This window comes from Lactuca serriola, chromosome 3 (genome assembly GCF_051521515.1).
Source record: "Lactuca serriola cultivar US96UC23 chromosome 3, Lser_US96UC23_V15, whole genome shotgun sequence".
Taxonomy (NCBI): domain Eukaryota; kingdom Viridiplantae; phylum Streptophyta; class Magnoliopsida; order Asterales; family Asteraceae; genus Lactuca; species Lactuca serriola.
In genome coordinates this window covers 33,140,935-33,213,023 of record NC_136410.1, presented here as the reverse complement: position 1 = coordinate 33,213,023, position 72,089 = coordinate 33,140,935, and the positions used below count along the sequence as shown (strand labels likewise).

Sequence of the window (72,089 nt, the reverse complement as noted above, 5' to 3'; positions counted from 1 at the left end):
GAGAAAGGGGCTACACTTAGAGGTATAAAGTTCAAAACTTTCCTCTTCTTTTGGTTGTTGCATGTGCCATTTCTAGGGTTAAAAACCCCAAAGGTGGAGACTTTATGAGTATAAGGTGCTCTATGGTCCGAGATCTATCCCTTTTCAGTGGTATTAGTGATTTAGAACCATAAAGTTTCCATCTTGGCTGTTAGTTTGAGGTCATGCTTGAGTATTAAGCCTTCTAGAGTTAGAGGATGGAATATTATGGGAGTTAGTGGCTTGTTCAGTCATGCAAAGGCTTAAAGTCATCAAATTTATGGATTAAGAGGCTTAGATGTGGTTAGATCTAGAAGTTGGACGTGGGTCTTAACTGTTTAAGACCTCAAGAGCTAAGCGGCTGAAGTTGGGGAGTACGCCGGGCGTAATTCCGACGCGTACTGGGTGGCGTTCCCCGATTCTGAGAGGCAGCCGGGTACGCTCAGCGTACACATCTGGTACGCGCAGCGTAACCCGGAAAGTTGACTTTTGGTTGACTTTTAGGGTATGGTCTATTGAGGGGCCTTTTGAGTTATGAGAGGGGTAAAATGGTCTTTTACCCTTCTAAGAGTGTCATAAGAGGACATAGTCTAGCCTTTGAGAGTTATATTAAATAGAGTATTTATTTCATATGATTAGGCGGAGGCTAGGCCAGCGTTTACCGAGACAGAGATTTACCGAGATACCAGAGGTGAGTCTTCTCACTATACTTTACCTAGTGTGGTAATAGAGTCATATGACAGTGTAATTTAGAGCTGTGTGCTAGTGTATTTGCATGTTATTTATGTGTTGTGATTTATTGTGATACGTGATATGCATGATTTAGAGTTTATAGAGTAGGACCAGTGGGTCCATAGAGTTAGGGCCTTTGGGTCCATAGAGTTAGGGCCAGAGGGTCCATAGAGAGTTGGGGCTGGGGGGTCCCACTAAGACACATTGACCAGAGGGTCAACAGAGTTATAGCCTCGAGTGGCTAATATATGTTAGAGTGGTATTTTGGGGAACTCACTAAGCTTTATGTGTTTCAGATACCAGTAATGACCGTGGGAAGGCGCCGGCATGATTTGTACACACACACACACATGGGATTTTATGTATTTCGATCTTGGGGTATGTTTTGTGAAACAAGGATATGATACAATGACATTTTATTAATAAATGTGTTTGGAAAATGTGTTTTGAAAATGCGAAAAATTGTTTTAATTTTTACGGTGTTACAAGTTGGTATCAGAGCCTTGGTTTGAGGGATTCGGGTGCACCTTCGGGCGTATCTGAACTCAAACTGAGGATTAGAGGAAATTTCGATAATAAAATAGTTTTCAAAAGAATAAAAAGAGCTTTCGAGACAAAACAGAGCAGAGTCGTGTGTACGAACAGCCAGCGCCCGAACGGTGATTTCCCAAAATACCATTACAATAAGTGTTATGAGATATGATATGATATGATATGTGATGAGTTATATTATGCATGCTAGAGTAGACTAGGTATTCTTATTAGGACTAGAGTCGCCTGATATGTGATGCCTTAGTCTAGGAGTCTTGCTGCTAGGGATGCTTCAGAGTGTTTAGATAGCAGCGAGGAGGTTATGAGAGATCTGCTAGCGAGTATCATATGATTAGAGAGAGTAGAGTGCTTGGGATTGGGACTCTGGGAGGAGGACTTGGGGTGAATGCTGATGTGGTGTGGACAGTAGTATTGGGCCCGTACTACTGAAAACACCGAGTCAGTGCACAGTCCAAGTAAGAATCCTTACAGTACCAAGAAACAAGTAGGTTGGAGTATTCGAGTGTGAGTATACTCGAGCAAGTCCCTGATATGTTTTTATGTTGTATTTTAGAGAGAGGGGGACCATGGTAGGGACACGCCACACACCAGATAGCAGCGGTACGAGTGACGAGGAGATCTGTAGGATCATCCACGAGGAGGTGGCTGCGGCCATCAGGGCAGAGATACCAGAGATGTTCGGGTCTATCAAGACCACACTGATAGAGAGATTTGATGAGAGATACGCTGCTCTTTCTGAGGCTATTGTTGCGGCGGCCACTGCAGCTTTAGCTGCGACTAGGCCGCAGGGTGGTGATGCGTTGCTGTTCCGAGAGTTCAGCAACACAAAACCACCGGAGTTTGACGGGACCCGGACCCGATTGCGGCGATGAGGTGGATTTCAGACATAGAGGGGTGTTTCTTTACTTGCTCATATCCAGAGCATTTGAGAGCCCGGTTTGCGTTGAACCAGCTTCGCTTGGGAGCGAAGGATTGGTGGAAGTTTGTGACGGCACACTATACGCCTGTTGAGCTTGCTGCAGTGACCTGGGAGAGGTTCACTGCTATGTTCCGAGATGAGTATGTTCCCCAGGTGGAGAGGGAGCGTTTGGCCCAGGAGATCCTGACCCTCAAGCAGGGTATTGAGTCTGTTACAGTGATTACGAGGATTTTCCATGAGCGGGCGATGTTCTGCCCAGAGCACGTGTCCTCCGAGTAGGCACGTATGAACCGATATATGAGCATTTTGAGGAGGGATATACAAGAGTTCGTGGAGAACTCGACGTACCGGACATTTTCCGAGCTTCAGGCAAATGCCCGGAAGAGGGAGATAGAGCTGGAGACCCAGGCTAGGGAAGAGGTTGAGTCTCAGGGGAGAGATCGGTGACTAATGCAGTCTCAGCCGGTAGCCAAGCGGGCCAAGCCCGCTGATTCGAGACCAGTGAGTCAGAGGGGCCGCACTTGTGGCAAGTTCGGCAAGAGCCACGATGGGGTGTGCAGAGCAGGGTCTTGCTACAAATGTGGCTAGGAGGGGCATATGGCCAAGGATTGCCCCAAGGGGTTTACAGTATGTTTTCACTGCAACCAGACCGGACACCGGAAGGCAGAGTGTACACAGCTGTGGGGATCAGCATAGGGAGCATCTTAGGGATCTGCCCCTGCTGTTATCAGAGCTACTGAGAGCCAGCCAGTAAAGGCCGAGGCACCGAAGGCACAAGGGAGAGCCTTTCAGTTGACCACGGAGGAGGTCCGCGCAGCGCCCGATGTCATGGCTGGTATGTATTCTTTCGTGTATTTATTTTGATGTTGATATATTGTGCTTATATTATGTTATGCGTAGGTACTTTTCTTGTGAGTTCTGTACCTGCCTTGGTGTTATTTGACTCGGGTGTGAGTCGGTCTTTTGTATCTTTGGCTTTTAGTCGGCACATCAGTGTTAGTCGTGAGGCGTTGAGTCGACCTCTGAGAGTTTCCATAGCTGAAGAGAGGGCGGTGTATGCCACAGAGGTGATCCGAGGGTGTGTACTCGATATTTTTGGTGTTGAATTCCCGATTGATTTAGTTCCTATTGCGATGGGGGATGTCTGTGTCATCGTGGGCATGGACTGGTTGAGCAGATTCGGAGTGGTTATCGACAGCGAGCGACAGCTGGTGACCATACGAGACCCTAGTGGGGGAGTTCTTACGGTATACGGCGAGGGTACACGTTCTAGGTCAGTATTTTGTTCGGCCGCTAGAGCGAGACAGTGTATACAGCAGGGCTGTAGGGGCTTTGTAGCGTATGAGATGGATACGAGGGTTGATTCAGAGAGACCGAGGTCAGTTGATGAGGTTCCGATAGTGCGTGAGTTCCCACACGTATTTCCGGAGGAGTTGCCGGGTGTGCCTCCCATGAGGCAGGTGGAGTTCAGTATCGATTTGGTTCCGGGGGCCGCGCCTATCACCAAGGTGCCTTATCGCCTTGCGTCTCCAGAGATGCAGGAGTTATCCTCGCAATTCCAGGAGTTGTTGGGGAAGGGGTTTATTCGGCCGAGCAGCTCGCCGTGGGGAGCGCCTATCCTTTTTGTCAAGAAAAAGGATGGTTCACACCGGATGTGCATTGATTACCGGGAGTTGAACAAGTTGATGGTCAATAACCTTTACCTGTTGCCGAGGATCGACGATTTGTTCGATCAGTTGCAGGGAGCATCTTGGTTCTCCAAGATCGACTTGAGGTTTGGGTATCATCAGGTGAGGGTGCGAGATGAGGACATCCAGAAGACAGCGTTCAGGACTCGTTATGGGCATTACGAGTTTGTGGTGATGCCTTTCGGACTCACCAATGCACCGGCGGTGTTCATGGATCTCATGAACAGAGTGTGCAGGCCGATGTTGGATCGCTCGGTGATCGTATTCATCGATGATATTTTGGTGTATTCGAGATCCAGATAGCAGCATGAGAAGCATTTGAGGGAGATCCTCAGAGTTCTGAGATCATAGAGACTTTATGCCAAATTCTCCAAGTGTGATTTCTGGTTGCGAGAGGTCCAGTTCCTAGGGCACCTCGTTAACCAGAAAGGGATATTGGTCGACCCGGCCAAGATTGAGGCAGTGATGAGTTGGGAGGTGCCGAGGTCACCCACCGAGATCAGGAGCTTCTTAGGGCTGGCAGGCTATTATCGGAGATTTATCAGGGATCTCTTCAAGATCGTCGTGCCACTCACCAGGTTGACCCAGAAGGGTGTTGCATTTTCATGGGGCCCAGAGCAGCAGGCCTCCTTCAATACACTTTGCCAGAGACTGTGCGAAGCCCCAGTTTTAGCCCTTCCGTAGGGGGTGGAGGACTTTGTGGTGTATTGTGACGCGTCGATATCAGGGTTGGGAGCGGTATTGATGCAGAGGGGGCATGTGATAGCATACGCATCGAGGCAGCTAAAGCCTCAAGAGACGAGGTATCCCACCCACGATCTAGAGTTAGGGGCAGTGGTGTTCGCTCTCAAGATCTGGCGTTATTATCTGTATGGGGTTCGGTGTACCATATACACGGACCACAAGAGCTTGAAGTACTTGATGGAACAGCCCAACCTGAATATGCGACAGAGGAGATGGTTGGATGTGGTAACGGATTATTACTGCGAGATCCTGTACCACCCGGGTAAGGCTAATGTTGTAGCTGATGCACTGATCCGAAGGGCGGAGAGCGCCCCGATGCGACATGTTTGTTTGAGGTTGACAGTGATGACTCCGGTGTTGGACACCATTCGTGGGGCCCAGGCTGAGGCCGTGAGATCAGAAAACCATAATAGAGAATGAGTTGTCGGGTTGGTATCAGAGTTCGTTACCGATAGCCGGGGGCTTATGACATTCCAGGGTCGTATCTGGGTACCGTTTGTGGGCGGGACGCGTACCATTTTGATGGAAGAGGCTCATCGATCGAAGTTCTCGATCCATCCTGGGCCACTAAGATGTATTTGTACCTAAAAAGAGAGTATTGGTGGCCCTGTATGAAGAGGGATGTCGCGTGGTTTGTTGAGAGGTGCTTAACCTATCGTAAGGTTAAGGCCGAGCACCAGAGACCGCATGGTAAGTTGCAGCCGTTGGAGGTTCCCGAGTGGAAGTGGGAACATATTACCATGGATTTTTGTTGGATAAGGTGTCTAAGTCCATAACTTATTTGGTATATACTTGACCCGACCCGGCATGGTCCATTTGGGTTGCATCTCACCCGAACTATTTATGGATAATTTTATGAGAGTTATACACATATGTTTATTAATATATTATAAGTTATAATATATTAATATGAGGTTATGTTATTTTAATTAGTTTTAGTCTTAAATTAATTATGAATTAATTTAGAGATTAAAAGGAAGACTAATTAGATTATGGGCTATTTGTTTTATATGGTGTGGGCTAACACTCATTTGTTAATGGGCTAGGCTTGGATGGAAGTCCATGGATGATCCATGGAGCTTTTAACCCATGGATCCTTGGAAAAGGAAAGGTCATGGATTATTAGGGTTTCACCCTAACCATGCACACTATATAAGCATGCTTTTGGAGCATGAAATGGGAACTAGTGAACTAGTGTGTGTGAGCTTGTGTGTGGCCGAAATATACAAGTGTGTATACTCTCTCAAAGTTTTCCAAGAGTTTGTGGTGTTTTGTGATTCCATTTGAGGCATTCACACTATTGGTGCTTGGCCCTCAAACTCCTCAAGAACCAAACTCATCAAAAAGGTATGTAATCTCTTCTAACTCTTTTATGTTGAAATGTTCCCCATGCCATGTTAGATAGGTTATAAACCTTAGAAAATTATTATTTTTCATGTATTTAGACAAACATAGATCCAAGGTTTATTAGGGTTGCATGCACACTTAGGAAGTGTTAGATTGCTCAAAACCCAACAGTGGTATCAGAGCCTAGGCTTGCTTGTTTGATACTTGATGCAAAATAGTTGAAAAAGTCAAAAAAACTTGATGTCTGCCTGATGAACTCGCCGAGTCCATGTGTATCTTCAACCTACTCGCCGAGTAGGTTCATGCACTCGACGAGTAGGAGCCACAGAGTGCAGATTTTCGACTTCTGCTGCTGGAAATGGACTAGAAACATTACCCTAAATTGTTTTGGTGTTTTAAAACTTATTTTAGTTGGTGTAATGGTTGTTCTAATCCATTTACAATAGCATATATCAAAATTCCATGATTTTTATGTGTTCATATAATTCTTGAAATTTTGATGATCATGTTCATGTTCTTATGAATTTAGAAGATGATAGGAATTATTTGCTGAATTGTTTAGAATTAATTCTTGATCATTTATGTGTTTTAATGGAGTCCATAATTTGTCTTCAAGTTATGGATATCCAAAGGTCACTTTCTTTAACACACACATTTAAACACATAAGTTACACGAAAATGAAGAGTCTTCATTTTTATGGTCCTTTAATTCATAAGTTATGAAATGAAAAGTTTTGGATAGTTACAAAACTTGCCCTCAAGTTTTGGAATTTGTAAAGTTTCACACACTTTAATAAACTTTAATTCCAACCCTTAGAGTTTTAATAGTTAAAATTCAACCCTTATACTATTTATAACATTAATGGTTAATTATTATATATATATATATATATATATATATATATATATATATATATATATATATATATATATGTATAAGAATAAGTCGTTCTACCGTTAGTAGGCCTCATTCACGAAGCCGGTCTATAAGGTGGGTATAAGGTTGTTGCCCATAAAATGGCGACTTAATGGGTGTCCACTCTCACCCACCGCTTGCTTGACTGGTGGAGGGTCGTTAGCCGAACGGGTAGGACAATGACTTTAAATCCTCATTAAAAGTATAATGATTATTATAAAGTAACTAAACCTTTTAATTCCCAATCTTAGTTATTTTAGGAAAAATGTGAACATGGTGCTAGTCCATGGAATTCACACTTTGTACCTTACCAAGTCGTTGGTGGAGCGTGTGTGGTTAACCGGCACACTAACTTGGACTAGTAAGGATCACGAAGGGTGACTTAATGTTTGTCACAGATCAATGGAGCGTGTGTGGTTAACCGGCACATTGATTAGGTGATAATATTAAGGGTACCAAGTGAATTAGCATGGTTATTCACACCTTGTTTTGTGATCCTCGGCATCCCAGTCACAAAACTTGAAGGGCACAATCGAGATTGAAACATGCCATTGAAAAGTTCAATGAATCTCAAAAGAATCTAGGAATTTCAAATCCAATTAAAACCTAATAATTCATTTTGTTTTTCATGGTGCAAATTGGTGAATTGTCATTCACCTACCTTTCAAATATATTATTACTTAGATTACGGCATCCCTCTTCTAAGTATAATATATTGTGATTGGGTCCTAGCCTTAATATTACATTTGGGTGTCTTATTAAGGATTCTATATATCTAATCTAAACTTGCTTTCTTCTTTCAGATGTCTTCCAACACTAATGCTTCAGGCTCTAACCCAACTGGTTCTGTCTCTCTCATGAATCTTTGTGGGAGGGTCATCTTTGATGGTTCCAACTTCATGGATTGGATTAGGAACATCAGGATGGTTACTCGTTATGAGGACAAGGAATATGTCCTCGATAAGGAGTTAAAAGAGCTTGATGAGTCTACTGCTACTCCTGAGGAGATCGCTGAATTCAGGACACATGAGAGAGATGCTACTAAGGTGGCATGTATCATGATGGCCACGATGACAGCCGAGCTCCAAAAGTCATATGAAGATTTCTACCCTTTTGAGATGCACCAAGACCTGATGGAAAGGTACCATCAGAGTGCTCGTCAGGAGCGGTATGAAATAATCTCCTCCATAATAACTACCCACATGAAGGACGGTGATTCCGTCACGGCTCACATGCAAAAGATGCAAAGGTATGTGGACCGTTTGCTGAAGCTGAATGTGAACATCCCTGAGAAGTTGGCAATTGACATCATTTTGCACTCCTTACCTTCTTGTTATGACCATTTTCGTATGACATATCATATGAACAAGGAGGAAGTTACCCTCAGCAAGCTTCAAGGACTCTTGAAGACCGCTGAAACCGGTCTTAAGGGCAAGGCGGTTGTTACCTCTCCTACTTCTACTCCAACCCCTGTTTTGGCTATCAGGCAAGGCAAAGGGAAAAAAGAGGAAGCACCCTTCGAAGGGTACCAAGGGAAAGTCTCTTGAAGGCTCCTCATCGAAGACCAAGAGTGGTTCTGTCACTCCTTCTGCCATTCCCAAGGATGCTGAATGCTTTTATTGCCATGAAAAGGCACACTGGAAGCGAAACTGCCCTAAGTACTTGCAGGATCTAAAGGATGGGAAAGTGAAACCCACCCATGCAGGTATTTACACTATATTGTCTAATTACTCAACATATTCTAACTCTTGGGTGCTTGATACAGGATGTGGTATTCACATATGTTCTGATTTGCAGGGCCTAAGAAGAAGTGAGGATGTGGAGCACGGGAAGATAAACTTGATCATGGGGAATAGGAAGGCTTCACCTGTTTCCAAGATTGGAGTTTATACTTTGTTGCTTAATAATGGGTTAAAATTAGATTTGAATAAATGTGTGTACTCGTCTGATATGGCGAGGAATATTATTTCTTTTCATGCTTTGTACAAACAAGGTTTTACCTTTTCGTTTGATAATGAATGTGGTGGTATTAATGCTTTCTTTAATAATGTGTTTTATTTTAAAGCGTTACCTTGTGATGGTGTGTATGAAACTGTGTTGATTGTAGACAACTTAGGAAATAATGTGTTGTATATTGATTCTTCTACTAGCCTAGATAAAGCATCATTGTGGCATTGTCGTCTTGGACATGTAAACAAGAAACGCATAGGCCAACTCCAAAAGAGTGGAGTCTTGGAATCATTCGACCTTAAATCGGATGATAGTTGTGAATCTTGTCTACTTGGAAAGATGACAAAATCACCCTTCACTGGAACTTGTGAGAGGGGTGAGGGTTTGTTGGACCTGATACATACTGATGTATGTGGGCCATTCAAAACCGCCACAAGGGATGCTAATCGGTATTATGTGACTTTTATTGATGATTTTAGTAGATATGGGTATGTCTACTTAATCAAACATAAGTCAGAAACCTTTGAAAGGTTTAAGGAAGTCAAACAGGAAGTAGAAAATCAATTGGGCAGGAACATTAAGATGCTTCGATCCGATTGAGGTGGTGAGTATCTTAGTACCGAGTTCCTTGACTATCTTAAGGAGTGTGGGATTGTCTCACAATTGACTCCTCCCAGGACACCACAGCTGAATGGTGTAGCTGAGAGGCATAATCGAACCTTGTTGGACATGGTTCGCTCTATGATGAGTCGAGTTTCGTTACCAATCTCTTTTTGGGGGTATGCCTTAAAGACTGCCGCCCATATCCTTAATTTAGTCCCTACAAAGAAGGTTACCAAAACACCTCATGAGATGTGGACTGGGAAGGTTCCCAATTTGGACCACATCAAGATTTGGGGTTGCGAGGCTTTCGTAAGGCGTGAGACTCATGATAAGCTCGAACCCCGAAGTGAAAGGTGTATTTTCATCGGCTACCCACAGAAATCCTTCGGTTACCTCTTCTACAGACCCAGTGAGAATGTGGTCTTTGTAGCAAGAAGAGGGGTTTTTCTTGAGAGAGAATTTATAAGCCAAGGAGACAGTGGGAGGCAAATTGATCTTGAAGAAATTCAAGAAGCAATTGGTGAAGGAACCTCAGACACTAGCAACCAACCTGAGGAGGAAATTCCTGTTGAGCAAGCTGACATGTCTGTACCTCCGAGGCGTTCCACATGGGTTAGGAACACACCTTCGTTTTATTATGGCTTTCATATTACTACGGAAGGTGATACGTTTATCAGCGATAGTACACTGGTAAATTTGGATGAACCTAGCAGTGTTAAGGAAGCCATGGCAGGCCCGGAGTCTGCTAAATGGAAGGAGGCTATGGACAGCGAGATACATGTTGGATATAGTGTCTAAGTCCATAACTATATTTGGTATGTACTTGACCCGACCCGGCATGGTCCATTTGGGTTGCACTTCACCCGAACAATTTATGGATAATATTTGAGAATAGTACAAGTTATGATTTATTAATATATTATAAGTTCTAATATATTAATATAAGATCATATTATTTAATTAGTAGTGATCTATAATTAATCTAGGATTAATTTAGTGATCAAAGATATTACTAATTAAATATGGGCTTCTATATTTATATAGTGTGGGCGTATGCTTATTTGGAATGGGCTAGGCTTGGATGGAGAAGTCCATGGATACTCCATGGAGCTTTAACCCATGGATCTCATGGAAATGAAGAGACATGGGTATTAGGGTTTACATGGATGTAACCCTAATCCACCACACTATATAAAGGAGGCTTTGGCTCTTGAAATCACACTAGTTGACACATGTTGAGGTGAGGGCCGATTTCAAGAGAAGTGTGACTATTCTCTCAAAGTTCCAAGTTTGTGGTGATTTGTGACTTTCATTTGAGGCATCCACACTATTGGTGCTAGGCTGTAAAACTCCAAGCAATCAACTACAACTACAAGGTAAGTGTTTCTACTAGCTTTATTTGATTCAAGTTCCCCATGCCATGCTAGTTAGGATGTAAGCCTTGGAAAAATAATTATTTGCATGTATCTTAGACAAACATAGATCCAAGGTTTATTAGGGTTGCATGTACACTTAGGAAGTGTTAGAATGCTCAAAACCCATCAGCGGTATCAGAGACTAGGCTTGTTTGTTTGATACTTGTTGCAATATGCTTGAAAAAGTCGAAATCTTGTTGTCTGACTGATGGACTCGCCGAGTCCATGGGGGGACTCGCCGAGTCCACTTGTATCTTCAACCTACTCGGCGAGTAGGGTCGACAGAGTGCAGTTTTTCGACTTTAGTTGCTGGAAATGGATTAGAAACATTACCCTAAACTGTTTTGGTACTTGAAAACTTGTTTTAGAAGGTGTAATGTCTTTTCTAACTCATTTACAACAACTAGTTATCAAAATTACAAAGATTAAGTGTGATTTTGATATATGAAAGTGTTCATGTTCATGATCTTGTTCTTATGATGTTTAGATGATCATAGGAATTATTTGTAACCTATGTGGTAGATTAATTCTTGATCATAATGTTATTTAATGGAGTCCATAACTTGTCCTCAAGTTATGGAAAACCAAAAGTCTCTTGGATTGAAAACCATTAAAAGAACACAAGAGTTAGAAAAGTGAAGAGTCTTCATTTTATTACTCTATTAAACTCATAAGTTACAAGATATGAAAAGTTTTGAAAGTTTACAAAACTTGCCCTCAAGTTTTGGAACAAGTAAAGTCAAGTTAAAACTTTAGTTCCAACCCTTAGAATTTTAAAAGTTAAAATTCAACCCTTATACTTATATTATTATGATTTAATAATTATATATATATATATATATATATATATATATATATATATATATGTATAAGAACAAAGTCGTCTTACCGCTAGTATGCCTCATTCACGAAGCCGGTCTATAAGGTTGGTATAAGGTTGTTGCCTATAAAATGGTGACTTAATGGGTGTCCACTCTCACCCACCGCTTGCTTGACTGGTGGAGGGTCGTTAGCCGAACGGGTAAGACAAGGACTTATAAATTCTCATTCAAAGTATGATGAATATTATAAAGTAACTAAATGTTTTATTAAATTCCCAATCTTAGTTACTTTAGGAAAAATGTGAATAAGGTGCTAATCCATGAAATCACACTTTACACTTTGATTAAGTCGTTGGTGGAGCGTGTGTGGTTAACCGGCACACTAACTTGGACTTAACAAGGTAGGTAAAGGGTGACTTAGGGTTTATTATAGTATCGATGGAGCGTGTGTGGTTTACCGGCACATCGATTGAGTGATAAACCTTAAGGGTACCAAGTGATTTGCATGGTTACTTCACACCTCGTTTTGTGATCCTCGGCATCCCAGTCACAAAACCTGGAGGGCACACTCGAGATTGAAACATGCCTTTGAAAAGTTCATTGAATCTCAAAGAATCTAGGAATTTCTAAGAACCAATCAAAAACCTAATACTTAAATATTTCGGTTTTCGTGGTGGAAATTGGTGAATCGTCATTCACCTACCTTTCAAATATGGTATAGCTTAGATTACGGCATACCTCTTCTAAGTTATATTATATTGTGATTGGATCCTAGCCTTAATATTACATTTGGGTGTTTTATTAAGGACTCTCTTATATCTAAACTAATCTTGATCTCTTCTTTTCAGATGTCTTCAAACAATGCTGCTTCTGGCTCTAATCCTAATGGCTCCTTTACCCTTATGAACTTGTGTGGGAAAGTCACCTTTGATGGATCCAACTTCAATGAGTGGATCAGAAACATCAGGATGATTACCCGCTACGAGGACAAAGAATATGTCCTTGACAAGGAGCTTAAGGAGATTGATGAGACCACTGCAACTCCTCAGGAGATCACTGACTTTCGGGCCCATGAAAGGGATGCTACGAAAGTGGCTTGCATCATGATGGCCACGATGACAGTGGAACTCCAAAAGTCTTATGAGGATTTCTACCCTTATGAAATGCACCAAGATTTGATGGAAAGATACCATCAAAGTGCAAGACAAGAGAGGTATGAAATCATCTGCTCCATGATAACAACCATGATGAAGGACGGGGAATCCGTCACGAGCCACATGCAGAAAATGCAAAGGTATGTGGATCGTTTGCTAAAGCTTAATGTGAACTTCCCTAAGGATCTTGCAATAGATATCATTTTGCACTCCTTACCATCGTGCTATGATCAATTCCGCATGACATATCACATGAATAAGGAAGAGGTCACGCTCAGCAAACTTCAGGGACTTCTCAAGACCGCAGAATCAGGTCTTAAGGGGAAGTCGGTTGCTATCACTCCTACTCCAAACTCAACTCCGGTTTTGGCAATTGGGAAAAGTCGATGGAGGAAGAGAAAGAGATCCTCGAAGGGTACCAAGGCTCGGACCCTTGATGGCTCTTCTTCAAGTGGAACCAAGAAAGATTTCGTCACTCCTTCTTCTGACCCAAAAGAGGCTGAATGCTTCTATTGCCATGAAAAATCTCATTGGAAGCGGAACTGCCCAAAGTACCAGCAGGATGTGAAGGATGGGAAAGTCAAACCCAACCATGCAGGTACTTACACTATCATTTCTAATAACTCACCCCATTCTAAATCTTGGGTCCTTGATACCGGTTGTGGTATTCATATTTGTTGTGACTTGCAGGGACTAAGAAGAAGTGAGGATGTGGACCAAGGAAGAATAAACTTGATCATGGGGAATAGGAAAGTTTCACCTGTCACCAAGATTGGAGTTTATACTTTATCGCTAAGTAGTGGGTTTAATTTAGATTTGAATAAATGTTGTTACTCGCCAGGAATGGCAAGAAATATTATTTCCTTTCATGCTTTGTACAAACAAGGGTTTACCTTTTCATTTAATAATGAAGTTGGTTCTATTGATGTTTTCTATAATAATGTTTTTTATTTTAAAGCATTACCTTGTGATGGTGTGTATGAAGCTGTATCTGTTGTAGATAACTTAGGAAATAATGTTTTGTGTATTGATTCTACTAATCATAATAACTTGGATAAAGCATCATTATGGCATTGTCGTCTTGGACATATAAGCAAGAAACGCATAGGCCAACTCCAAAAGGATGGAGTCTTGGAGTCGTTTGACCTAAAGTTAGATGATAGTTGCGAATCATGCTTACTTGGAAAAATGACAAAGTCATCCTTCACAGGCTCGTGTGAGAGGGGTGAAGGTTTGTTGGACCTTGTACACACGGATGTGTGTGGACCATTCAAACATGCCACAAGGGATGCTAATCGTTATTATTTGACTTTTACTGATGATTACAGTAGATATGGATATGTCTACTTAATCAAGCATAAGTCAGACACTTTCGAGAGGTTTAAGGAATTTAAACAGGAAGTCGAGAATCAATTGGGCAGGAACATTAAGATGCTTTGATCCGATCGAGGAGGTGAGTATCTTAGTTCAGAGTTCCTCGACTATCTTAGGGAATGTGGGATTGTCTCACAATTGACACCTCCCAGGACACCACAGTTGAATGGTGTGGCTGAGAGGCGTAATCGAACCTTGTTGGATATGGTTCGTTCCATGATGAGTCGAGCTACACTACCAATCTCATTTTGGGGGTATGCCTTAGAGACTGCCGCCCATATTCTTAATCTTGTCCCTACAAAGAAAGTTGCCAAAACTCCTCACGAGATGTGGACTGGCAAAGTACCTAAGCTAGACCACATCAAGATTTGGGGTTGTGAGGCTTTCGTGAGACACGAGACTCATGATAAGCTCGAACCTCGAAGCGAGAGGTGTATTTTCATCGGCTATCCACAACAATCCTTTGGTTACCTCTTCTACAGACCTAGTGATAATGTGGTCTTTGTAGCAAGAAGAGGAGTTTTTCGAGAGAGAGAATTTATAAGCCAAAGAGACAGTGGGAGGAAAATTGATCTTGAAGAAATTCAAGAGTCAAGCGGTGAAGGAACTTCGAACCCTAGCCCTCAACTTGAGGAGGAAACTCCTGTTGAGCCAGTTGATGTGCCCGTACCTCTGAGGCGTTCCACGAGAGTTAGAAATGCACCTGATCATTATTATGGCTTCCATATTACTGCGGAAGGTGAGACACTTATTAGTGATGAGACACTAGTAGGTCTGGATGAACCTAACAGCTACACGGAAGCCATGGCAGGCCCTGAGGCTGCTAAATGGAAAGAGGCCATGGATAGCGAGATACAATCCATGTATGACAATCAAGTTTGGAACTTGGTTGAGAATGTACCAGGTCGTAAGACTGTAGGGTGCAAATGGGTCTTCAAGAAGAAGACCGACATGGATGGTAAAGTACACACTTATAAGGCGAGACTGGTTGCAAAGGGCTTCTCTCAAATTCCTGGAGTGGACTATGATGAGACCTTTTCTCCAGTAGCCAAGATTAAGTCTATTCGGGTTCTGTTAGTCATAGCTGCATTTCATGACTATGAAATATGGCAAATGGATGTCAAAACCGCTTTCCTTAATGGAAAGTTGGCTGAAGATGTTTACATGAGTCAGCCAGAGGGTTTTGTCAGCAACGAGTACCCTAATAGAGTGTGTAAACTCGAGAAATCCATTTATGGATTGAAACAGGCACCTCGCATGGGGAATCTTTGCTTTAATGAGAAAGTCAAGGAATTTGGCTTTTCGAGGAGTGAAGATGAATCTTGCGTCTATATCAAGGCTAGTGGGAGCATAGTCAGTTTTTTGGTACTGTATGTGGATGACATACTACTCATAGGAAATGACATTCCAACCCTGCAGGAAGTAAGTCCTAGCTTGGGAAGTGTTTCGCTATGAAGGACCTTGGTGAAGCTGCCTATATCCTAGGGATAAAGATTTTGAGAAACAGGAGTAAAAGGCTAATTGGACTTAGTCAAAGTACCTACTTGGACAAAGTGTTGAAAAGATTCAACATGCATAACTCCAAGAAAGGTGAGTTACCCATTCAGTGTAATGCCAGATTGAGTAAGACACAAAGCCCTAGTAGTGAGGCTGAAATAGCAGAAATGAGTCGACTTCCTTATGCTTCAGCTGTAGGATCGATCATGTATGCCATGACGTGTACTCGACCTGATGTAGCTTTTGTTTTGAGCATGGTTAGCAGGTATCAGGCGAACCCTGGCAAGGAACACTGGACTGCGGTAAAGAATATCCTCAAGTACCTGCGAAGGACTAAGGACTGGGTCCTTACCTTCGGTGGGAGTGATGACTTGAGAGTTGTAGGGTATAGTGATGCTAGCTTCCAGACTGATAGGGATAATTTCCGCTCTCAGTCGGGCTGGGTCTTTACCCTAAACGGAGGAGCAATTTCTTGGAAGAGTTCCAAGCAGGAGACAGTGGCTGATTCCACTTGTGAATCAGAGTATATAGCAGCAAGCGAGGCAGCAAAGGAGGCGATATGGCTAAAGAACTTCATCGGAGACCTTGGAGTTGTACAAGCTATAAAAGAGCCAATGGAGATTTTTTGTGACAGCAATAGTGCGGTTGCCTTAGCCAAGGAACCAAGGGATCACGGGAGATCCAGACACATCGACAAAAAATACCATTTTATCAGACATCGAATCGAAGAAGGACTCCTCATGGCGAAGAGGGTATCATCGGATGAGAACCCAGCAGATCCCCTCACGAAGGGACTGAGTAGGGTTAAGCATCTCCAGCATGCTCGGAGCATAGGACTGAAGGATGATATAAGTATTAGTAGTTAGATAAATTATGAAATTTGTAAAGTGTAATTGACATTTGATGATGAATAAAAGGTGTTTTATTTATGAGTAAAGTGTCGCTATCTCTTGTTGATCTTTTACTATATTTCTTTTGCATGTTTTGACTTCCAGAATAATTATGTTTGGTATATCATATTATTCAAATCTCCACAGTCGGTCATATGTCGGAAGTAGGTATGAATCAAGACTGTCATGATTGGTTGCAGAGGTCTAAGGTGTTGGACATGGCTACAACAATCATGAGTGCTCATAAGTTCTAAGCATTGGACTCAACCCACGCTCACTGGAATCACTTCATGGAATTTTATCTCGAGTGATCGTGAGACGGTAATATCATATAAGTCTTCAAACCTAGAGATATGATTTGTTACTTACGAGTTGATTATGCATTGATTGTACGTAAACGCATTGGTAACTCGATGTTATAAAACGTGCTTTTGTGTGTAATTCAATGAGTGGTAGAACAAACATATGAGTCGAAGTTTATCTGTTCCTTCTTGGATTAGAAGCTGATATCTGGGCCCCTCGATGATTTTGTTTTGACCTATGTACCGGGCTCGGTCAGAACTAAATTGATGTGTTCAATTGAGTTCTATGTCAAACAAATCGGAAATCGGGAAACAAATGTTGGACAATAAGCAAGACAATGTTCCATGTATTTGTCCGGCTGATATCTAGAACAGAGGATTATATGATCACTTATCTAAATGGCGCGTTCTAGTTCAACAGAGTTTAAAGAGCTACGATTGCTGATCGGTTCCTGAATTTATACTTGCAAATATAGTTACTAGACTTATCCAAGTGGGAGACTGTTGGATATAGTGTCTAAGTCCATAACTATATTTGGTATGTACTTGACCCGACCCGGCATGGTCCATTTGGGTTGCACTTCACCCGAACAATTTATGGATAATATTTGAGAATAGTACAAGTTATGATTTATTAATATATTATAAGTTCTAATATATTAATATAAGATCATATTATTTAATTAGTAGTGATCTATAATTAATCTAGGATTAATTTAGTGATCAAAGATATTACTAATTAAATATGGGCTTCTATATTTATATAGTGTGGGCTTATGCTTATTTGGAATGGGCTAGGCTTGGATGGAGAAGTCCATGGATACTCCATGGAACTTTAACCCATGGATCTCATGGAAATGAAGAGACATGGGTATTAGGGTTTACATGGATGTAACCCTAATCCACCACACTATATAAAGGAGGCTTTGGCTCTTGAAATCACACTAGTTGACACATGTTGAGGTGAGGGCCGATTTCAAGAGAAGTGTGACTATTCTCTCAAAGTTCCAAGTTTGTGGTGATTTGTGACTTTCATTTGAGGCATCCACACTATTGGTGCTAGGCTGTAAAACTCCAAGCAATCAACTACAACTACAAGGTAAGTGTTTCTACTAGCTTTATTTGATTCAAGTTCCCCATGCCATGCTAGTTAGGATATAAGCCTTGGAAAAATAATTATTTGCATGTATCTTAGACAAACATAGATCCAAGGTTTATTAGGGTTGCATGTACACTTAGGAAGTGTTAGAATGCTCAAAACCCATCAATACAGTCCATGTATGACAATCAAGTTTGGAACTTGGTTGATAATGTACCAGGCCGTAAAACAGTCGGGTGCAAATGGATCTTCAAGAAGAAGACTGACATGGAAGGAAAAGTGCATACTTATAAGGCTCGATTGGTTGCGAAGGGTTTTACTCAGACTCAGGGTATTGATTATGATGAAACCTTCTCGCCGGTAGCAAAGATTAAGTCTATTAGGGTTATGCTAGCCATTGCCGCATTTCATGATTATGAAATATGGCAAATGGATGTCAAAACCGCTTTCCTTAATGGAAAGTTGGCTGAGGATGTGTACATGAATCAGCCAGAGGGTTTTGTCAGTGCAGAGTACCCAAATAGAGTATGCAAGCTTAAGAAGTCCATTTATGGATTAAAACAAGCATCTCGTAGTTGGAATCTTTGTTTTGATGAGAAGGTCAAAGAGTTTGGTTTCTCGAGAAGCGAAGATGAGTCTTGCGTGTATGTCAGAGCTAGTGGGAGTATAGTTAGCTTCTTGGTACTGTATGTGGATGACATACTACTTATAGGAAATGACATTCCAACCTTGCAGGAGGTTAAGTCCTGGCTTGGGAAGTGTTTTGCTATGAAGGACCTAGGGGAGGCTGCCTATATCCTAGGGATAAGGATATTAAGAGAAAGGAGTAAAAGACTAATTGGACTTAGTCAGAGTACCTACTTGGATAAGGTGTTGAAAAGGTTCAACATGGAGAATTCCAAGAAAGGAGATTTACCAATCCAAAGCAATGCCAAACTGAGTAAGACTCAGAGTCCGAGTACAGAGGCAGAGATAGTTGAGATGATCCAACTACCGTATGCTTCCGCTGTTGGCTCGATCATGTATGCTATGACTTGTACCCGCCCTGATGTGGCCTTTGCTTTGAGCATGGTTAGCAGGTATCAGGGGAACCCTGGCAAGGCTCATTGGACCGCCGTAAAGAACATTCTCAAGTACCTGCGGAGGACTAAGGATTGGATCCTTACCCTTGGTAGGAGTGATGACTTGAGAGTATTAGGGTATAGTGATGCTGGTTTTCAGACTGATAGGGATAACTTCCGCTCTCAGTCGGACTGGATCTTTACCTTAAATGGAGGGGCAATTTCTTGGAAGAGTTCCAAGCAGGAGACGGTGGCTGATTCGACTTGTGATCAGAGTATATAGCAGCGAGTGAAGCAGCGAAGGAGGCGATATGGCTAAAGAACTTCATCGGAGACCTTGGAGTTGTACCAGCTATTAAGGAACCTATGGAGATTTTCTGTGACAACAATAGTGCGGTTGCCTTAGCCAAGGAACCAAGAGATCATGGCAGATCCCGACACATTGATAGAAAATATCACTTCATAAGACACAAGATTGAAGAAGGACTCCTCGTAACAAGGAGGATATCGTCGCATGAGAATCCTGCAGATCCCCTTACGAAGGGACTGACGAGGGTTAAGCATTTTCAGCATGCGAGGCACATCGGGCTGAGGGACGATATTAGTTTTACAGATTAGATAGTTTTCCTGAAACTTGTAAAATGTAATCGACGTTTGATGATGAATAAAATTTGTGATTTATTTATGAGTAAAGTGTTACTGTCATTGTCAATTATTTACTATTGTTTCAGTTTTGCATGTTTTGACTTCCAGAATAATTAATTTATTCAAACCTCCACAATCGATCATACGTCGAAAGTAGGTATGAATCAAGATTGTCATGAATTGGGTTTGTAGATGGCTAAAGGTGTTTATACATGGCAATGGTTGCTGCAACATTCATGAGTACTCATAAGTTATGAGTATTGGCATAAACCCACGCTCACTTGTATAACTTCATGGAATTTATCTCGAGTGATCGTGAGACGATAATATCATATAAATCTTCAAACCTAGAGATATGAGTTGTTACCTATGAGTTGGTTGTACATTGATTGCACGTAAACGCATCAGTAACTTGATGTTATAAAACGTGCCTTTGTGTACAATTCAACAAGTAGTAGAACAAGCATATGAGTCGAAGTTTATCTGTTCCTTCTAGAAATAGAAGCGATATCTGGGCCCCTCGATGATTTTGTGTTGACCCATGTACCGGGCCCGGTCAGAACTAAACCGATGTGTTCAGTGAAGTTCTTTGTCAAACAAATCGTAAATCGAGAAACAACTGCCAAACAATAAGCAAGACATAGTTCCATGTGTTTGTCCGGCTGATATCATGAGAACAGAGGATAATATGATCACTTGTCTTAAAATGGCACTTCATAGTTCAACGGAGTTTTCGAGAGCTACGATTGTTGGTTGGTTCCTGAATTTATATAGGCAAATACAGTTATTAGACTTATCCAAGTGGGAGTCTGTTGGATAAGGTGTCTAAGTCCATAACTTATTTGGTATATACTTGACCCGACCCGGCATGGTCCATTTGGGTTGCATCTCACCCGAACTATTTATGGATAATTTTATGAGAGTTATACACATATGTTTATTAATATATTATAAGTTATAATATATTAATATGAGGTTATGTTATTTAATTAGTTTTAGTCTTAAATTAATTATGAATTAATTTAGAGATTAAAAGGAAGACTAATTAGATTATAGGCTATTTGTTTTATATGGTGTGGGCTAACACTCATTTGTTAATGGGCTAGGCTTGGATGGAAGTCCATGGATGATCCATGGAGCTTTTAACCCATGGATCCTTGGAAAAGGAAAGGTCATGGGTTATTAGGGTTTCACCCTAACCATGCACACTATATAAGCATGCTTTTGGAGCATGAAATGGGAACTAGTGAACTAGTGTGTGTGAGCTTGTGTGTGGCCGAAATATACAAGTGTGTATACTCTCTCAAAGTTTTCCAAGAGTTTGTGGTGTTTTGTGATTCCATTTGAGGAATTCACACTATTGGTGCTTGGCCTTCAAACTCCTCAAGAACCAAACTCATCAAAAAGGTATGTAATCTCTTCTAACTCTTTTATGTTGAAATGTTCCCCATGCCATGTTAGATAGGTTATAAACCTTGGAAAATTATTATTTTGCATGTATTTAGATAAACATAGATCCAAGGTTTATTAGGGTTGCATGCACACTTAGGAAGTGTTAGATTGCTCAAAACCCAACAATTTTATCACCAAATTGCCGAGGACTACTAGGGGAGTCGATGCAAGTTGGGTGATTGTGGACAGGTTGATGAAGAGCGCCCACTTCCTTGCTATCAGTGAGAGCTCTTCCGCTGAAAGGTTGGCAGAGTTGTACGTGAGAGAGGTGGTATCGTGGCATGGAGTGCCTCTGGTTTTGGTTCAGTGGCAACATCGAAAGGGGTCCGAGATGACTTGGGAGTCAGAGTCGGAGATGCGAGGGCAGCACCCAGAGTTGTTCGAGGAATGAGACTTCGGGGGCGAAGTCTGGTTCTAGTGGGGGAGAATTGTAACACCCCAAGATTCAGGTGCATTTCTTTCACCCTTATTCTTTGTTAATTGGTCATGATTAGTCCTTGAGTGGAGGGAAACTAGCAAGTGGGTACGCTGGGCGTACCAGAGGGGTACGTTGCGCGTACTCATGCGCTTAGTTTGGACGCGGAGTCGCCAAGGTACGTTGGGCGTACCCAGAGTTACGCCGGGCGTACCCGGCCCAAGAGCAAAAACCCTAATCCGTCTTGTGCACTATTTAAAGGGTGCTAAGGCTCATTTCTCAGCCTCCATATCAGTGAGTGAAACCCTAAGAGAGAGCCTCCCATCGTCCTTAGTGTGTGTGAGTGTTGTTGCAGCTAATTGTGCTTTGGTGGCTTAGTGAAGAAGAAGGAAATGAGCTCTAGGAAGCTAAAGCTTGAAGTGCCAATTTGGATCTGAGACCTACAGAGAAAGGGGCTACACTTAGAGGTATAAGTTCAAAACTTTCCTCTTCTTTTGGTTGTTGTTGCATGTGCCGTTTCTAGGGTTAAAAACCCCAAAGGTGGAGACTTTATGAGTATAAGGTGCTCCATGGTCCGAGATCTGTCCCTTTTCAGTGGTATTAGTGATTTAGAACCATAAAGTTTCCATCATGGCTGTTAGTTTGAGGTCATGCTTGAGTATTAAGCCTTCTAGAGTTAGAGGATGGAATATTATGGGAGTTAGTGGCTTGTTCAGTCATGCAAAGGCTTAAAGTCATCAACTTTATGGATTAAGAGGCTTAGATGTGGTCAGATCTAGAAGTTGGACGTGGGTCTTAACTGTTTAAGACCTCAAGAGCTAAGGGGCTGAAGTTGGGGAGTACGCCGGGCGTAATTCCGACGCGTACTGGGTGGCGTTCCCCGATTTTGAGAGGCAGCCGGGTACGCTCAGCGTACACATCTGGTACGCGCAGCGTAACCCGGAAAGTTGACTTTTGGTTGACTTTTAGGGTATGGTCTATTAAGGGGCCTTTTGAGTTATGAGAGGGGTAAAATGGTCTTTTACCCTTCTAAGAGTGTCATAAGAGGACATAGTCTAGCCTTTGAGAGTTATATTAAATAGAGTATTTATTTCATATGATTAGGCGGAGGCTAGGCCAGCGTTTACCGAGATAGAGATTTACCGAGATACCAGAGGTGAGTCTTCTCACTATACTTTACCTAGTGTGGTAATAGAGTCATATGACAGTGTAATTTAGAGTTGTGTGCTAGTGTATTTGCATATTATTTATGTGTTGTGATTTATTGTGATACGTGATATGCATGATTTAGAGTTTATAGAGTAGGACCAGTGGGTCCATAGAGTTAGGGCCATAGGGCCCACAGAGAGTTGGGGCTGGAGGGGTCCCACTGAGACACATTGACTAGAGGGTCAACAAAGTTATAGCCTCGAGTGGCTAATATATGTTAGAGTGGTATTTTAGGGAACTCACTAAGCTTTATGCTTACAGTGTTATGTGTTATGTGTTTCAGGTACCGGTGATGACCGTGGGAAGGTGCCGACATGATTCATACACACACATGGGATTTTATGTATTTCGATCTTGGGGGATGTTTTGTGAAACAAGGATATGATACAATGACATTTTATTAATAAATGTGTTTGGAAAATGTGTTTTGAAAATGCGAAAAATTGTTTTAATTTTTACGGTGTTATCCCTTTACCTTTACAAATCCATTAGCAATAACATCCCAAAATATAGGGTTTCAGTTTGGTAATTGTTTTCCATTTTTGCTATTAGAAGCCCAGATGACTTGTTTCTCGATGAACAAAAGGCGATAGATGGAGGTTTGCTTTCGATTGTTGGTAGCGATTCTTTATCTTGAGAAACTTATAGCTTTAATTGTTGATCCAATTGGATCTTTATACGTTTGAATTTGAACATAGCTGTTTTTTCTTCAATGGTGTGATTGATTTGTTCCTTTTGGATAATGATAGAGGAATCGATGGGTCTGTTTGTGTGTTGTATAATTTTTTTAGGGATAATTTATTATTTCTACCTTTTGCATGTCTGTTCTCTTCAAAGCAATTGTAGTTTCATTTGTGTTTTCAATACATTCAGGTTGAATCTGATTACATCTTTCTTGTATGTTTGTATGTTGATGAAATTCTTCCCTTTCAAGAACAACAATTCTTGGAGTTCATATTGCGACAAATCATGGTGGAGGTTAATGAAGATTGGGTTGAGGGTACCGAAACAAGAGAAGGGAAGAGAATGACGGTGCATGTGAGGAACAAGAAAAAAAAAGATTGGAGAGAAAGTGGTTATCTATTTTATTTTTTAATAGTTTTAGTTAAAATTAATTATAAAAAGAAATAAAATGGGTATAAAAGTCTTTTTATATTAGTGAAGGGCCAACCACGATAGAAATTGAAAACCACAAGGGTCTTTCATGAAGTTTTTTGAAGTTAGGGACTAAAGCCTATATTCTACAAAACCACATGGGCCATTTATGAAGTTTTTTTTTTTTTTTTTTTTTAAATTTCAAATACTATGTATCTTACTTTGCTGCCATTAACAAAATCTCAATACTCCACCAACAAACTGAAACCGTAATCGAGATGCCTAGCAATCTCGAGGATGAAGACATAAAAATATTTTTATCGGTGAAAAAACGAATCCGCAATAAATAAAGGAAGATGTAATTTTTTTACCGGTTACTTTTATTTAGTCTATATGTACATTTTCTTTTATTTAAATTAATATAAGTTTTTTTTCTATTAAATCTAATATTTTTATTTGCTTCATTTATGATTTTTATTACAAAAATGAAAATGAAAATTAAATAAGTGATATGGAGTGATGACTACAAGTATCATATAATGGTACAGTGTGGATGTTATGATGATATAGCTGTGAGACACGATAATATTTTTTAGTGCGTGCGGTGATATGATGGGTATTCATGATAGCCTAATTGAATAATTTTGTTAAATAAAAATAAAAAGATTTGATATTTAACAAATTTTTTGAAAATGTTACCGGCAAAAGCATCGATTGTAGCATTTTTCAGATCATTAGGGGCATGTTTGACAAAACTATTATGTAGCTAGAAGCTGTTGTTTTTATTTTTTATATGATTATTTGACAAAAATAGTTGAAAACTTTTGAAACATATAAAACATAAAAAGACGATTGTTTAAAAAAGATAAATATATAAATATATTTTTAAATGCAATTTTAGAAATTGATTTAAAAAGCTCAGTGACGTTTTGTTAAACGCTATATGGAGTTGCTTTTAGATTTGAAGTGTTTTATTTAAATTAAAAGTTAAACGCTCGTACTGTAAAACGAAGATTTTTATTTAAACCAGAACGGTTTGTTAAAACCTAAAAACTAATGATTCTCAAACGCTTTGTGCCGATGACATTCGGTCTCTGCATGTTTGGTGGAATGTGATCGTCCCTGCCATAAGTCATCAAATTTTTCAACACAAATAAGTGGTACAGTCATCGAATCTTTCAACACAAATACGTGGTCCATTTAAGAACTTGGTGATAGCTGCGGATACCAAATATAGTCTGAAATCGAACATAAATTAACAAATTCAAGTTACCTAAAATCTTGTCAGTATACAGCAGATGTACCAAAAACTGTGCATAAACTTCAATCATGGGGAATTATATATAGTTTGGTCAAAGTTAGTTAAAACTCCATACTTATCGCATATGTTCCCAAATTAGTGCATAAGCCTTATGTACACTTTAAAATTTTAATATAACGAGTACATACAATCTTGCAGTTAACACTTCATCTTCGAATCTATTTTTTTTTCTTTAATAGCAAATCTAATCTACTCTTTAATTCTATAGATGTCAACGACGAGACTTGAGCCTTCAACATCAAGGAGGGAGAGTAACAGCTGATACTGTTGGATCGGTCACTACTACGAAAAAAAGCATTACCGACGGCCAAAACCGGCAGTAATCCGTCGCTATAGGCTCTACCGGCGGAATTGCAACATACCAAAATCCGTCGGTATATTCTTGTCGTTAATGGTTTGTAACGGATTTCCGAGGGCTACGACAAATTTTTAGCGACGGATTTTTCCATCTGTAATTAGTAACTGATCACTAGCGGAAATATTTTGCAAAAGATTTTCGACGGAATGTGTTTGCAACGGATTACCGACGGAATAACTCACTAACGGATTACCGACGGAATCCCAAAATAACTTACTAACGGATTACCGACAAATTTTCTGTGACAGATTAGCGACGGATTTTGGCATTATAAAAAAAATAACTACATATTCAACTCATACAAATCTTAAGACATGCATCAAATCTATATTTTAAAACCTAACTGATATAAAAGTAAAAAAGTTTCAATATTCGACATACATTAAATCCAAAATTTTCAAATACATACACAAAGGGACTAAATAATTAATTAACTAATTCGTATATTTGTACTTTAATAATAGAAACTAAAAATTATAAAAATTATTATACATTGGTTTGAAAACTGCTAATAGTTTGAGTGAGGAACTCAATTGAAGGCTTGTTAAGAGATAGCTCATTTCATTGCTCAATGCTAACCGAGCCTTCTTAAAACAACAATGTCTCAAGAGAAGGCGCGTTTTTGTTGATTGAAAGTGTCTGGTTTCATTCTTTTGACATAACCCTTTTCACAAAGTGTCTGACATTGGATTAAAATGTTGTTAGCTTTATAAAATAAAACAGAAATTAACTGAGTGTTTAGAGTTTTGAAGTACCAATAGCATTTCTTCATTTGGGATAACATCTAAATCAAGTGTGACATTATCAGCATCTTCAAAAGTGGAATGCCATGGAGTTGAGAATTTATTCTTTATATCTTGCTTCTTGTTCTATTCCCTAAATAGAAAAAAAAGATGTATAACATACTTTATACTAAATAAAACTAATAGATACAATCAAAAAGGTATATGATATACTAGTAATATTTGCAATTTACTTGATAGAAGTTCCTCCAAGTTAGAAATTTGGTCAGTCAAGGATTTTCCTTCATTAATGTACTTGACCTCTATGCAAAACAATAAAAGACATTTCTTGTTGGTGATTTTAGTGTCACCATGTCATTTTAAGTAACTGGAACTAACATGTGAGCTAAGGGGCTTCATGATTTGTACTCTAATACATGTACGGGGTTGTGCGGAGTTCACGCATGTATAAGATCGAGTCAGAAGCCGGTTCGACGACTAGTCGGGGGTTCGGGGGCAGTGCCCCTTTGGCGGGGTCTAGGGGTAGCGCCCTTAGCGGGGTCCAAGGGGCAGAGCCCCTAGCTGGGGTCCCGCTAGTATATAATGGAAAATTCAATTTCTTGAGGGTGATTATGGTAAAAACTAACGAAACTCGTTAGTTTTTGGTAACCCTAATCTGGATTAATATTACTTGCTTCCAAAGCAAGTAATGACGTCCCAACCCTAATGAAACTCTAATCGTGTTTAGTATATAAACAACTCTTCCTTTCCAGAAGATGGACGTTCTTTAGCTCTCGTTTTTCATCACACATTCACAGAACCTTTTAGCATAATAGCTTACGTTTTATGTGCCTAGAAACGTAGGTGTCCGCTTGGATTATCCTAGGCTGAATTTCTTGTAACCCAGACATAGGGTATAAATATCAGTTCGGAAAGTGATATCACGATCCAAGCTGGTATCCAAATCTCCACCGCAAACCCTAATTTTCCCAACATTTCTTAATGTGATTAAAAAGATAAGTAAAATACGTAATATTCAAAATAAAAATGGAAACAAATAGAGAAGGCGTAGGACCTCAAGCAATGTAAGTCTTCATAAGTTGATATCTGATATTTCTTCAACTTGTTTTCGGATAATTAAAATTCTACAATATAGATCATAATCATAATTTCACATCATGAACTCAAAAGAGCAAGTAAATACTTTGATCATTTCACTTCACTGTATAGGTAATAAAACAATAGTGTGCCTTATATTTCCTAAGATCAGTTGATGCCACTGAGTTACTTGTAATTTTTCTGATCATATCAATTGCATCATTGAGCCCAATTAAGATACCCTTCATTTACGCAGAAAAGAAAATATGTTAACAGTCATTAGCCATTCATTTCTTAGTGTGGTCCAATTCAGGACCAAAATCTTCATGTAAACAAATGTCGGGTAGAGATTTTATGCGTATATACATATACTTACAAGTTACAGTTACATACATACAAACATACATACCTCAACAATATGATTTTTGTCTCTAGCTGTCTTGTGCAAAAGCTTAAACCTTGCACGTCTTTCAACCACTGAGCGTCTAAAATCAAAGAAAGCATATAGGATAAGTGATTAAGTAAATGGAATATATTTAAAAGTTTGTGTTTTGTAGCCATTCAAAACCTAACATGTAGGTCATACATAAATACAAAAAGTGACTATAGGTTATATATAAATATAGTAAGAGAGCATGTATGTTCATGAGTTGCCTTAAGCAATTCTATTAAGCCCATTTGTTTAGGTTGTCCATAAAGAATACTACCAGATGAGTAAAACATGAAAGTCAAAATTCAATCAGACCCTGTTTAAATTTGAAGACATAATTAGGACAAAAGTGACCAACTACTAACCACTCACCAAACCATGTTGTGGCTAAAACTTGACTGTAGAGCAGTGGAGCAACATAGATTATTCATAATAATTGTTGGATCAGGCCCCTCTTAAGCTGAAAAGTTTGAATGAAAAAAGTTTAAGTTTATAAAATTTCATAAATTACTTTACAAAAGAATTTCATATAACTACCTCAATGACTATCTGTGTTCCCGATTGATCACTCTCATCGTAGATATCACTTATACCTTCCAAAGTCTTGGAAAAAGGACAAAAGATTAGAAGGTTCAATAAAATCAACCTGTCAAAGTTTGGAACAAAATCAACTTGCCAAAAAAGTGGAACTTAGGGCAAAATAATAATTATTTAATAATATTGTAAGATTAGAAGGTTGAACAATACATATTGTATCCTAATTCAAGAAGAAGTTTGAATTTTAATGATGCATAACTTATAAGACTCACATAAGGAGCTTCCAACAACCAAACCACCTGTAAGAAACAAAATATAAATGCATTTCAATTAACATTCTTTCAAAAACTATCTTGTGGGGTAAATGTAAAACAGTTCATTTAACTGATTGACTCACAACCATTGGTCCTTTAACTCTCATCAGGGGTATTTTACATAAGACAACTGATCCTTCTACAATTGGATACACTTCTGCATCAGAACAATCATTTCCTTCAAGGTAATCAAAGAAGGAATCCTAATAACAAGTATCAACAAGAAAATTGACATCAATGAACAATTCTTCACACTTGTTTATATTTTTATAAGGATCAAGTATTGTACTACTTTTGGTAAATCTGAATTCAAGCTTTAACTCCATTGTAGGAGATAAACTTTCTCAAACAAAAGCAATCTCTTCCTTTGAAAATTTAAGAAAATTGATATTTTCTCATAGTAAGTAAAAATAAAACATATTACATATAGATTTCAATTTGTAAGCTATCATTACATCACCTACCTTGACTTAGAAATTAATTAACTTCTCTAGTTCTCCAATAGATGCACCAAAACATGTTTGTATACACATAGAAGCTCATATTAACCCATTTTCCTTCATTGGGTAATTTTATCAAGCATCTGATAGTTATGGAAATGGACATATGAGAATATGATTATATACATAAGGTAATACATACATATGCAAACATAGATGCACCGAAACTTAAATAGTCTTTAATTAACTGCGGTGCTCGAAATTTACACAAGAAATTAGACGGTGAAATGTAGAATATTAGAAAAGAGAGTGGTGAAGGGTACAATACCAAAAACCTAGATGTTAGGGAAGATTGATTGATGTCGGAAGTGAATGTCGGTGAAACGGAAGCAATAGTCGGCGACAGACGGTGGCTTTGGTGCAGGGGAACGTCAAATACGAGACAGACATGAGGCAAACAATCGATTAATGGTGGGGTATTGATGGACGTCAGTGAGCAACGACTACAGGTTCTTGGTTCCGACGAAGGAGAAACACAAACTGCATCGACGCCAGCTAGGGTTATGTCGTTCTTCAATGATGGTAATACTCACTTTTCTAGTAGTGGGTTCATGGAATCTTCATATCATATCATATCAAACTATATTATAAAGGAAGCATTTTTCCTTTCACCACATTCATTTAAAACTCCCATGTATTTTTCCTTTCACCACATTCATTTGAAACTCTCATGACTTTTCAATTTCTTTCAAATAATAATTATAAGTTGGTTAATAAAGTTAAATAAATATCAAATCTAAAGTGTAATCATATATAAACTAAATTTCAATATTAAAATAATATCTTTACTTCTACTTATAATTATAAAGTTATGTTTTTTAACTTTTAATATATTATACTTAATTTATTAGGTTTAGTATATTTTGGATGTAAACCATTATCATTTTAAAGATACAATTTTTGGAACAATTTGTATAAAATATTTAAACTATTAATTTGAATATAACATTACAGGGTCAACTTAAGTATAAATTTTAGCTTAATTTCAACAACCCAAAAAACATTTTGTAAATAGTTAAAAGTGATTAATTGTAGTGTCTTTCTAATAATGATTATAAGTTGGTTTATAAGTATAATAAATATCAAACCTAAAGTGTAATCATAAATATACTAAAGTTCAATGTTAAAATAATATCTTTACTTCTACTTATAAAGTTATGTCTTTAACTTTTAACATATTATACTTAATTTAATAGATTTAATATGTTGTTGTATGTAAACCATTATCAGTTTAAAGCTACAACTTTTGAACAGTTTGGACAAAATACTTAAATTGTTAATTTAAATATAACATTACAATGCTAACGAAAATAGAAATTTCAGTTCCACTTAAAAAAAAATCAAAGAACATTTTATAAATATTTAAAATTGATAAATTATAGTGATAAATACAAAAACTAAATTGTAATCTCAATTTAACTAAAATATTTCCTAAAGATATTTTTATAATCGTTAAAAGTTTTCAAATAAGTAGCTTAAGATAACTTACATTAACAATAGTTAAAAATAATTTTATATAAATGATTATATTGTTATCTTTAAAATCAAAAAACAATGTTTGATGTTTTAAATAATTATAATGATATAAATTAAAACATTAAGCAAATAAATTTTAAAAAATTTATTTAAAATAACAACAACTATAAATAACATTAAACCATATATCATATTTAATTTTATTCATGTGTAACTCACGGATAGAAGTCATTCAAACGATTGAGATTATGCAGTTATAATAGATGTATATATTATCATATAATTCAAAATAATTAATATATTATATCAATTTAGTATACGAATTATTATATTAAATTTAACAACAACGTTATTGCTATATTTAGAAAAACATATATTTGTAAAGACATCAACTATATGAATGTTTATGTGCAACGCGTGGACATTTGTCCAGTCTACTTATATAATTGCCTGAAATTATACATTGGCTTTCTACATTTCCTGAGTTTGTACTCTAACATACATTCGAAGTAATATTTGCACATCAATAGTTTACAAGGACATAATTAATTATTATAAATTATTTCATCAATTGCTAATATAATCATCAACGGAATTATAAATGGATAACCGTTGTAATATGAATATGATATTATTACGTCGGTAATCCATCGTAAATTACACTCGGAAAATACTACTGTGACATTAACCAAATATGATGATTTAAAAAGAACTTAACATCTAATGCTACACTTCATTCCTAGATGTTGCATATTTTTTTGAGAAAATCAAGATTAAAAAAAAAAAAAAAAAAAAAAAAAAAAAAAAAAGTAAATTATACGAATGGTCCCTATGGTTTGGGATAATTTGTAAGTTTGGTCTTAACTTATTTTTTTAACTCGGAAGGTCCCTACTGTTTGTTTTTGTTGCGTGTTTGGTCTCTGTCTTACCTAAAAAGACTATTTTGCCCTTGATTTTTTTATTTATTCAAATAAACACACCCCAACCTCACTTCCACCTTACCTTACCTACCTTACATACCACACCTTAGGGACCTTCCAAATTAAAAAAAAAAGTTATGGATCAAACATGCAAATTAACCAAACCATAGGGACTATTTGTGTAATTTACTAAAAAAAAAAAAGAGAAAAGAAGCGCTTGGAGTTGTTAAGGTTTGTAGAACAACGTAAATTTATTTGTAAGTACGTATTATTCTCATGGAAATACGCAACATTTATTATAAAGTGTTGTGATAACATATTTATAAAAACTGAAAGCACATTTTTATTTCACATTGTTAATCATTTTAACTAATTATTTTTTTCTTATCCAAATGTCACTAATATACATATAATTAATTTTTATATATACGTACACATACATATAATTAATGTAACATCATCTAATCTGCTCCAAAAACTCCAGCTTCTTCGTAATAACCCATGCGGTTTAGATGGATGCATCACGAAGTACTTATGGATTAATGTAAAACTGGACACTAATAATTTAACCCCAAAACATGAAGAAAAAAAAAGTAATTGAAATATACGACTTGAGTTCGAGTCGTATGTCGAGAATGTGCATGTTAACTGAGGTATGTGTGAAACACTTCTTTTCTTAAAACAGATTATGCTCACACTATTTATTTATTTATTTATTTGAATAACAAGACTTCAAAACTAACGAGAAGCTAGAACAAACGATTACATCACAATTACGCTCACACTATTGAATGTTTGGCTCGAGTAATACAACATCTGAAATAGTTATTTGAGACTCCTGATGCCATTAGACCAGAACTTAATTTACGCACATGTAAAAGTTATAGATTAATCAATAACGAGATGAAGCAAAGTGGAAGCATAATTATTTTTTTCGTTCTGCTTTTTGTATGTACTTGTGGTTAGTTGTACATCAAAATCATAATTGTCACCATTATCATGATTAACACGGTTTTAAACACACAAATTATAACCAAGTAACGAACAGGGTTTAATGGTCATCAATATTATGTTTAATTAGGTTTTAAACACACAAATAATAACTGAAAAAACATAATTAATTTGTGTCTTAAGCACTCTAATAAAACTGAAAGAAAATGTTCAATTTTTTTAAACATAACATGTGAACACCACTCTCTTTTAGGCTTTTAGCAACAATATTTTTAACTAGAAGCTAGTGAGACTGAAAAAAGGATTTTTTTTTTTTTTGGTATTAATTTCTCATTTGTATGATATTTGTTTTCAATGTTCATTATACCAAACCAAGGTCATAAATAAAATTTTCCATTTTAAACTTGGAATATATATATATATATATATATATATATATATATATATATATATATATATATATATATATATATATATATATATATATATATATATATGGTCCAATCAAGGTTAGAAAGCACGACGTCATCGATGAACTTTCAAAACAAAGCCCTACAATGTGAAGCCATGGAAGCCATTTTCTTACGCCGGACGGAATGGGTGAGGGAAGCTTCCCTCTCCTCTTGAACACCACTCCGTGGGTGAGGGAATGAAGTGCGGGAAAAGAGGTGGGGGGAGAGGGTGCCGCACTCTCTCTCCTCTTCTCATTGGTCAGTTATTTTTTTTTTATCTTTTTTAATATTTATAAAATTATATATTTATTATAAAAATATAAAAAATATATCAAAATTCATGGTTTTTAATTCCCTACAAAATGAGTATAATATATGTATGAAATATATTAAAAAAAAAAGTGAGGGAAAGGTTTCCCACCAATTCCTTGGCTTTTTGGTGAGGGAAAGAAAAGTGAGGGAAAAAGAGGTATGGTCCACCAAAAATGAGAGAAGAGTCCATCCCACACCCTCCGGATCGATCTTAGTGTTTTCTCAAGAACGAGAATGGCATGTTCTTTGATCTCAAAAATAAATCAAAAATAAATGGAAATTCAACAAGACAGCATACATGACATGTGATATGATACGTCACTATATATGCAAATGATTGAGGGGAATCTCCAAGACTCCACTACGAATGGAGAAAGAATCATGATTAAACTATAAGATTGGAAGGAATAAATTCAAATATCTTTTGAAGTTTCTATTTTAAACAAACACGCACTCAAGAGAATAATAGACCTTTACCAATTTCGTTGGCTTTGTATCTTAACTAATAAATTTTATAGATAATCAAGGATCTGATATGATATATCTGATACAACTTTATATTTGCATCAAATCTGATTCACTTCAGACTGTATCTTAATTAATTATTTAGTCCTCTTTATATAATATTATCTTTTGTATTTTAGATATTCCCTAATCGAAAGCAGTGATTATGAACTTTGTTTAGATAATTACCTAATTAAAGAGATTTTGCAGAAATAGGAGAATAACAATTCCTAATATATTAAATCGATTTAATACTTGTTATTAAAAATATTTACACATCCATATGTCCTGTACGTATATTGATATAACAAAAAATGATATTCACAAAGAAGAATGAAATAATTATTAAATTGAATATGTAAGTACTGAAAAACACATTTACGAACTTTTAAACGATAATTCCTTTACTAGCAGGTAGGTACAGTGATACGTGATTTTGTAAATTGATTAAAAAGAAATTATTCGACACGTAACTAAGATATTAATTTCCAAAAAACCAAAAAGGTGAAGAATACAAAAAATTACGGACATTGCCATTAACTAAAGAGCTACATTAACATTTCTATATATACATGTATATGATCTCTGGTATTGAGACCATAAGCAAATACAAGAAAAAATATACTACTTCTTCTCTTGTGGTTAGTTAAATCACCTTATTCTAAAATGTCATATTACTCAAAAGCAAAGACCGACCTCGAAAAGATTGGGGCCGAAGGGTTTTCTCTCCTCGATGATCATTTTCGACGTGGGCAAAACTCGAAGCGTTCATCAGCAGCCGCAGCAACAACTGCTCCACCATATAGAACTCAACCACAGATGTTTTCATGTCAATACAAATTTAAACCGCAGCAGACATATTTTGTTCAACAAGCACCGCCAGAAACAGAGATGGTGATAGATTCCTACCAGGCGGCAAACATGTATGGTGGGACTGTGCTTGTGGACTACCCTAAAACTAACAGGAAGCCTATCCATAACGGGTGGCTCTTTTATTAATTAGTAGCTAGTAATTTTAGATATACCTAGCTACAATTATCTTGCTGCTATCTTATGTACTTCAATGCTTGGTGTGTACCTACCTTGAATCCATCCCTTGCCATTTTTCGGTTTTATGGGGATGTGACAAGATTGACTACTTAAATGATAGTTGTACGTACTTAATTGGTTGTGTTATCTTTCTTCTCAGATCCCTCCCTTCCTTCTATTTTCTTACTTATTTCTTCTTTTAGCAATATTAATGGCAATAATGATAAAAGAAAACCAAAAGAAGAGTTTGATAAAACTTCAAGGCCTAGAAATATATATATATATATATATATATATATATATATATATATATATATATATATATATATATATATATATATAGTTAGGTTCATGTGAGACAGCCTAATTTTGTGAGACCGTGAGACGCATTTTTTTTATTTTTTTTAGTTAATTCAAGCTCCGAAAATAATATTTAAAAAAAGAATTTTTGTATTTTTCTATTTATTTTGCATTTTTAAATTATTTTTTAGAATATGTACAGTGTAATATTCTATTAGAATATTTCACGTATTTTTCAAAAAAAAAAACGGGATTTTTTTTTATTTTTTTTAGTTAATTCAAGTTTCGAAAATAATATTTAAGAAAAAGAATTCTTAGATTTTTCCATTTATTTTGCATTTTAAAATTATTTTTTAGAATATGTACAGTGTAATATTCTATTAGAATATTCCACGTATTTTTCAAAAAAACAGGATTTTTTTTATTTTTATTTTATTTTAGTTAATTCAAGTTCCGAAAATAATATTTAAAAACAGAATTTTTGGATTTTTCCATTTATTTTGCATTTTAAAATTATTTTTATATTTGGTCTCACGGTCTCACAAAATTAGAATGGTCTGAACCTGAACCTATATATATATATATATATATATATATATATATATATATATATATATATATATATATATATATATATATATCACAGAACGTAAGTAACAAAACTCATATCTAGAATGAATTTATTAGACTCGCAAATTTAACAGCGGACCCATAAAGAAAAATTAAGAACTTGTACAAAAAAAAAAAATTGGGTTGCAATATTAGAGAAAATTCATTTCTAACGTCAGTTTCTATCATAAAATCTATCACTAAAAGGTTTTGCCGACAAATTAACACTAAAATTACTTATTGGACTTTGTGTCAAATCTATGACAGATTTGAACGAATTTTCGCTAAATTTACACTTGAGGGGTAGCACTTGCTACCTTGTACCACATATTGGTCCACGCATACAAACAAATAAGAATTGATCAAATTAACAATAGAAAACTAAAGTCACGGGACTGGAATGGATAAGAGGGGTTTTGATCGGGTCGATCTCCTGAACAATTTTTTTCTCAAAAATCTGAACTATAGGCATAGTACATATTTGGCACGGAATGTAATGTCCCAAATTTCAAACAAAAATTTTCATTTAGAAATTTAAAAGTATTTGTTCCAACTCCAACTTCCAAGATCTAGTAAAATCATTAAATTCAAAACATTTATCAGAGTATAGTCATAAGAGTTATTAAGTGCGGAAAAATCTCCAAAGGATACGATACAATCAAGTCACACCTCTCCTTCAATATAAGAAAACCTGAAACAATTTACACATAAAATCGTAAGCACAAATCTTAGTGAGTTCCCCAAGATACCACATACAATCATACAAAAAGTAACGGGTCTATTTCAACCCCAAGTAAATGCTATCGGTCAAATCATAGTCTTATGGGCACTTCCTCCCAGGGGTCGGATGCTAGTCTTTGATACAATTTCCAGGGGCCAAATCCTGGTCTTTCATACAATTTTAGAGGTCAAATCCTAGTCTTTCAAACAATTATCAGGGGTCAAATCCTGGTCTTTAATATAATTGCCAGAGGTCAAATCTTGGTCTTTCACACAATCCATGCAAGAGTCACAAAGACAACTAACATCAAATGTACTACATAGTATAGTGAGAAGACTCACATGAACTACTCAACATGAGCTCAATAGTTGCTTCAGCAATGTCCTTAATCATATACTTAATTCTACCAAAGTTTGACCAAAAGTGAAAGTGGTCAAAAAGTCAACAGTCAACGGTCAACCAGGACCAACCATCACGTCGTGCCAAGCCCTCGATTGCGTCGTGGTCCTGACATCATATCACGATGGCTTCCTCACCACCGCGATGCGGCCAGGCCTTTCTCGCATCGTGGCCTCGCTGGTGAACCACTTAATCGATTAATTGCTTAATCTAACGTCCAAGTCTCATACTTTATGAAAGGCCTTTATTTTACTCCTATGACTCATAAATATCATAACTTCATGGACATGCATGCCCAATGCATGTCCCACACCATTTTAGGTCAAAATGGTGAGAAATGGGGTCAAAACCCCATGTATCACACCAAAACAAGTGAGTCCAGATCTAAAACATATATAACACCCTTGTGACCTCAGCGAGTAATAAAGTTGCAAACTTTATTACAGCTAACCTCTCAAAACATCACAACATGGAGAAACTAGCTCAAATTGTAACGACCAACTTTGAGGTATCAATTATTTATTATTTCCTAAAAATTATAGTTGGGTCCATATTAGATAAAAGGACTATTGGATAGGACTTAAGCAAAGGGGCCAAGGATTTGGGTTGCCCATAGGACGTACGCTGGGCGTAGCCTTGGCGTACACGGGGCGTAGAGGCATGCATCAGATGCGGGGGGCGTGCGCACATGCGCGCAGCGTACGTGAGCAGATGCCAAACCCTAATTTTTAGGGTTTAAGACATATAAATACCCCATTATAGCCACCCCTGGCCTTCCTACCAGCCCCCTCACCCTCAGAAAACCCTAATACGCCTCTTACTCCATTGTTGTATGTGTTTGACCTTTTTGAGCTCATTTTGGTGAAGAAAAGCTTTGAAGAAGAGAAGGAGAGGTTGGAGAAGAAGCCTTTGAGTACCTTGAGCTTAGGGATCTGGATTAAGCTTATCATTTAGCATCAAGAGAAGGTATAAAGCTCCTAACTTTCCTCCTCAAAGTCTAGATCTAGGGTTTTGGAAGATTTGGACCTTTTTAGGTCCAAAGATTGGATCTTGATCATGCAACTTCGGTTTTGAGCTTACGGTTGCCACCCTTGAAGCTCAATGGGTTCCTTTAGCAGTAAAGTTGCAAGCTTAGAGGCTCTTATAAAGCCATGCAAGAGATCTAGTACGCCTCTTACTCCATTGTTGTATGTGTTTGACCTTTTTGAGCTCATTTTGGTGAAGAAAAGCTTTGAAGAAGAGAAGGAGAGGTTGGAGAAGAAGCCTTTGAGTACCTTGAGCTTAGGGATCTGGATTAAGCTTATCATTTAGCATCAAGAGAAGGTATAAAGCTCCTAACTTTCCTCCTCAAAGTCTAGATCTAGGGTTTTGGAAGATTTGGACCTTTTTAGGTCCAAAGATTGGATCTTGATCATGCAACTTCGGTTTTGAGCTTACGGTTGCCACCCTTGAAGCTCAATGGGTTCCTTTAGCAGTAAAGTTGCAAGCTTAGAGGCTCTTATAAAGCCATGCAAGAGATCTAGCCTTTTCTTTGGAAGTTCATGGTCATTTTTAGTATTGGGCTCATTTGGTGGATTGCAAGCCACCAAGTGACCAACTTTAAGGACTAGGACGAAGCATGAGACTCAGATCTGTAAGTTGGACGTCCTGTCTTAAGGGATTAAGTTGTTTTGGAAAAGATGGCTTAACAGGAGAGTACGCTGGGCGTACACGCCTATACGCGCAGCGTACAAGCCATTCAAGCAGTACGCGCAGCATATAGATGGGTACGCTCAGCATACGCTCAGTTAGTGGGTTTCAAGCTATTGGGCCTCAGTTTGGGCCTAGCTTTGGTTATAGCAGTAGTTGGGCCGTGATGGGTCTTAAGAAGCCAGTTATGGGCCCAACAATTGGTTTGGGCTTGGAAGGAAAGCCCATTTGAAGAGCTAGGCCCAATTTAGAAAGTTGGGCCATTTGGGGACTTAATTGACCCTGGTGAGGACTAGAATGGAGTGGGCCTAGGTCATGGTCCAAATTAAATCGAAGGGGTAAAATAGTCATTTCATCCATAGAAGAGCCATTAGTTTCTGACTAAATGTTTATTTGGTCAGTATAGTTGGGGAGTAGTTGGAGCAGTCGACGGTGTCACCTTTGCACAAGTTATTCAACAGTTTAGTTGAGAGGTGAGTTTCCTTCTAGTAGGAATGGGTCTACGACCATAATGCCGACCTGTTTAGATGATAGTAGTTTCAGACTTCAGTCCGATGCCGGGGTAGTCCCGAGAAGTAGTACGTATGCGTGATGTCTTTGTGATTCATGCATGTTTATGATATTTGTAATATGTTCTGGACTTCGGTCCGATGTTGGGCAAGCCCGATGCAGTGTATGTGATTATGTTATATGTTCATTTTTATGTTATGTGTAGTTTATTCCGGACTTCGGTCTGATGCCGGGCGGGGCCTGATGCAGTAGGCGGGGCCCAATTAAATAATATGATTTCTCAATTAATATATATTCTTATAATATATTAATATATCACAAATAACCTCTTTCTCAAATATCCATCTTATCAAATTGCTCCGTTGAAGGCAACCTAAAAGGACCATGCTACTATCGGGTCAAGTACATACCAATTATAGTTATGGGCTTATACACCTAATCCAACAATACATACATACATACATACATACATACATACATACATACATACATACATACATGTCTTAAACAAAACAATGCATTTTTTAATTAATGTATGTGATATGCATGTTTCAATTCCAATTATATCAATTCTTTGACTTTTGTAACCTATGATGTTATATGATTATCTTTAAGAATTAAGATACTTGTCCTAGCTCAACAATTACAATTTGACTAGTCCAATCCTAGTGCAGTTAACTAACATCACATCTTTGCAAGTTATGTAAGTATTCTTACTTGCCATATGTCATTTAATTGCTTTCAAGACCAAATGCAGGAAATAACAATATACTTTGCTATTTCTTACATTTAAGCTTCTTTTACTAGAAATAAGTAGAAGTAAGTTGCTATTTCATCCATTTAGGCCCTTTTTAGTTAAAATACAAGAAATAGTAGCATACTTAATTGATTTGACTTGAAAAAAAAATCATAATTTATTGTTTTCATTATATAAGTCATTTTATGTCCCCAAGTGCAGAAAACTTGTAGAAAATGAGTCAACATTGGTTGAGTTGATGCATATTCAAGTGTAGTTGCAAGGCTTAAAGATGCCATGGAGACTATGAAAGGAGAAATTACTCATGAGTTCCTTTTAATGTTGTGTTTTGTATTAATATAATAAATATTCCTACATGCAATGGAAAAAGTCTTGGTTGGAGCTATAACGAGAGAAATGGCATTATAAGAGTTTTGCACTAGACAAAACACTAAAATTATGCAACTTAATTGTATGACAATGTACTATGAGATTATATAGTTAGGGAAAGACCCTTAATATCAATGTATTACATTTATTTAGCATTAGAATGATTATTTATATTTGAAATATTAATATTATATATTGTGAAATGGATTGTTTTTTGTATGATATGTTCTTTTATATTATGATACATTAATTGTCATATTATTTGAAAATTAGTAAATCGTTAAAAAAATATTTGTTTAAAAAACCTTAAAATTATGACACGCAAAAATGTGTGTCGTCTTCCTTTATGAAAAGGGCTTCCTTGACACACAATGTGTGTCGTAAATGCGCAACGACATGCAAATGTGTGTCGTAAATGCGCAACGACACGCAAATGTGTGTCGTCTTCCTTTATGACAAGGCCTTCCTTAACATGTATTTGTGTGTCAACTATACCTTTTATGACACGCAATGCATGTTATTAAAGGGTATTTTCTAGTAGTGACTATGTCTTCCAAAGACATGCTTGATGAACCCGCTTGTTGAGGTAATTGTTGTGGCTGCCTTGGCTGGAAATTCTGAGGTTGAAATGGTGGTCTTTATTGATTTGGTTGAAATTGTGGTCTTTGTTAGTAACCCCCATTTTGATTTCCTCCCTACCATTGGTTGTAGTTCCACCCTTGATTTCCTCGGGGTTGATCAAAATTTCTTTGATTTTTCCCAAGGAAACCTCCTAAAGCATTTGCTTATTCATAATCTTCTTCTTACAATTGAGGACACATATTGGTTGGGTGTCCCACTTGAGTGCAAATACCACAAGGACGGGGTGTGGATTGCACATCTTTGTCCTTAGCAAGCATCATTACCACATTAGTCAACTCAGATAGTTGACCTTCAATTTGAGGAGTATACACCTATTTTACACCTTAGGGCGTATCCGTATACCAATCTTTATCTTGACTCATATGCTTTGAATCCTCCGCCATGTTTTTTTTATGAGATCCCGAATCTCGGTATGGGTCTTATTGGTCAAGGATCCTCTACTTAAAGCATTAAGAAGTATTCTTTTCTAAGGAGTCATGCCTTCAATGAAGTATTGGAGGATTTTATACTCACTAATACCATGCTTTGGACAACGAGCACAAAGCTTTTTGAACCTCTCCCAATATATATGAAATGATTCTCTCTTGTGTTGTTTGATCCCAATTATCTCTCTTCTTAGAGTTTAGGCTTTCATTTATGGGAAGTATTTGTCTAAGAAGAGGCGTGCAAGATCTACCCATGTGTTGATTGTCCCCGGTGGGAGATCATAAAGCCAGTCTTTAGCTCCGTCTTGCACTACAAAGGAGAATGCCCTAAGCTTGATTTGATCCTCCATGAGATTATGTGGTTTCATGCCAACACATACAACATGGAATTCGGTGAGGAACTTGTGGGGATCTTTGTTTTCAAGGTCTCTAAAGGTTGGGAGTAAGTGGATGATTTCGGATTTTAGTTCCAGGTTTGTGGATGTCGGATAAGCGATGCAAAGAGGTTGTTAAGTAACCTCTTGCCTCGCCCATTGGCAAAGGGTTTGCTCGGGTGGGTTTTGTTGACCATGATTTTTGTTGTTGTTGCCTCCATTTCCTCCTTGGTCTCCCATGGTAGAAGTAGGAATTAAGGTTTCTGTGGGTGTTGAGTTTGGGATGTTATGAGTAGGTGAAAAGGGTGGAGTGGTATTTCTAGATGAGGATGGATGAGATGGGAGTGAGAGGGTTTCTGTTTCAGTTTCTGACATACTTGTGAGGGGTGTATCCTCCCAAATGTTGATGACCGGAGGGGTAGATGATGAAGAAGTCTTGGAACCCGGTTGCCTCTTACGAAGCTTGGCTTGCTTCCATAACCTCTTTGTAGTCTTCTCTATCTCCATGTCAATTGTTAATGATACACATGTACAAAAAGATCTAGACATAAAAAATTAGTAACACCGTGTCCCTTGAAACGGTGCCAATTTGTTAGGTGTGTCAAGCCCAACAAATAAATGGGTACAAAATGACTCCAAAAACACTGCTACTTTGCACCTAAAAATGTAATACAAGGTAAGCAGAGTTGATCAACAGAGACACAGAACAAATGCTTATACCTTTTTGCGTAAGGTACAAAAATGGCCACGGAAATAGGGGTTTATATGCAATGATTTAAACAAGAGAACAAAGAAATAAGTAAATGATCCATTAAATGAAACAAATTCAGGATATGTGAGGACTCCAACTCTATGGAAGACAATTTAGCCATACGATTCCAAGGATGATATGATGTCTAATCAATTGTATCTAAGTTGGTACTTGAAAGTGTTAACAAGCTCTAACACTTACCATTCACCAAGTTGTCAAATCCAAAACAAGCTCTTTTAAAATAACCTAACCTTCTAATTTAAGTCTAAACAGGCTCTTAGATAGAAATCAAAAGGTTGCTATAAGATTTATGTGAATGTTCCCTACAACAACCAATACTCCTCATTAGCTCGGAGCATAAGAGTACGTGAATAAGATTTACGCTAAATTTATTCAATGGAAATCAGTTTAGTACTTGTTACTTAGTCCAATTTACAAAAAAAATTACGGATTTTGCAATTAGATAACTTGAATGATCTAACCCTAATTTAAATGGCCAATAAGAATCACAATTAGAATCAAACACTCAATTGAAACAAAGTTAAATTCACCAGATAGAAATTGGAAGCAAACATCAAATCACATGATTGAAAAAACAACTAAACAGTCAAGACATGAAGTTGGAGAAACTAAGGTTCTAGTCACACATGACTAGAACAAGATCACAAATCTAGAAAATGGAATTAAAGTACTTACAAAATGAAATCAAATGTTCCCAGGTGTTAATTAACTCCAAAAATCTTTAGAAAATCATTTTCTCTGCTCCAAAAGTCGATAGATCGAAATATGAAATCAGTTGCCTCTTTTTAGGAAAGATGAAAAATTGTCACTAAACCCACATCCATGTTTACACGGCCCGTGTAAATTTACGATGACGCTTACACGGCCCGTGGAAATGCAATAAGTAGACTACTCAAAATGCTTGAGCCTTCAAAGTGCGTTGCTGAAATGTGCTCGATTACATGGCCTGTGTAAACTCATGGTTATAATTTACACTGCAGTGAAGTCCCTAGATGGCTGCATTCCTCAAATTTTCCATATCCTCCTCCCTGATGCTCCAAAAGTCGTGAAATCTTTTCCGCATCTTCTAGTCACCTCCCTAAGCGAGATCCCACCTCCAAGAGTCCATGAAATATCACAAAAGTGTGTGAGTGAAATAATATCATGGAATATCCCATAAAACATATAAAATGTATAAGCTTAAGCCTAAATGCATTGCAATGAAATGAAAAGAAAGTGCAAAATGGGTGCATAAAATGAACCTAACATACCTCCTGGAACATAAGGATTGAAGTAAAAGCAGCCCTCAACAGCAACAAGTCGCATCACAAGCTTGAATCACCCTTTCCTTCTTCAAAGAACCTTGAAAGGCCAAGAACACACACTTTTTTTTTCCAAGAACACACATAAATACACACACACACACACATCCACTCTCTCTCCCCCTCTCTCTATGATTTCTCTCAAATGGATGGAGGCTGGAGTTGAGAGCATACCCTAACCATAATGTTGTTTGAATATGGCACAAGACCCGAAATTAGGTTTCTTATTCGGTCGCCGTCACGTTGTGGTGATTGAAAATGCGCGTTCCTTTATGGAGTGCTACCACGTCGTGGTGAGCTTCATCACCACATCATGGCAGCCATAAAAACTCTCAAAGTTAGAAAGGATGGGTCTCGAGAGCAATACCTAGAAATAGATATTACATATATGGACGATGGTGAGTTCAAAATGACGCTAACGTCATTGTTTTGTGGCAAATAATTTGTTATAGATGACTTTAATCCTTAGTTTTATGGAGCTTAATAACGTTTATTCCTATTCATAACTTGAACCTAGAAATTTCTACATTTTTAGTGAAATCATAAAAAAGTTGAAGTAAAAAAAATCAGGACTTTTTCATAAACATGGCCAAAATAATATGACTCTTCTGAAGGTAACCGGGTAAATTATAGTTACCGGCAAAAAAAGGTTTATTAATTTTTTTTTATCTGGTAATCAAGACTTTTTTGTTAACAAAATAAATTTTGGGACTTTCTCATAAACTAGACCAAAATGTAGAGATTTTTCTGGAGGTTTCCCTAAGAGTGTCTACTTAATATCAATCAAAATGTCGATAAAAACCAGTTGTGAAATTCATTTCATACACTCACATTTCTCTCATCGATAGTTACTGCGAGACCGTTTTTAATCTATGAAACATAACCAAAACTATTAAGTTACTCTCGTAATATATAACAAAATGTATACATTAAAACCTTTAATATTGTTACTTGTCTTAGAATGTGAACAAAAACCTCGAACCAACACAAAACAATTAAGTTTTTTGAATGACTTCTTTATATTCGTTTTCGCTATGACTTTTGCCAAAACACATATACACAAATAAAAATTATAACTTTTAGTTTCTGCCCACCAACTGGTTTGCCGAAGATAAGGTTGTTAAAATCACGATCATGATCGTAGGATCGTACGAACCTATGATCCCACTTAGGTAAATCGATTCTGATCTTATGTGGATCGTTTTTCTATAGGATCGTATGATCGATCGTAAGATCATAGGCTCGTTAATATTTTTTTTTCAAAAAAAAATCTAATGTTATTATTGGACTAACTACGTAGAATATCTATTTTAAATTGTTTATCATTAAATGATATATTTATTGTTAACTGAATGGTTAACTGATTGATGAATATTTATTTTTTATGTTTTAAAATATTTTTGGTAGGATCTTATGATCCGATTTAATCTTACGATAACAATCTCGCAAAACGGAAAACATTCATATATATATATATATATATATATATATATATATATATATATATATATATATATATATATATATATATATATATAAGATTCTGATCTTTAACACTCTTGGAAGATATCCTATGTAGCCTTAAAACTAGCCGCTACATGGTTGATGGTTGTTCATATAGGTAAATGATCATTTGTCTCGTTATTATCTGAAAAAAAAATGAAAAAAATAGGAAAAAAATCAATCTAAAAAAACCAGACCAGGCCACCTCAAAGCCGGTTTTTATGGAAGTCCAGCCTTGGCCCGTCGACTGTCCTAGATGCAGGCCGGGCTTTTAGTTGGAAAATAAAAAAAATCTGGACCTAAACATGAACGTGGACCGGGTGAGTAAGTCCTATTTGAACCGGTCTGGGGCGTTGGCGAGTTTTACCCGGATCTACTTGATTCCTAGAGAATGGGTAAGTAGATGAACAAACCAAGGAAACAGAAGTTTCATATAGAAGACGATATAATAGCGGATATTCCCCTCTTTTTATTAGGGTTTCTTTTTTTTCTTTTTTTCACTTGGATTTGTTCGATTTTTGTTTGGTCTACGCCTTTCAAGTTTCCATTTTCATTGGATAAGGTTCTCATTGTCTCTCCATCTCTATCCATACATTACCTGTGAACAGGTAGATGCTAATCTGTCGCCTAATTTTATAGCTTTTATGTTGCCGTAATGCTCTTACATTTAATGTATTACTTGTTAAATGTGCTTATGTTTCTTCATATCTAATCTGGTAGGGGAAAACCAAAGTGCTGCACTTCGATTCATGATGTAGAATCTAGTAGTATTTTCCAAAATCAGAAGAACTTTGTTGTTAATTGAACACGACATTCTTTTCTTTTCTTATTGGTTCAATTTTAAAGTCAAAAGATAACCTTTCTCTTTTTCAAACTCATTTCCTCGACCCTGGAAGTATCCAACACAAGATTAAAAGTTCTGATTTCAGTCAGAATGTAAATGTCGGCAAAAGTCACCAAATTGAATAGTTTTCTTTTGCCTTTGGAGGGTTCTCATATGTGAATTGTAAAATCTGCAGGAATTTGCACTCGGGGGACAGAATACAGAGTACATCAAAATCAGGGACTTCTAAATGCTTTTAGCTGTATATGATGATTTCATCCCACAACGGATATAGCAACTGGTTCTGTTTCAGCGAGTAGAATTATGCCAACAGGTTCTCTTTCTAAGTTGAATATTCCTCTTGGTTTTGGGCTTCGAAAAGGCATTAGATTGCATAGTAAAAACCAGGTCCAACCAAGTATTTGTTCGTCTTTAAAACCAGGAAAAGCCCTCATCCCAAACTCAGATCAAAAGTTTGGGAATTTGAGGAAAGATTTTCAAGTTGCAGGTGTTATCAAGTTGCATTCTTGTATCTCTGTATCCAGATTTAACAGTAGTCAGGTTTTTGGGTACACTAAAAACCCATATTTTCCAAAAACCATGGCTACCTCTGGTTCTGTAACTGCTTCAGGGGATCTCATTGTGGATAATATCATTTCAAGTTGTGGCAATGTGTCAAATTTTGCCCAACCTTCTGGTCACCTTTTTGAAAGAAATACCCGGAGCTTTCATACAGCTAGCATGGGTATGAAAAATAGAGAACCAAGCAAAAGCCATGGAGCTCATGGGTATTTTATATATGGCGTTACTCACATAACAAGCAACATTCATACACCTGGTGGACGATTGCAAAGAAGATGCAACACTTCCTCTTCAACATGTTATTCAGATGGTGGAGTTTCAGATGAGGTACTGAAAGAATCGTCACACGATGAAACAATCACAAGTCTTGCTATTGAAGCCAATGGGTATGTACTATGTACTATGTACTTCACTTAATCTTATATATATTTCTGAATATCTTGATAAAACATATTTATAGTATTTATATTTTTTGGTATCTAGGAAGGGCATGCATGTTAGAACTCTGAAACTATTATCTGGATCTTCATACCTGCCACATCCTGATAAAGAAGCAACTGGTGGAGAAGATGCTCATTTCATTTGTGTTGAAGAGCAAGTAATTGGTGTAGCAGATGGAGTTGGAGGGTGGGCAGATGTTGGAATAAACGCTGGATTATATTCACGTTCTCTCATGTCTAATTCTGTGAGAGCAATACAGGATGAACCCAAGGAAGCCATTGACCCTGCTAGAGTGTTGACTAAAGCTCATTCAGCGACAAAAGCACAGGGTTCCTCTACAGCATGCATCATAGCCCTCAGAGATGAGGTTTGTAACATGTTTCATTTTAATGATGTTTGAGGAAATATGATAAAATGGGGAAATAAAATCTTATTGCAGGGTCTTCATGCGATTAATCTAGGGGATAGTGGATTTGTTGTGATCAGAGATGGATGCACAATCTTTCACACCCCTGTACAACAGCATGACTTCAATTTTACTTTTCAGCTTGCGAATGGCAATGAAGGGGATCAGCCAAGTTCTGGTCAAGTAAGTTCACCTCACCATTTGGAAATAGTTGGATGGAGGATTTGAACCAAAATCCAAAACCCTAAAAAATGGTATTTTGTTTTGTGATGAACAAACAAACAAACAGGTATTCAAGATTCCAGTGGCAGTGGGTGATGTAATTGTTGCGGGAACGGATGGGTTGTTTGATAATTTATATAACAATGAAGTAACGGCTCTTGTGGTTCAAGGGGTTAGGTCAAGGCTAAGTCCTGAAGCAATGGCTAAAAATATAGCGGATTTGGCACGTGTTAAGGCTTTAGACAGGAAACGACAGTCACCATTTTCTACTGCAGCTCAGGAAGCGGGATTTCGTTATCATGGTGGTAAACTTGATGATATTACTGTTGTTGTCTCATTTGTTACTGCCTCAACCTCAACTGAGGTTTGAGTTTTTTTACTTTTGCTTTTTCATTTTTGAAATGTTACTACTTGTCATAGGGAGCCAAGCTTAGAGAACTTAATGAGACGTATTGTTTATGTTTATCCTTCACATTTATGAGGCGGGTTTATTTTGATACTAGTTATCTTTTTGTTTCTTTTTTATTCTCCTAAATAGGATCGGAATCAAGATTATTAAGATTATTTAATGAATTTAAAAATCATATTCATTGATCTGTTTGCAAGCTATAAAAAAGTTGAAAACATGAGTGAAGTTTAAATTATTTAATGAATTTAAAAATCATTTTTCAGAATAAAGGTCCCACAATTCCAACTTAAACGTTTCAAGGTTTTTAATTTTAGTTATATGAGGGCGTGTCAACGAATTATTAAAATATAAGTCAAAAAGTGAAACCATACATAAATAAATGTAGCCTTCTAAATATCTTTGCTTTTCATCTATCATCATTCTCCATAATCATCTATGGGATTTACGTGTTCTAAAACTGTTGGACTTTTAGTGTCTTTTGAGCAAAATATTCTATTTTTGAAAAGTGTAATGCTTTTTCAAAACATGTCCTATGAGGTTGTTCAACACATGCTCCTTTTTTGTTAATAAAGCATAACATTTATTAAAAGAAATACTATATGTAGCAAGAATAACCAATTTTTATGTTCATGATGATCCTTTCCAAGTTTAAATGAGACTAAGGACATGAAGTAAAGGCAAAAAAAACGTTGACTCATATGTAGTCTATGTGATTAGTAATTGTAATGAGTTTGATATCAATCACAGTTCCAAATTTTCTTCACCAAAATGCACATGATTCACAATAACTTAAAGAAAGTTTCATTTTCTTCCCTTTCAACATCACAACTTTCTTTGTCATTTTTCACTAGAAGTTGGTTAAAAGCAATCCAAAAGTTAATATAACATCTCAGTTACATATAAAGATAACACCATTGATCACAGTTTCAAATCAAAGATCATATATGATCAAATAATTGGAGGCATGCATACATTAAAGAATGGAATCTATACAACAAATCCAAAAATAAGAATGTTATTTTGTCCCAAAAAACCGGAAACAAAAAAGAATGGTATCTATTTACCCGCATGCCTGAAATGGCATGAAATAAATTTAATGGAAAACTTGAGGCGATGCATAATACTCGCTTTCTTTAAACACGGGTCTTAGATCTTCTTTGCACATAAAATCTGAAGGAAAAGAAACAAGATGCCCTCTTACACCCTCTAATCTATCCATGGGGTCACTTCCTTTAGCATTTCCATCTTGATATGGTTCCAACTTCTTTGGAGCTATTCCTATGTCGATGGTAGTATGCCCTATTTTTCCTTTCAATTCACCCATACGTTGCCTCAAAGATGCTCTGTGCATTAGTTTACATTTTACAAAGCTTCTCAATCAATACAATCTTGGATACTGTTTCTACTTTACTTAATCAAGACTAAGCGTGTTACAAAAACAAACAGTAGGGACCTTCCGAGTTAAAAAAACAAGTTAGGGACCATTCGTGTAATTTACCCAATAATATATGCATGTTTCTTTTTTACTTTATATTAAAAAAACGACTTCATAAACCTTTAAGTCTTAATTGTCTATAAATTTTCCCCGATTTAATGGGAAAAAAATAGGATAAAACAGATAAAATAAAATTGAATTGATTGTACCTGGAATGTATGAGATTATTAGGAATGCAAGAGAAGACATCTTGGTAGATCATGGTATTTTCCTGTTAATATAAAAAAGAGTAAAACATGAAATTAGAGAAGAATTATTCCTAGAAGAAGACTGAAGGAAAACAATTGGTAATATTGTTTTCAAATGACTTAATGGTTTAAGCACTTAATCTGGACAGCTAATGATGACTGCTTAATTTTGACTTAATCCGGAGATAATGAAAAGAAACATGGCCTAACTCTATAAAGTCTTGAAATGATGTTTACCTTAGCAGTTGCCATCCATATGTCTTTGTAGGTAGAATCAATTACAGGGTCAGCTATTTTGTGGATCTAGAAAGATGGATATAAGCATAAAAAGTTGTTCATAGAGGTGGAAATAAAAAGTAAAAAGTGGAGGAAAGTGAGGGACCAAAGAGGTAAAATTGATTTAACAACCAACCAACCTCACTACCATGAAGACCAAGGTGCTCAGACCATAGTGAAAGACGAAGACTCAATGCAAATTTCCCAGCCTTCCATGGGTTGCCTCCCATATACGATCCAACCACTTCTTTATCTTCAATAAGTACTCCAATCTGGATAAATATATCTAATTAATGTTACTTCAAAACAAAAGGTGTATTTTGTAGGTTGGACATGAAGTAGGCCAATGATTTTCTTTATAAAGAAAAGGTGGAATGATGAAAAAGATGCATCATATGAACATATGCAAAACTTTTACCATTCCATTGATGCACCTACTCAATTATTTTTTCTGTAGTGATCCATTATACTTTTTTGACCAATTATAAAGAAAATTCCTGGTTACCTGGTTTTGAGGTAATAGTAATATCAAGGAAAAAAAATATTGAAAAGCACAAGGTACTTTTTACCATCTTATTGACATGGGCACTGAACTACTATAAAATAATAGCAGTATATTACAATTTTGGTCCCAAAAAGTTCTCTTGCAGTTTTTGTCCTTATTTGAGGTTTTTGTAACGTTTTTGGTCAATGTTCCAAGTAAAATGATTATTTTTGGACCAAATTTGCAAAAATCAGCTATATTTACAGACCAAAAATACTCATTTTACTTGGAACATGGACTAAAAACGTTACAAAAACCTCAGATAAGGATGATAATTGCAAGAGAAAACCTTTTGGGTCCAAAATTTTAACAATTAGCTACAGTCAAGAACCAAGAATGTAATTCACTCCACTAATAATCATAAAAAACAAATAGTTCAATGGTGAAATAACTTGCTGTTCTGCATTTTGGCCTTTTCCAAAACCAGGGAATAAGGTTTTTTAAACGTTAGAAAAAAGTATAAAGGTTTAATAACTACGAAAAATAGTTAAGTGCTTAAATCAATAAAATGGTGAAAGTTTTTTTTTTTTTTTTTTTTTTTTTTTTTTTTGGAGTTTTCTCTGTATTTAAAATCCATAACCATCATAAATAATGGCATAAAAAAGTTAAAGATGATTGTGGGAAAGAAATGATGCATAAATTACCTCGGAGTCACGTAATCCAAGTAAACTCCTGTCATTGATATTAGCTGACCCAACCAAGGCTGCAGTATCATCTACTATCATGATCTTGCTATGTACATATACCTACATTGATTAGGAGATAAAATGTAAATAGACAATCCACATAAGACCACACTAAATCCTCAAAATGATAGTTGACCAGGTCAAACTTCAACCCCTTTTGAATTCTATGTTCAAATTTAGAAGACAAGACTAATAATGTCAATGGTATAAAGATTAAAAAGTGAAGTAATTTAAGAAAAATACCGGACTGGAGGCAACAAGACCATCATTAGAAAGTCTACCATAAGCCCTCAGACCATAAAAAGATATGTAGTCATCAACAATGGGACCAAGTCGATCAGAGAGATTATGCAATATGGAATTGGGTCCTCTTGATATTGTTCGATACTGCCAATGCATAATAGCCCTTACAGATGCTGCGCCACCATCATCTAGTCCACCCTGTAAAACTTAATTTAGATGAACCAAAACAAACAAACAGAGAGTTATGAATATGTGTGTTGATAAATGTCCAAGAAGATTATAAGCACCTGGAATCCAGGTAATAGTGGTATAACAATGATGGCCCTAAAACACTGCCTTTCTTGATATGCCCGCAAAATGCGCTTGTACAAGGCATCCAACACACGATTTCGTATGATCTCATCTCCAGATAGACCTGAGATGAAAAATTGGTTCTGGGCACAAATTGAATCAGATATAAGTTACACCACACTTTTAATGATGGCAAGTATTTTAATAGTAAAAGTTAGTGTATCCATGGAGAGAGTTTAGACCATTTGAGCTCTATGTAACGTAGTTAAGAAAGAAACATCGCATACCATAGACAAATATCACAAAGAAAAACTATGTTTTTTTTTTTAATTGTCAAAAGGGTACTAGGGTTACGTTACCCCTTTACTGACGAACATTTACCCTTTGGTATCTTTAAGGTATACCCTTCAAAGCATGTTATTTATTAAATCCATTTTACAAAATTCGTCCACTAAAAAGATCTAAGAAAATTCCCATATGGGTGAGTTTATAACATACCTCGATGTAGACCAAGTGTTCTGCTTTCTCAATAAGGGAACAGTAAGCATTGTGAATGCTCCCTTCAACTTGACTTGTGCCAGCCGACCAAAGACTCACACTCCTTATAACCTGTAATAAATCCGATATCTCATTAACTTCTGTATGGGTAAAGTGGTTGAATGGATAATGATGTGTGTTTGCATGGATAAAGTGTTGTATACATTTGGCCTGTTTCATTTTTGGATTGAATAAACCGTATGAATGACACTAAATGACCATCTTACCCTTACATTCACAAAAGCAAATGTCATCATTTTTCACATGAGAGGAGTCGGGAGGAAAAAAGAAGAGAAAATAGGTAAAAGGTTAGTGTCGTGATACATTTAGCCTTGTTTTTCGGCTTAACCCATTAAGCCATTATGTCCAGATTAAGTAAAAAAGAGACAAATATGCATAGTTGTCTAGATTAACTGATTAACCCATTAAGCCCATTGAGTCAAAAAAAGAAAAGAAAGTCACCTGACAGCGACACGTAACACGAGGACCAACCTGCCCACTTTCATCTGCAGAAACAACAAGATTACCTCTCTCCTGACTCTCCCACCATTCTCTATCATGAGACTTCATGGGAGGGTGCACAACTGTAACAGAAGACCTCCCTTGTTCATCTACAAACCCTCTCATTGGCATATCCATAAACAAAGGTGCAATTTTGGATTTTCTAAAAGAAAAAGGAGCCCTTGGAGGCCTGCTTGGCTGAGGCTGGCCATGAAAATTATTATTTGATTTACCCAATCCACTTTGTCTTAAATTTCCACTAGCAGAATCAACTCCATCAGCTTCTTGTGGGATTAGCAATGGGATGTCTTGAAAGGCAGCAAGAGAGGAAAATGAATCCTGTCTGTTGATTGGTTGGGTTGCATTCATGAGTCCAGTATTTCCATCTTCTTGTTCTCTACCAGAACCCATGTAATGTGGGATAACCATGTGTTGTTGAGGCATAAGTAGTGGAATTGTTTGCTCATTGGGAGCTTTATTTCTCTGAAAGAATTATATACCCAAATCAGACCACAAGAAAACATTTTGGCCATAAAGGTTTTACCTTTGAGAAAAAAAAAAGTAAAAACCTTAGCATAATTCCAACGCTGAACAAAGTGGCGAGCAATATCACGACATGGTGGTCCCCACAAGGCACAGTGGACATCATGCCATGGCATACGAGGATATTTTTCACGATTCAGTTCATCCTTCATAGTATCTTCCCAAGAATTAGGCTCAGATTCCCTGTAAAAATTGGGATCAATTTCTTAAAGGGAACTTTCTATGGGAACATACCCAAGTGACTTCCATTAACAGGATTTAGGGGTTGTTTCTTTTTCTCCCTTAAGCACTGTATGGATAAAGTGGCTATCTTGATAAAGTGATGTATACATAAGGTATGTTTCTTTTCTAGACCGAATAAACCGTCTGAATGAAACCAAATGACCATTTTACTATTGCATTCCAGAAAATAAATTCCATAATATACATCAATACAAAAAGTATTCATCAATTTTATCGCGAGATGAGTTGAGAGGAAAAGAGAAGGGAATATAGTTGAAGGGTTAGTGTCTTAATACATTAAGCCATACTTTTTTTTGGCATAACCCATTATGTCATTTTGTCCCGATTAAGTCAAAAAGAAACAGTCATGTATACTATCCAGATTAAGTGCTTAAAACATTAAGCCTATTAAGTCAAAAAGAAGCAGCCCCTTAATGGAAGATACCTATTCCGCTATTCATATTCTTATTCATGTATGATAGTAAAAAAAGAATTACCTTGGGTTATAGTAGTCCTTTCCAGGCCATATCGTAGGAGGGTGATCACCCACTTTGTGCTCATATGAGTCATAACGACCAAAGCAAAGATCTAGTCCACCAATAAAGCATACCTCATAATCAACAATGACCAATTTCTCATGATGGGACCTACGTTTTACCATAAGTAAACGAATTAGTTTTCAAAAACAATAAGAAAAACAAAAATATTAAACTTATACAAATTGCAATGTAGACCACTTACCATAGATACACACCACTAGAGAAATGGTCAGGGTAACGTAAAACTCTGATATTCTCATGAAGAGCTGCCAGCTTTTTCTTACTAAAAAAGCTATTAATTTTGAGCGCAAGAGCAAGCTCTTTGTACATGAGAATATAAATCTGCATTTAAAAGTTTTAAACTGTAAAGTTCCATAAACTCTTTAATGAATCTAATAATTCGGTTCAAAAGAACAATTAAGTCTACCTGAACACCTTGCTTGGCTCTTGCCTCCAGTAAAGCATCAAGGCGAGAGGATGCATTTGCATGAAAAGGACGCCTCAAATACAAATCTGGACACAGCCACCATCCGCACATAAATATCTGCATGAAGACAATAATCATATTAAAAGGTGTTAATAAAAAAGAGACTAGAAATGAATTTGAATTAAGATAACATTACAAGAAAAGAACCTCTGATTTTGCCTCTTCAATTGCTAAAGCAATTGCATCAAAAGCTGCACAACCATCAACAAACCACTGAGCTTGACTATCATCATCAGTCAGACCGCGAGGTGGAGCAAAAGAGCCAAACCGGTGAGGATGACACCAGCCCTCAGGTGGCCGGAGTCCAGCATCATTAATGGCAGTAACCCATGATTTTACTTTAGCTTTATTTTTACTTCTTAATCTTATTCTTCGATTCCCACTTGACACCTAATGTCGTTTTCAAGATCAAGAAGGATAAGTATACATGTTTTCTTTTAAGTGTTGTGTGAGGTGCAAAAGAAAGCATGAGGTGAAAGGAACAGAAGGGTAAAATAGTAATTTACTCAGATTCAAACAGTTCATTAGACTTGCCTCAAATGCATGGCGTAAGGGGTTATGTTCATTGATTTCAAGTGCTAATGACACTCCATTTTCTCCATTTGCATTTGATGAAGGTAGAACATCAAAGACAATAATATCTAATGGCTCCTTGTCAAACGGATCTTTTAACAGGGCCAAAAAACCCGGTTTAAGAACAGCCCAAACCTGCTGCCAGTTGTCATTACAGCAACTGAACAAATGACAAGCAGAACACATTCTACTGTCATCATTACTTGGAAATTTCGGTAAATGTCTCACAAGTACATATTCTTCTTTATGTTTTGAGCCATATTCTGGACAAAACGATAACTTAGAAGCCTCCATAAACCTGCAAACCTGCATTAAAGATTGTTCATGTCAATCAAGATTCAAGAACTTACTTTATTATATATGAGTAGAGATGAAGAAAAGCATTAATTAATTACCTCTCTGGAATTTGCAATGTCCAGGTTCCCAAGAAAATGATTTAAATACCCCTGCATTGATTGCTTTGCTTGGTCTGACATGGAATGTTGTCTTCCAAGTGCTGGGCGAATGATTGGCAATGCTGCTCTTGATGGAACATCTCTGAACAAAAAACCACCTGTAAGAACTATAATCATTATAGCAAGAAAGGATGAATCAACATTTAACACATCCACCAATCCTGAAAAGATTCAAGATATTCAGCAATCACCTGTTTCTGACACTCTCATCATTGGTTACTGGTGTGACATCATCATCGGGTTCTTCATCATCACCATGCACAACTGCATGGTGATCCATGATTCCTAGATTTTGAAGCCATTCTCTGACCTTCAAGAGGAAGACCACTGTAAACCCCACTTTGCCACAACTTTATTTTATACTAAATAAGAAGATAAACTCACCTGCTCTTGTTTTTCATGGATTTCTTCAATGATGGCACGTTTCTTCAATGCAAAGTGTAAATAAAATACATGTGAAGCCTTCTTCACTAGTTGCCACTTAAACTGCAATCCCATGGTAAACACATAGAGTAAATCAGTAAAAACGGAAGTGAGTGATGAATTTCAATATGTTATACGAAAGTAATTTATCATAACAGTAAACGAACGACAGAATGTTGTTAGAAAACCTAATCACTTGATTTAGCTTTATTTTGAAACATCAGAGGACGTGTCCTACAACAATGCCACTCATAATCAGAAAACTGTGAATCTCAAATTAGAAGGGTCCACATAGCAAAATTGGAATTTTTAAGGACGAATTTTCATTAAGAACACGTCTCTGTTTGCGCGCTTTAATGTCGTAAATCATAATTGACTAATAAGATGCATTGTCGGGGCTTTAAAAAATAGCTTTATGAAAGAACGCAAAAGAAAAACAATTGTTACCATCATGATTCATGAAGATATATTACATAAAACAAGACCTGTTTGTATTCGAAGTCAATAGTGTAAGTCAGGAGCATGGGGCTAATATCACCAGCCTCATTACGAGATACTTGAACGATTGTAGCATTTGGCAGCTCATCGAAAATTCGACTTGCCTCAGGCGGGTTCTGAAGCGAGAAGAACGACGACATCGCCGATTGCTCCGATTGCATTTGCGAGTAACGAGACCCGCTTCCCCCCTCAGGCATTAATTGTTCCGATGCCATCTTATCGCACAATTCCGATCAAAATAATACGATAATCATCACCAAATTAAAGATTACGAACGTGTATTGATTTATACAAGTTCTTATGTTTGTTGTTTGAGATCAAAAAGTGAGATTGAATCTGATAATTCAAACGAAAGAACGAAAAAATTGGTTAGTGATTGAAGAAAATCGCCAAAACCATGGAAAGTGATTATGATTGTGTTCCGAAGCACATTGTACGTGGATTATGGATGGGTCCCGATCTTTACGTCGGGTCGGGTTTGGCTTTTCCGCTTTCTCTCCATTGTGGACGTCGCACCGGTTTATGTCTTCGAAGCGGCCTACAAACAAATCCAACCTTTTCCTCGTTCTCTTATTGGTTTTTGAATATTCATCTATTTAACGCACGTTGCAAGTGTTTAGCAACATATTTCATTTTCTTTCATTTTATTAGTATTTTTTTTTTTAAATTTTAATGTTATACAGAAAAAATGTGTTGTACTTTGATTATTTTATAATAGCAATATACTTTATAGAATTTATCATTATAGCAACCAATTACCTATTTTATAAACATTTGTGTGGTGTTTCAATTTTTTTGTGAGGTTTTAATTTCAGTTAATACTTAGTGTTCATCAACAATATTTGCATTTTTGTTGGATAGGTTTATTTTGAGGCCTTAGTTCCACATGTCTATATATATTTTTGTAGTGTTCTCAACTCTAGGCAACTAATAGTTATTAGGGTAAATTCCAAGAAAATCATTATATTATTGTAAAATTTCGATTTTGACACCGATTCTTTTCTTTATCAATTATATCATTATATTTACAATTTTGTTGCAATATCAACAAAATGACCGGTTCTTCCGGTAACCATTTTTTCCAAATTACAATAAAGTCACTATCTTACCACAAAATTTTGATTTTGACGCCGATTTCTTTTTTTTTTTGTTCTCAAATATGTCATTATATTTACAATTTTATTGTAATATTAACCAAATGACTGGTTCAATGCAATCCCTATATTTGAAACTCAATTTTGTCACATAAGATCCAATGTTGCTTCCACGTCATAATATTGTTATGCCATTTATTTGATAACTTGTTAGACTGATGGCAATCAGTCACTTGGAGCAACATTAATAATCTTTAAAGATAGTAGAGGAACAACGAGTTCAACAACATTGATGTTGGTATACCCAGGTGGCATGAACTCCAAAAGAATGCCAATCATCCTTGGGTGAGTCACATAAGTAAGTCTTTTGTTGCAGCCAGGGGAAGACATTGATTGAGAACAAAAGTAGAGCAATCTCGAGTTCCTTGAAGGGAAAGATCATACCCTAACCTAGCAAGCACAAAATTACATTTCTTTTCAGATGAAGAAGAAAAAAACACGACATAATTTAGAAGACGATGTATGCGATTAGTTTCAACAACCTCATTAACAAGAACGGATCAGTTTTGCAACTTGCTAGATTGATGGTATGATTTTTCCCTTCAACTCTTGCAATGTTTGGGCGAGAGAGAGCTTGATCCTTATACATTTACATTATGATATTTACTTTTAATGTTCAAGAATTAAGATACATATAATTTCAAATAATTTTTTATTTGAAACAAGAACTATACTTAAAAGTAGCTAGGGAAAATAATTATTACTCGTGGCATCACTTTTTTTGGTTCCATTTCTATCATAAGTCATAACTATAGTATAGTTGGTGACTCACGACTCACGACTCACCGGGCACCCATACAGGAGGTCTCAAGTCAAACTTTATGGGCTTAAATCAGGAGTTCGCTAGGAGAAAGGTGCATGACACATTTCAAAAATAGATTGTTTAGTATCATCGTTAAAGACGAGCTCTCTTCCCCAAACCTTGCAATACAATGTCTTCCTAATTATGTTGCATTTTCTACTTGCCCATCTGAAAAGAAGAGCAATTTTGTGCTTGTCGGGTTAGGGTATGATCTTTCCCTTCAAGGAACCCGAGATGCTTCTACTTTTGTTCTTAGACAATGTCTTCTCCCTAGCTGGAAGTTTCTCACTAGTGTCATTGGTAAATGCCTAGGGCATAAAATTGGAAGTATTGACCAGTTAAATTGAACTCGAGATCTTGTATGCTATGTTCAAAAATAAACATTTGGATTTCACTTAACTCATGTTTGATCAATTTGTGTCCCACATATATGGAAAGAAGAGACCAACTTATGTGACTCGCCCAAGGATTATTGGCATTCTTCTAGAGTTCATGTCACGAGGGTATACCAACATCAATGTTGTTAAACTTGTTCTTCCTTTACTATGTTCAAATATTATTAATGTTGCTCCGAGTGATCGATTACCATCACTCTAGCAAGTTACCAAATAAATGACATGTCGGTATTATGATGTGGAAGCCACATCATATCTTATATGGAAGGATTGAATTTCAATTATAGGGTTTTCATCGAATCGGTCATTTGGTTGATATTGCAACCAAAATGTAAATATAATGACATAAATGGAAAAAAAACTCAATGCCAAATCGAAATTTGTGGAAATACAATGACTTTATTTCAATTTGAGAAAAGTGATCACTGGGAGAACAGGAAGAACCGGTCATTTGGTTGATATTGCAACAAAAATTTAAATATAATGACATAATTGAGTAAAAAAACTCGGTGTCAAAATCGAAATTTTATGTAATATAGTGACTTTCTTGGAATTTGCCTTAGTTATTAACCATTTCTAGCTGATTGTTTGGGTGTCAAACCAGCAAATAAAGGGATAAATAATAACAAATAAATACAAATTACTGCTACAATATACTACTAGATAATATATAATAAGCAGGGTCAGACAATAGAGATACGACACTTAATGTTTCACCATGTTTTCGCACAATACATTACTAATTGTTAAAAAGGGGGGGGGGGGGGGGTTGTTAATTTCAAATTAAAAATCATAAATAGACAACTTAAAGACTAAAATTCTTAATTTAAAATACATTTATGATTCCAAATACTATTCAAGTATTATGTTGTAAGATGTAATATGACATCACTTCATGTTAAATCTAGGTTGGTGATCAAGATATTAAAATGCTTATATCTCTAAGTTGACAAAAGTATTTTACTCAAAATATGATCTTTAAGCAAAACTCATCTAATTGGTTCAATACAAATAAGCTTTTGGATTAAATCATTAGATGACATTACAGATCTTACAGCAATCACCAACAATGCTCAATACTCCTTATATGCTCGGGAATGTAAAAGCATCTCATCTTTGATTACACCGGTTTTGATCTATTTGAAACCAATTAAGTGTTTGTTATCAACTTCAAATCACAAAACAATACAAATTTCACAATTTGAATAACTAGGATGATAAGAACCCTAATTCCATTGATAAAGTGAAAATGAGTACAAATCAAACATTTAATGAAGACCAATTAAAGATTACTAGATAGAAACATAGAATCTAGTGTGAATTACAATCTAAACAAGTACATATGAATCTAAAACCGGAAATGATAAGAAAAGTTAGACACACATGACTAACTTAGAACATAAATTCAACTAGTTTAATCTTAAAATAAACTTACAAAATCAAAGACAAAGTGTTCCCAAAGTGCTAATGATTGATACTTTCTCCTAAAATCTCCCTCTTGAAGTCTAGATTCGAAAATTCTTTGAAAAATGACTAGAAATCTCTTTTAATTAGAAGTTGCAAACATAAAAAACTACGAGACCACGTTACACGACCCGTGTAATAATATGCCTTACATTACATGGCCGTGTAATGATCCTGATGCGCTGAGAAACTCCAAAGTGTGGGTCGCATAATAAGCTGAGAAATGTGATTTTTCTAATTCTGCAATTTCTTCAATTCGACTTCCAAAGTTGCAAAACTTTATCGAGAGATTCCCTCGAACATCCTAAGCATGTTCCAATCTTCAAATCACCCTAAAACATGCACAAAAACCATGAAAAGTAGATTGATACTCGAATTGTCTCGTAGGTGCAAAATACATGTAAAACTAAACTAAAATGTCATGTAATTCTATAAAAACATGAAATAATTATGTAAAAAGGTGCAGTTTATGCACCTAACACTAACAATAGTTGTTTGGTAGCAATTGCATTTGAAATTCTATAAGCGAACTGTCTCATCAAGTCAAGTTTTATTAGTTATTTTATGGAATTTTTGAACCTTAACATCTAATGATGTTAAGAAGGTTGCCAATAATTTTTACTACGAAAAAAATACTTTGTTATACTTCTAATGATTTGGTGAAAAAGTTAAGTTAAAGAATAACTGGTAAATAATTTTTTTATGTTTAATGAATATGGGAATGTTTTTATTTTTTGAAATCTTTTTCATTCATGGAAATAGGGAACATGAATTTAAAGGGTAACGAACTATCGGTTTTGTTCATATTTGGTCACTTTTTTTGTACTCTATTATCATTAAACTTGTTTTTTGATGTTCATAAAAACTGTTAAATGTTACATAAGCATTTGGATCATGCTCATGGAGCATTTGGAGCACTTAGATCACAATTGAGCACTTAGGGTTCACAAAGCATGTGACAAAGGAACGGGTCTTCTGAGAAAGGAATGGATCATCAGACAAAGAAACAAATCGATTAACAGAGGAATGGATCTTCCAAAAGGTGGTTTGGAGCAACTTAGAGTGGCTTGGAGCAACTTGCAGTAACTTTGAGCAACTTGGAGTGGTTTGGATTAACTTGGAGCAACGTGGAGCAACATGTTGCTCCAAGCATAGAGGATGTTGTGCCCTGGGATCATATCGTGCGCCATTCATGAAGTTGTTGAACCAATAGGAAAGGAGTTGTGCTAAAGGAATGGATGTTGCACCATGATGGAGTGAAGTTGCGCCAAGAGATTGATGTTGCACCATCAAGGAGTGGAATTGCGCCAAGGAGGAGAAGTTGTTCCATCTTAAGGAGAAGTTGCGTCATCCTCATGAGATGTTGCACCATCTTGGTACATGATGCGCCATCTCAATTCCTTTATTGTGTCATGTTGATCCACGTTTCCCTAGAAGATGATCATACTAAAGAATACACCATGTTGTGCCACCATGATGGATGTTGGGTCATTAGTGTTCATGACACCACTTGTGCATCCTGATGATCTATTATGTTCAAGGTGGTCCATCATGTGCGCTGCTGATACTCATGGATTGTATGACATGGAAGAATGTTCCAGAAGATGATGCATGGCAGATTGTGATTGGTTGAAACCTTTCATGGGCCTATGGGAAAATGAGCTTGGCTCACTAGGGTTTTAGCTCTAATCCCTCAAGTATAAATAAAGATGCATGCTAGATCATTTTGTATCTTGAATTCTAGAGTGTTAGGCGAATCTTTATAAAAATTGTACTTGTAACCTATGTTTGAGAGCTATGAAATAAAGAATACTCCCCTCGTGCCTATGGATGTAGGTCACCTTGACCGAACCACGTAAATATTGTTTCTTGTATAGTTTTGTTAGTTATCCGCTTTACTTCCTAACAAGTGGTATCAGAGTTGTGGTTTGTATTCCTGTGATTGAAAATGTCTACTCACAAGTTTGATTTGGAGAAATTCAATGGTTCAAATGAATTCACATTTTTGAAGGTAAAGATGAAGGCTCTTATAGTTCAAGGATGTGCAACAACAATGGGAGGAGAGGCGACACTGCCTAAAGACATGGCAGTTGAAAAGAAGGTGGACATTCTGACGAAGGTACATAGTACCATTATGTTGAGCTTAATAGATGAAGTACCGAGGGAGGTCATGGATCAAAAAACTGTTTATGGGCTTTGGGATAAACTTTATGACAAGTACCAGAACAACTCACTAACGAACATGTTGTATCGGAAGCAAAGTTTGTACACTCTCAGAATGTCTCAAAGTACCCAAGTGAAAGATCATCTGGATAACTTCAATTGCATCATCCTGGATATACAAGGGGTTGATGTGAAGATTAAAGATGAAGATCATATGCTAATTCTCTTATGTTCTCTTGCGAACTCATATGAAAATTTCGTAGGTATCATGCTTTATGGTGGGACAACAGTCACTATGAATAATGTGAAGGACTCTCTGATGTCTAAGGAACTGAAAAAAAAGTTTCTGTTGGAGAGGAGGTGTCCAACTTCAGTTTTTTCGTAAGGAGAGGAAGGATATAAGAGAGGAAAGGGGAAAACAGAGGGATATCACATTCAAAATTGAAGTCTAAAGGTTCATCGAATGCAAAATGTTATAATTGTAAGGATAAGGGGCACTTCAAGTGAAATTGTCCACAACTGAAGAATGGGAAGTTCAAGAGAGAATCAAACAGCAACACCACTACCGTTGTGGTTCATGAAAGTTTTGATGAAGGGGGTGATGGTCATGTACTGTGTGACATCCCCAATTTTATGACCAGAAAAGACCGATTTATTTATGCTTATTTTGAAATCGGAGTATCCTTACAAGAATAATATTGTGAAATTTTTCCCAAAAACATGATAATGATATTATCAAAACATTTCCAAAGAAACGTATTTATTTATATTAAAAACCTTAGGATGTCATTTTCGATATTGTACATAAGCATAAACAAAATATTACAGGCCTTACACTAGTTTGTCTAAACTACTGGCCTATAGGCATCCATCATATCATCACACCTGTGCTCTTATGCCACTACCTGTAATATAAGAAACTGAGTGGGTCAGGCTTGGGGGCCTGGTGAGCACATAGGATTTTCAACCCACAATAATTAAATCTTTATTGATTCCTATCAAATCATCAACCCGATTACCCTTCCTGCTATCCTCACTCTTTGTCCCTAACATCTAATTTCAAGGGACATATCCTAAGAATCATCTTCGGGATAGACAATAATGCTTAGGGGAGTACATAGCAATATATGTCAGTGAGGCAATCATGGGGGAGGTGGAGTACACCTGGTAAACACTAAGTTCAGAAAACACCTACAGGTTGTGAGCCTGCTAACGTTCCACTAGACTGTCTAGAATAGTCTGTGGTCGTTATCTATACTCCGCTGGACAACTGGATCATCTTTAATGTAAAGCCCTCTAATAATCTATATCATCTTTCATCTCTCATCATTTATTTCATCTTATATCTACCCCTCTTTATCCAACATATTTATAGGTAATAAAATACATATAGAATTTAAAATGAAGTAAAACATTTATAAATCGTTCATCTAGCATAGATACCAGGCACACAGATAATAGACACATATAGCATGTAATTATCTTAAATACTTTATATCTATGTGTAAGATGAAACTAACTATGCACTCACATGATAAAATTGATGACTGGTGATCTGGGCAGAGCTTCGTCTAACACCTCAGATATTCCTTAACGTGACCTAAGTATAATTACTACAAAGTTTTAGTATAATGATCCTGGAGACTAAGAATAGTCTAGATCCTCACTAATCCCAATGTATCCATCAAGATCTATCAAGTAAGGATCAGTCAGGCAGGATCATTTTGACATAATAACTTTTCTGAAATCCAACAACCAAGCCAACATGACCATTATAGACTCCTCTCCTGTAAGTAGATCAATCAGTATCACGACATGTAATTACTGATAAATCTTATTTATAGGTTCATAATGACGACTTATCACTATAAATATAAGTTACACAGAAAAGACTAGAGTGTAGCTTAACTTACAGAGGCTCTTCCTGACAGAAGGTAGGAAATTGAACTGGTATGTCACAACTAGCATTTTGGCTAGGAAATTCAGTCTTCATGAAATCAACCCTAGTGTAACTTGTGATCTAAGTTGATGTTATGAACAAATGCTCATTCCAAAAACAATCATTTGAATCAAAACTCACTCGTGAAGCTCAAAACCTAATTCAATACATCTCATATACTCAACTATAGGTTTGAAACCCTAATATCCCGGTTCAAACTCAGAATGGACCAGGATCCTTTTTTTGGGCCTAATGGGCAAATAAACCCTCAACTTGATTTTTTTTAAGCTAAGCGTCTTCATTTGGTCCCTAATTGGACCCACATTCATTAAGTTATAGCATTTGGGATTTAATAGGCCTAAAATGACTAATTATATTTTCATGGGCCTTAATGGGCCGTGAACAACCTTCTTAAACTTAAATGGGCCGAAAACCCATTATGTTCACCCTTTTTGGGCCGTAAACCCATAGGAGGGCCCAATAGGCTGAAAACCTTCACTTTGGGCTTATGAATTTTGAATATACTCATAATGTCCCAAACAATTCCTTTCTTTTCCCTCCCATCTCTAATTCTCGGATTCTACAAAAAAAAAAAGAGAAAAAGATGGGATAAGATTAAGGCTTGACACCTCATGTTTATTTAATGGATATCTAGGCTAATTAATTAACAAAGATCTAGGATTTGTTCCCTAATCCTCAATGTAATAACCACACATCAAATCCATCTCTTCCTCTTATCTCATTCTCGGCCTCCCACCCTTCATTTCAACTTCAATTCATTTCTGAATTACTCTCTCTAAATCTCCAAGAAACTCCTCCATATCTCCTTCAAGAAAACTGTGAAGTGGTGTGAGTTTTTTCAACAAGTTGTCACCAAAGTTCATCTATCTTGGTAAGTACATTATATTAAGATGTTAAACTTCCACTTTATGCTAAGATCTTCCTCAAAACAACACCATCCTCGTGTTTATCTTCCTATGATCACCTTGTTATCGAAGTTCCTTCCCAAGGAACACTCCAAGACCGAAAACACTCCCAATCTTCTCCAAAAACCGAAACCATCAAACCAATGTGAGTTCATACCCCCTATTTTTCGGTTTTTACTATGTTTTGGGGGAGAATACAAGTTGTTTTGTGTAGATCTATGTGTGTATGCATGATTTTATGTGTTTTTCATGATATAAGTATGGTTATGTGTTAGAAACTTCATAAACTTGAAGATATGTTAAAATATGATGATATTTGTAGAACATAACATTTATTGCAACTTATTATGCAAAGAAAAGGTTTTAAACACTTCAAAGTTACTTAAAACTAAGAAAATTGCATAAGAGGGCCAAAAATGACAAAATAACAAAACATGAGGTATTTATATTATACCCATGGTTTTAAGGGACCAAAAAGGATTTATTTTGATAAATATGAATCTTTATGGTATTTGTGATTTTAAAAGGGCTAAAAGTGTAAATTTTCACAAATGGGCCTCATCTTAGGCTTTCACGGTTTTTGGGCGAAAATTGTAGAATTTTTGGACTTTTGTGGACTTAAGTGTCATTTTAAACAAAATTGAGCCAAAAATGTAAATTTTCGGTTAAAAAGGGCTGAAAATGTGATTTTATTAAATCTTGGGTCAAAAAGATAAATTATTCACAATCGGGCCGAAAATGTTAATTTTCATAAAATTGAGGCCAAAAGTGCTATTTTTGACAAAAGTGGGGTTAAAAATATTATTTCACGCAAATCAAGCCCTTAAATGTAAACTTAAGGTTTTAAAGGACCCAAAATGTCTTTTTACAAAAAGCTGGCATTTTATGTCATTTTGGTAAATAACTAAACTTAACAACCAACGTAATAACAAACGGATCAATTACGTCATTTTACATGTTTATTGGGCCTGGAGTAAAAGTTACATGTTTAGTGGACATTAGTTGTCCTTTCACATGTTTATTGGGCCTGGAATATACCTTACATGTTTATTGGGCCTTAGTGGTCCATCTACATGCTTGTTGACTTCACATATTCACATACATACTCGTTTGGCTTTGTAAACTTAAAACTTACACGGAAACAATATACACTGTGCAATTCAATATTCGCGTAAATACTGTTAAGGATCTTGTGAGACATTGTGTTTGACACCTATCGAGTGTACAACCGTAGCATGTAGTCATAACTAGAGTCTCTTAGACGGAGAGTGGGAGTTTGTGTATAGATCTATACGGGGGTGACACCGCACACCTAAGTTGTTCACTACAGTTAGACTAGTCCAGTCTAGGGTGACAAACCTCACCTTAAACAAGTATGGTTATAACGACTCACATAGAAAAATTAACTCCATTATAAAATTTACAAAAAACATTTACATGGTAACATACATGCACTGGTACTCGGTCTTAGGGTGTTAAGACCACAACGTTTTATAAGTAGACAATATCGGATTATCTGGGATCATTCATTTTATACATTTTCAAACTTAACACACATGCATTAGTACGAGATCGGCCACAAACATTTCAAACCGTTTTTCAGAAAATATCGGATTTTCTGGTGCTTACAAAGTAATACAAAACATTTCACTTAAACATGCTTATGAACTCACCAACATTATATATGTTGACCCTTTTCAAATTAACTTGTATTCTCAGGAAATCGTTGAGCAGGTTGGTCAGCAAGAATACCTGGATATTTTGTTATATTTTGTTTTCATCATACTTTGGATATTTTTGCATGTAATATTGAAATACAATACTTGATGTAAACAATTACAGTTGTAATATTACATGTGTGATGATGATGATGTTATGTTTCAATTATATACACTGTGATGATACTACAAGAATGAAGTCACTCAAGCCCCCGGACGTTTCTACCGTCTGGTTCGGGGGTGTGACAGATTGGTATCAGACCATTGTTTATAGTGAACTGACATATCTAATCATACAAGATATGCAACTATAAATACAATAGGACTAAACTACTCTGAACAAAATAATTAAAATACATACATAGCTGTGCATTAATACAATAACACTAAATGTCTCTGGAGGAAATTGAACACAGTGGTTAAACCCGGACAGTTATGTAGTCGTATTGGGGATAAATAGAGCCTGATCAACTATATTTATTCAAAATACGACCAACATGTGTTTGAGAGTAATCATGGTGGGCAATGAATTTAGAAACCAGCCTTGTATCCAAAAATCTTTTAAGGAACTCAAACATAAACAATTAAAAATACTATAGGAGTATTTGGAATGCTATCTACGTACACTCTCCTTACACACTTCTCACCCTTCCGTTTCTCGTGCAGTCATCATGGAAGAATTCCAATAGGGTGTCCTTTACTATCAGGCCCTGGTGGCCAATGGGTTGATCGAGGGAGAACCTAGTATGATTCAAGGGACAGATCTAGGTTAGGACCTGAGGAGTATGTGGAGACAAACTATGAGTACAAGAAATCTGATGAGGAGATGGATGAAGTAGGGACATTTAGGAGGTCCCTAGCAAGCCTCACTTTTCAGAAATGATACAGGACCGTCCCGCAGCACCAGAGGATTCCACCGACCGGACGTGTTCCTTGGAGGAGGAGGTTGCAACCCTCAGACAGTAACTTTTAACAGCAGAAGCTTGAGAAGTGCGAGCAGAGCAGAGGAATAAAGAGATGACTTGAGAGATGAGTGAATTGGCCGACATTGTTGCGCACTATTTTGGCATTTGAGCACCACCAGCAGATGCATCTACCCACGATTAGGATCACCCCCCCCACACTACTATTCGTTATGATTCTTTTTCATGTACTAAGATGGTATTTACTAATGAAACAATTATGTGTTTTCCCCATTTCATGTTATTGCATGAATTCACTTAAAAGCACAACCGAACCACCAAAACCGCTAGATACTCAAGGATCTCGAAACCAAAATAATCTATGCACTCTATGGATAGACTTAATATTCGTGCAAAATCTACGATTACTTACCACCATAAATACATCATAGGGATGTAGGTTGAAACATTGTGAATCATACAACAAAACGTGAAATTTATAGAGTACAACCAGAAATGACCATCGTTACTTACAATCTTTCTTGTCATCATGCAGCAAAAAAAATGTCATCCCAAAGAAATAACAAGCATACCCGTGAGATACCAATCTTGCAGATGGACTCTGCTACATTCCAAGCTGCTGTAACCACTGTCGTAACCGCTGCTACTACACAACTCAATGCAAACAACACCAACAGAGGTGGCAATAGTGTCGACAACTCTGGCTGAAGTAACAACCACGGAAACCAACGAGTGACAATGTGTCATCCCCATTTTCACGGCCAGAAAAGACCGATTTGTTTATGCTTTGTTTTATAAAATCAGAGTAATCTTTTAAAGAAAACGGTTGCGGAATTTGTTCCCAAAACAAGATATGATAATAACTTATCAAAACATTTCTCAAAGAGAATGTATTTTCATTTAATAATAAAACCTCGGGATGTCATGTTCCGATACAGACATATAAGCATAAACAGAACTTATATTTAATTACACTAATGATTTATATCTCCTTTAAATCTCTCTGTGAAATATGTCTTCGTATCGATACCTGTGATACAAAGAAAACTGAGTGGGTCAGGCTTGGGAGCCTGGTGAGCATATAGGGTTTTCAACCCACAATAATATAATTATTATATTTAATTATCAAATAATCAATCCAATTACCCACCCCCTTTATCTCCATTTATTTCTTAAATATTTATCCTAAGAACCGATTACCCTTCTCCCATTCATTCCTAAGGATTGCCCTAAGGAATTGGCACAAAGTCTAGTGTTGACATGGTTCTTGGATCACCTCTGGTGAACACGCAATTCACAATAATTAATGGACACCTAGTTTAAGAACACCTAAAGAACATTTAGTTCCAATATTACCCAATGAACCTAATTATCTAAGGAACATAGAGTATGAAAGCTCTTAATTCAAACAACGTGACAATAAAGTATATCTCGATCCTGCAAAACCACTGATATTATGAACACATATTATATTTCTAAAACAACATATCCCATCCCGTCGATCCCCACATACTGACCCTATACAATGATCTTACAAGATCTAGCCTAAGGATTCGATATGAATAAGAACTGACGAAGCTGATTCGGAAATTCCCTGGCAGCAAACGAGGATCAATAAAGACATCAAATGAGGGGAATGGAACAAGTTTCACCACGAAACTTCGTTCGCAAAAGAAAGAACCACAAGACATTTTAAGTCAGGGGTAGTTATCTAGATAACAATGCCTAGGTGTGGTCCGACTATCATGAGGTATTATACCCCCAGACTCTACCTATCCCAGCAATATAACACCAGACATACCTAGCAGTGGTCTATTACCAACGCACTTTATTAGGTAGTCTACGAAGTTCCCTTAATTACTTCGTGAAAGAAAATGCTGACATATGAAGCTCGGTCGATCACTTCATAAAAGAAACGCTGACTCCAAAGCTCTCTCAAAATAAAAGTATGGGGAAATACTAATAGAGTATTCCCGTACGCTCCCGTAACCGACACACAAAAGTGTCAAAAGACTTTGTACAAGATAGTACTTCTTGCACATTATAGTACTCTGGTATGCGAAAGAATCGTACCTGAGAACATAATAGTACCCTGGCACAAGCAGCACCCAAGACACAAAGCTTTGAAAAATACTTCGTACATAAAATGTACTTCTGTACGTAGGACGTACTCCACCAATCATCAATCTCACCCCACACGTACTCTTAATAAGAGACTACCCAAATCCCAATCCTAATTGAACTAAACATCCCATTTAAGTCTTAACCCATCACTAGGCAAACCTACAATGTTTATAATCACTTTTTGATACTATCTCCGTTTAGGAAACGCTAACTAGTGTATACTTAACACAAGGTTTTTAAGTAATAGTATCATATATACACATCTTAACACATATTGAACCATATTTGATTCTCACATTGTATATTATCAAATATATCTAACACGTATTTCGGACAATGACAAATACTTCACATACATATGTATATTTCATATTATAATCAATACTCGTATTTAAAATCACGATTCCTAAAAGGGACTATACACATGATACCTTATCGAATGAATACGTAGTTCTAAAATACATAATCCGTACTCTCGGATCTTAAATTTTCCTCATTACCTAATCCATATTCCTGGACCTAAAACTAACCTCTTGATCTGATCCATACCCTTGGATCTAAAACTAACCTCCTGCTCTGATCCATACTCTCGGATCTAAAACTAGTTTATCTCTTTATCCTTTTATCTCATGGTCCAACCCACCTTTTATCACCTACCAACAACCTCATCTACTCATGTTCTACCCAACATATTTTTAGATACAAAATACATATATAGTTTAACTCATTAAAACTTATATAATTCATTCATTCCACAATCATCTCAAATAAACAACAATATATTATACACATAGCACGTATTTCATAGCAAATACTTAATATTTACGTGTAAGATGAAAGTGACCACACACTCACTTGATCAGAAGATGATCGGACAACACTACGGCTTGTAGAAGTAGTATCCTTCGGTGAAACTGTGATCTCTTCACACACCGGACTTCTCGCGGGTAGAGCTTTGGCTCGGAAACTCTTTTCTTCTCGGGATCTTCGGTGCTTCAGGACTTGCTTCAGGTCTCAGGGTTGATACCGGGGCTTCGGGATATTTCTTGCACCCAAATCGAGGTAAAACGGGAGAGAGAGAAGAGAGAATAGCAACCCTAAACGGCTGGCCCATCAAATCTATTTATAGGGCAAAATTGGCCCTTGCCACATCGTGGCAACCTTTTTCCACGTCGTGGGCTTGGTCGTCGCTACATGCGTCATCGCAAGTTGCATCTGGGGGACTCCCGGAGGTGTCAGGAGACTTGCCACGTCGTGGCACTGCTTGCCATGTCGTGGTCTCTGACAGTTTTGGGGTTTCGCGCCCCGAACTTCAGAAATTCATAACTTTCGCATACGAACTCTATTTTCGATGTTATTTATATCGACTCGAAGGTGAGATTATGCTCTACAAATCTCGTTTAGACTCCATTGGCTAATTTTGACTTTATTTTTAATATATTATAAATATATTACTTATATATTATCTTTAGTAGGCCGGGACAGGAAAACTCCGTTCGAAATTCATAACTCCTTCATCTGAACTCCGTTTTCATCCGTCTTTCCGTCGTTGCACTACTATCAATGAGATCTTCAATTCTCATTTAGATCACTAAGGATATATATCTATCTACCTTAAATTCACTATTTACGTCACGCTGGGTCGTGCCGGTTCTGTCGCGAAACTTCTTTATATGCACGGAAACCTTGTGACATATAATAAAACTTGATTAGCCCGGATCTACGGGCGTTACAGACAACTTATCAAGGCACTACAAACCCCAAACTTAAGAGCAAGAAGCGAGAGTCTGGGAGTAAGAGAAAGGGACAGCTAAATCAAGGGTCCTCGAAGAAACAACATGTTGTTGCTGTCCTTGCGGCCATGACACTTACTACATCAACGCCAGCAAGACCATATGGTGGAA

At 36.8% G+C, this 72,089-nt stretch overlaps 2 protein-coding genes across 6 annotated transcripts; one reads left to right on the top strand and one right to left on the bottom strand.

Moving 5' to 3' along the window:
- Nucleotides 1-45,591: 45,591 nt before the first annotated feature.
- On the top strand, nucleotides 45,592-48,169 carry LOC145091826 (putative protein phosphatase 2C 80). Of its 4 annotated transcripts, none has more exons than XM_079029639.1 (5): nucleotides 45,592-45,801; nucleotides 46,213-46,984; nucleotides 47,082-47,406; nucleotides 47,479-47,628; nucleotides 47,735-48,169. In XM_079029639.1, exons 2-5 carry the CDS (start codon nucleotides 46,341-46,343, stop codon nucleotides 48,035-48,037), a joined length of 1,422 nt encoding a protein of 473 aa, XP_078885765.1. In that variant the 5' UTR covers nucleotides 45,592-45,801; nucleotides 46,213-46,340; the 3' UTR covers nucleotides 48,038-48,169. The 4 variants fall into 4 exon arrangements, with proteins under 4 accessions (XP_078885765.1, XP_078885767.1, XP_078885768.1 ...); XM_079029641.1 differs by having other exon boundaries at nucleotides 45,624-45,845; XM_079029642.1 differs by lacking the exon at nucleotides 45,592-45,801 and adding an exon at nucleotides 45,887-45,909.
- Nucleotides 48,170-48,931: 762 nt separating this feature from the next.
- LOC145091825 (phospholipase D zeta 1-like) lies at nucleotides 48,932-56,987 on the bottom strand. 2 transcript variants are annotated; one of them, XM_079029637.1, is made up of 19 exons: nucleotides 56,565-56,987; nucleotides 56,041-56,142; nucleotides 55,848-55,966; nucleotides 55,597-55,738; nucleotides 55,163-55,507; nucleotides 54,776-55,018; nucleotides 54,569-54,685; nucleotides 54,344-54,483; nucleotides 54,100-54,249; nucleotides 53,407-53,563; nucleotides 52,799-53,320; nucleotides 52,298-52,408; nucleotides 51,796-51,942; nucleotides 51,509-51,706; nucleotides 51,224-51,325; nucleotides 50,176-50,307; nucleotides 49,997-50,062; nucleotides 49,721-49,782; nucleotides 48,932-49,419 (listed from the first exon to the last, which is right to left on the bottom strand). In XM_079029637.1, exons 1-19 carry the CDS (start codon nucleotides 56,790-56,792, stop codon nucleotides 49,170-49,172), a joined length of 3,333 nt encoding a protein of 1,110 aa, XP_078885763.1. In that variant the 5' UTR covers nucleotides 56,793-56,987; the 3' UTR covers nucleotides 48,932-49,169. The 2 variants fall into 2 exon arrangements, with proteins under 2 accessions (XP_078885763.1, XP_078885764.1); XM_079029638.1 differs by lacking the exon at nucleotides 56,565-56,987 and having other exon boundaries at nucleotides 48,934-49,419; nucleotides 55,597-55,754.
- Nucleotides 56,988-72,089: the final 15,102 nt, after the last annotated feature.

Coding starts and splice junctions, on each gene's coding strand:
- LOC145091825 (XM_079029637.1), bottom strand. CDS start 56,792: ATGGCATCGGAACAATTAATGCCTGAGGGGGGAAGCGGGTCTCGTTAC. Junction 51,943..52,297: donor AACACTTGGTCTACATCGAG/GTATGTTATAAA, acceptor ATTTGTGCCCAG/AACCAATTTTTCATCTCAGG. Junction 51,326..51,508: donor GTCTTGTTGCCTCCAGTCCG/GTATTTTTCTTA, acceptor TAATCAATGTAG/GTATATGTACATAGCAAGAT.
- LOC145091826 (XM_079029639.1), top strand. CDS start 46,341: ATGCCAACAGGTTCTCTTTCTAAGTTGAATATTCCTCTTGGTTTTGGG. Junction 46,985..47,081: donor CTTGCTATTGAAGCCAATGG/GTATGTACTATG, acceptor TTTGGTATCTAG/GAAGGGCATGCATGTTAGAA. Junction 47,407..47,478: donor TCATAGCCCTCAGAGATGAG/GTTTGTAACATG, acceptor ATCTTATTGCAG/GGTCTTCATGCGATTAATCT.